The sequence below is a fragment of the Lactuca sativa genome, chromosome 8 (assembly GCF_002870075.4).
Source record: "Lactuca sativa cultivar Salinas chromosome 8, Lsat_Salinas_v11, whole genome shotgun sequence".
Lineage (NCBI taxonomy): Eukaryota > Viridiplantae > Streptophyta > Magnoliopsida > Asterales > Asteraceae > Lactuca > Lactuca sativa.
In genome coordinates, this window is record NC_056630.2 from 288,615,400 (window position 1) to 288,687,488 (window position 72,089).

Below are 72,089 nucleotides of genomic sequence, written 5' to 3' on the forward strand. Positions count from 1 at the left end.
CCTTGCTTCAAACCACTTGCTTCCCAAGCTCTTTTCACCAAAATCCCCTTCCAAGGCTTCAAACACCCAATGCACACACACACGTATTAGGGTTGATAAGAGACTGCAAAGTGGCTGAAAGATGTTTGTGTTCTTTTAAATAGGGTGCACAACCCCGGGATTTAGGGTTTTAGCTGCCAGCTCCTACTCGTCGAGTCCCAATATGCACTCGTCGAGTAGGTCACTTAACCCTTGATCCTTCCCACTGCTACTCGACGAGTAGATCAACTGACTCGTCGAGTAGGGCTTAGCCCTAAAACTCGAATTTAGACAATACCTGAGAATTGGGGCATTACATATTGGTGGATGTAGGTGATTGAGTTTGGAGCTGTATTTGGGGGGTTTGACATTATCATCCCGAGCTACTTGTGAGGTGAGTTGTCCACACTATACTAACAGGGTCGAAGGCACCAATGTCGTCCCTTCATTTGGATTGTTATCCTGGTTATTGCATGATGATATGCTTAGTGACTTGTTAGTTCGGTATCTTGGTATATAGGATGATGCTATCTTAGTGACTAGTTAGGTCGGTATCCTGGTATATAGGATGATGCTATGTTAGTAATTTGTTAAATCTATTTGACTATATATACATGCTAGATAGCGTATGATATTTATGTGCACATGATTGCTTGATTGGGGGTTGGGTTGAGGCGGTCATGCTTTGTGCTTGCACCAACATACCTAGGGCGGACCGGATAGACTACAGACCTGGTTGAGGAGGTCCAGACGTGCTGATGGCTCGGAGAGCGGTCTAGATAGACTGATGGCCCTGCGAGTCGGTCCGGTCAGGTTGATGGCTTATTATGCATGTTGTTTGTTATGATATAGTTATATTTGTATGGTGTTGTTATTTTGGGGGAACTCACTAAGCTTCGGGCTTACAGTTGTTGATTATGTTTCAGGTACTTCTGATGATCTTGGGAAGGCGAAGGCGTGATCGTGCACCTCCTTATATTTTTATGACTTGATTCTGGGATGCTCTAACATGAAACCATTTTGGAAACAAATTTGTAATAATTATTGGTTTTTGAATGATTTAAATTTTTTTAAATTGGCATGATTTTTATGGGTGTTACAAGTTGGTATCAGATCCTTGGTTTGAGTGAATTGGAAGAAACACTCGTGTGTATCCAGTCTCAAACTAAGGACAAGATTTTACAATGATTTTTCAAATGCTTTTCAAAATAATAAAGGAGGATGAAAGTGTATGATCATCCGGAGCCAGTAAGTAGACCTCAAAATACCTTACGGATTATTTGATTTTTTGATATGTTAGAACAACATGCTAGTACTAGGCTAGGGATATTCAGGAATTGCATGATAGAATTGTCTGATTATATGATGCCTGATAGCCTAGGGTTTTTCCTTATATGAAATTGGCATCATTATTGCAGTTGCTTAGTGTATGCATCATGGTCGTACGTAATTAAGATCTTATAGCCTGAGAGTGTTTGGTTTGGCCTTATTTCCTGTTCTTGTTGTATGAAGGGCTTAGGGTAGGATCATATATTCGAAAGTCTATAGGGTCCAACGTTATGTATGGCTAGCATATACAAGTGTTGCAGGGTTAGTGGAAGCTCCATGGGTGGGTTGTGAGAGGTCGAGAGGACAGTTATGAGATATTTAGCACTCCTCTAGGAGTGAGGATTGAACGCTCGCTATATTTATGTATATTGTTAGGGTGTTGTGGTGATACTTGAGACAAATACGGGTAGGGGTGGAAGGTAGTATGGGCCATACTACTAAAAGCATAGGACCCATATGCGTAGCAAGGAAGTCACAACCCTAGGGCTTTGTTGGGAGTTGGTTCCCAGATTATTATATGGAATATCTGATATCTTCCTGGTATATTTTCAGCATGGTGGTTACTAGACAATTTGTGACTGGATCCAGATCAGGATCAGGAGATGGCGGTCAGGAGGGACCAGTAGTGTCTGAGGTCATTGGTCAGATGAGGTCGGATGCGTTGGATTCCAGAATTCGAGAGATCATGCATGATGAGGTTGCTACTCTGCTCTGGGCATAGTTGCCAGAGATGTTTGGGTCTCTCAAGACCGCCATGGTGGAGTACTTTGACGAGCATTATGCAACTTTTGCTGAGACGGATGTCTCTGCAGCCTCCGCAGCCCTAACAGCTGGTGGTGGTGGGACCAATCGGGCTTTTTAGTACCAGGACTTCGATAACACGAAGCCCCTGACTTTTGATGGGATTCAAGACTCGATTTTAGCCATGAGGTAGTTGTCTGACGTGGAGGGATGTTTCTTCATGTACTCATGTCCTGCTGACCAGAAGGTCAGATGTGTCCTGAACTTGCTGAGGTCCGGGGCAAAGGACTAGTGGAGGTTGATCACAAGGTCGTACACTGATGATCAGAGATCTGCGGTTACTTGGGAGCAGTTCAAGGATAAGTTTCGCGCTCGCTACATTCCGTGGGTCGAGTGGGATCAGTTTGCTCAGGAGTTCTTGGAGTTAAGACAGGATGTTGAGACGGTGACGAAGATCACCCGTATGTTCACTGAGAGGGTGCTATTCTGCCCGTAGTTTACTTCCGAGCCGGCTCAGATGACACGTTATCTGAGCATGCTCAAGAATGACATCCGTCAGTTTGTTCCCACCCAACTTTGCGATACACTGGTGGAGTTACAGGAGGCCGTTAGGCAGCGAGAGTTTGAGATCGAGTTACAGTTATGGGAGCAAAGGCAGGCCCCGGTGCAGTAACAGCCAACACCAAAGTGGTCTAAGACCACTGATTCTAGGTCAGGAGGACAGCATGGTTGCACTTGTGGCAAGTGCAGGAATGGTCACTCGGGGATTTGTAGATCTGGTAGTGTGTGTCGTAAATGCGGAAAGGAGGGGCACTTTGCGAGGGATTGCCGCCAGCCAGCCCCAATTTAGGATATGAGGATCTGCTACCACTGCCATCAGGTTGGTCACGTGAAGACCAACCGTCCACAGCTCGGTGCCAGGCCGGTGTAGGCTCCAGCATCGGCTACACTGAGGATTACTGACGGGAGTTAAGGTAGAGCATGGCCCCCGAGGGCTCAAGGACGTGACTTCCAGCTTACAGCCGAGGAGGCCAGGGTAGCAACAGATGTGGTTGCTGGTATGTTTCTATGATTTATCTTATTGATTATATTTGTTTTAAGCTTATATGTATTGTACCATGTTAGGTACATTCTTAGTGAACTGCTTACCTGCTTTGGTATTATTTGACTCAGGGGCGAGTCGGTTATTTGTCTCTCAGTCATTCAGTAGGGAGTTCGGTTTGCCAGTAGGTGAGCTAGAGTGTCTGTTGCGAGTCACTATCTCCAACGAACATGGGATTTCCGCTTCTTCAGTCTATCGAGGTTGCGTGTTGGATATCTTTGGGGTATCTTTCCCGATAGACTTGATTCCGATTCCCATGGGGGGGGTGTGTTATTGTGGGTATGGACAGGATTAGTCACTTGGGTGTCATGATCCACTGCGAGGGTCAGTGGGTGGTAGTTCCAACCCCAAGTGGGGGAGAACTTGTTATCTTCAGCGAGGGCACCAGGTTGGGTTCAGGGTTATGCTCAGCCGCCAGGGCTCGACAATATATTCAGCACGGGTGTGTAGGTTATCTAGCGTATGTGGTGGATATGCGAGTCAGGGATCAGACCTTGGTTTCAGAGGTTCCAGTAGTCAGGGAGTTTGCTGATGTGTTCCTGCAAGAGTTGAACAGAGTGCCTCCGGAGAGGCAGGTCGAGTTTAGGACCGACCTAGTGCCAGGTGTGGCCCCTATCGCCAAGGCGCCGTACCGATTGTCATCTACAGAGATGCAGGAATTTCCATAATATCTCCAGAAACTATTGGGCAAGCAGTTCATTCATCCAAGCAGTTCTCCATGGGGAGCGTTGATTCTCTTCGTCAGGAAGAAGTATGGTTCACACCAAATGTGCATCGACTACCGGGAGTTAAACAAGTTGATAGTGAAGAACCGTTATCCACTCTCAAGGATATATGATATTTTCGATCAGTTGCAGGGAGCATCTTGGTTCTCCAAGATAGACCTGAGGTCCGGGTACCATCAGTTCAGGGTTAGGGAGGAGGACATGGAGAAGACCGCGTTCCGGACTCGTTACGGACATTACAAGTTCGTGGTGATGCCTTTTGGGCTCACCAACGTGCCGGCAGTGTTTATGGACCTGATAGATTGGTTCTGTAGACCGATGCTTGATCTCTCGGTCATCGTGTTCATAGATGGTATATTGGTGTACTCCAAGACCAGGGAGCAGCACGAGGAGCATCTTCGGGAGCTATTGGGAGTCTTGAGGTTAGAACAACTTTATGCCAAGTTCTCGAAGTGCGAGTTTTGGTTACGAGAGGTTCAATTCCTTGGACATCTCGTTAACCAGGAGGGGATTTTGGTCGATCCGGCCAAGATCGAGGCGGTTATGTAGTGGGAGGTTCTGAAATCTCCCTAAAATATCAAGAGCTTCTTGGGATTGGCTGGTTACTATTGGAGATTCATACATGATTTCTCCAAGATTGCAGTACCCCTTGGTCATCTGACGAGGAAAGGGGTGGATTTCTGGTGGGGCCCCGAGCAGCAGAGGGCATTTGAGACCCTTAGACAGCGACTTTGCGAGGCTCCAGTCTTGACTCTCCTAGAGGGAGTTGAAGATTTTGTAGTGTTCTGTGATACATCCATCACGGGACTAGGAGCGGTCCTCATGCAGAGAGGACGGGTGATAGCCTAGGCGTCGCGGCAGTTGAAGTTGCATGAGACGAGATACCCCACGCACAATTTGGAGTTAGGAGCGGTAGTATTCGCTCTCAATATTTAGAGACATTATCTCTACGAGGTCCATTGTACCATTTACACGGACCACAAGAGTCTGAGACACATCATGGATCAGCCGAACCTAAACATGAGAAGACGTAGGTGGCTTGACGTAGTCAAGGATTATGACAATGAGATCCTTTACCATACTGGTAAAGCAAATGTGGTTACGGACGCCCAGAGCTGCAAGTCAGCTGGACCTTCTGCTCCAACTGCATGTATGAGGATATCTATGGATTCTCCACTCGTGAGCTTGATTAGGGAAGCTCAGGCTGAGGATATGCAACCGGAGAACTAGAAGCTTGAGAGGAATAGAGGTGAGAACACCCGTTGCAGTCGGGTCTGGGTTTCGATGTATGGTGGGTTCAGACAGATTGTTATGGAGGAGGCTTATAAGTATCGTTTCTCTATTCACCCGGGGGCCACCAAGATGTACCGAGATCTACGACTGAGTTACTGGTGGCCATGCATGAAGAAGGAGATTTCATGGTACGTTGAGAGGTTCTTGACTTGCCGGATAGTCAAGGCTGATCAGTAGAGGTCGCATGGTCAACTGGAGCCTCTAAAGATTCCCATGTGGAAATGGGAGCAAATCATGATGGATTTAATTACCAAGCCACCGGGAACGACTAGGGGCTTCGATGCTATTTGGGTCATCGTGGATCGATTGACCAAGAGTACCCACTTTTTAGCGAGATGGGAGAGTCCATCGACCGAGAAGTTTGCCGATTTGTATATCTGCGAGATCATTGCTCGCCATGGGGTACCGGTCTCTATTGTCTCAGACCGTAATGTTCGGTTCACCTCTCGTTTCTAGCAGAAGTTTCACAAGGAATTGGGCACGTGGATACAGTTCAGTACAACTTATCATCCGCAGACAAAAGGCCAGAGTGAGCAGACCATACAGACTCTCAAGTATATGCTGAGAGCCTACGTTATTGACTTCGTTGGGAGTTGGGAGTCCTACCTACCCCTTGCAGAGTTCTCCTACAACAACAACTTTCATTCCAATACTGGTGTTCCACCATATGAGCTGTTGTATGAACGGAGATGTCGCACCCCAGTCTGTTGGGGTGAGATCAGTCACAGGGTGATGGGACGGATAGAGGTAGTTCAGCAGACTACTGTGAGGATTCAACAGATCAAACAGTGGTTGCAGACCGCGCAGATTCGGTTGAAGTGTTACGCTGACAGACACCCATTTGAGCTGGAGTTCCTGGTCGGTGACATGGTATTACTGAAGGTCTCACCCTGGAATGGTGTGATTCTCTTCAAGAAGAGGGGGAAGTTGGGTCCCAAATACATTGGGTCATTCAGGATTATCGCTAGGGTTGGCAAGGTGGCGTATAGACTAGATCTCCTGGAGGAGCTTAGTCGGATCCATAACACTTTCCATGTTTCACAATTGTGGAGGTGCATATTAGATGAGGTGGCAGTGGTGTCATTGGATCATATACAAGTCGACGAGTGCCTGAATTACATGGAAAGTTCAGTGCCCGATCTGGAGAGGAAAGTGAAGGTTCTACGGAACAAGGAAGTACCTTTGGTAAAGATACAATGGGAGCATCGGGGGGGGATCCGAATGGACTTGGGAGTCAGAGGCAGAGATGCGGGAGCATTATCCGGAGTTGTTCACCGCAGCCGACTTTGAGGACGAAGTCTAGTTCAAGTAGGGGAGAACAGTAACATCCCAAATCCCATGTATAAAATTTAAAAGCTCTGTATTCATTTTATTGAGGGAACTCAATGAGTTGGAGGCCCAAACTCGTCATGTCGAACCTACTCAGGCTGCGTGGTTTATGGCTCCTACTCAACAAGCTGGAGGACCCCAACTCGACGAGTAGAGTTTGTGCATGAAAACCCTAATTTTTAAGGTTTGCACCCTACTTAAAGGACCTTAAGTCCTTTCCTCCAGCCTCCTTACAACCTTTGACGACCAGAAGCAACCCTAATTGATCTAAACCCTATTCTTGAGTGTGTGAGCGGCTAAAAGTGTGTTTTTGGTGCATTTGCTGAAGAAGCTTGAATGTTAAGAAGCTTGGAACGAGAAGAAGCTTGTAGATCCAGTATCTACTTCGTATTGACTTTCATTTGAAGGTAAAACGTGTTTACCTTGGATTTCCATTTCTTAGATCTCTCTTATGTTGAAATATGGGCATTTTGTGCAAAATGGAGTCACATTCAGATTTGAGCTTATCACAAGGGCATGGTTTCAGATCTTGATTCCTCTAGGACCTTATGGACATAAAGCCTCAAGCTTTATGAAGCTTTGGCCCTCCTTCGTGTCCAAAACCTTCTTCTAAGGCTATTTATGAGTGTTTTAGCTTCATGGAGCCTCGTATGCACGTAAAGTTAGCAACTTTACGTGATAACAACATCCTAGGAACCAAGACCTATAGTTTGGAGCTTTGGTTTCACTTAAAAGCATCTGAATGAGAAATGGACAGAAGGAACTCGGCAAGTTGCATAGTCAACTCGACGAGTTGAATGAAGGTTTCCCACCTTCTGGATTCTGCATGAACTCGAAGAGTTGGAGGGGCAACTCGACGAGTTGGTTAGGGTTTTCCCGACATTTTTGGACATTGCATGGACTCGACGAGTTGTCCGGAAACTCGGCGAGTCGACTAGGGTTTTCATGATTTCTTGAGTTCTGAAGGAACTCGACGAGTCAATGAGCTACACACGAACGACAATTTGGGTCAACATGGACTATTGACCTTGACCGTTGAATTTGACTTTGACAAAGGGTTGACCAGTTTGACTTCTTGGGGTGTTTTAGTAATTTGGAAATTTATGGAAGTGGATCATTGGTGGATGTAGGTGATTGAGTTTGGAGTTGTACTTGGGGAGTTTGACATTATCATCCCGAGCTACTTGTGAGGTGAGTTGTCCTCACTATACTACCAGGGTCAAAGGCACCAATGTCGTCCCTTCATTTGGTTTGTTATCCTGGTTATTGCTTGATGATATGCTTAGTGACCTGTTAGGTCAGTATCCTGGTATATAGGATGATGCTATCTTAGGGACTAGTTAGGTCGGTATCTTGGTATATAGGATGATGCTATGTTAGTAATCTGTTAAATCTATATGACTATCTATACATGCTAGATAGTGTATGATATTTATGTGCACATAATTGTTTGATTAGGGGTTGGGTTGAGGCGGTCATGCTTTGTGCTTGCACCAACATACCTAGGGCGGACCGGATAGACTGCAGACCCGGTTGAGGCGGTCCAGACGTGTTGATGGCTCAGAGAGCGGTCCAGATAGACTGATGGCCCTGCGAGTCGGTCCAGTCAGGCTGATGGCTCATTATGCATGTTGTTTGTTATGATATGGTTATATTTGTATGGCGTTGGTATTTTGGGGGAAACTCACTAAGATTTGGGCTTACAGTTGTTGATTATGTTTCAGGTACTTCTGATGATCGCGGAGAGGCGAAGACGTGATCGTGCACCTCCTTATATTTTTATTATTTGATTATGGGATACTTTGACATGAAACCATTTTGAAAACAAATTTAACTTATGTTGCTATTGTGGATTCGGGAACATCCTTGCTTACTGGTCTAACTGTATGTATCTCACGTGATGCTTCTGTTAGAACTATTAATCTTAGGGATTTCAAGTTTTTCATATTTCTTGTATCTAATTAGTTTGTAAATTTCCGTTACAACTTTTATTGATTTGTTTTATCTTTCCATGGAACGGTTATTTGTCTGACATTAAATTTTATGCAATGGATTGTATTTTGTATATGATATTTTATTTATTATGAGACATTAAATGCAAATTTAATTCGAAAATTAGTAAATCTATAAATAATATTTTTTTAAACATATAAAATTACGATACACAAAAATGTGTGTCATCTTCATTTTTGACATGGCCTTTCTTGACGGGAGCTATAATGATACGCAATACGAGTCGTAAATGCACGTCGTAAGGTTACGACACGCAAATGCGTGTCGTCTTCCTTTACGACAGGGCCTTCCTTGATACGCATTGCGTGTTGTAAATGTGTGTTGTAAATCGCGTGTCGTAATTGCGCGTCATAAATGCGTGTCGTCTCTCGTTATGACAGGGCCTTTCTTGACACGCATTTGCGTGTCGTCTGAGCGTTTTATGACACGCATTGTGTGTTGTAAAAGGCTGTTTTTCTAGTAGTGTTTGTAATAACTTTTGGTTTTTGAATGATTAAATTTTTTTTAAATTGGCATGATTTTTATGGGTGTTACAATAAAGTTGGCACCTTTATGCCATGAAGTCCCCTCAATACCCTTGATCTGAAGGGTTTGCCCACATGGGACGTCCAAATCCCAAAAACTAACATACTTGGACCATAACATGAAAAAAGCATCCTAAAACAAGATCTAAGCATGCTATAGACAAGGTAGGAGCTTTATACCTCAGATGAACCAGAAATGAAGCCCAACTTCTAGATCTACTCTACTCCTACACGTCCTTGGTCCTTCTTCAAGTACCTTCTTCTTCAAAATCACAAAGAATCCACAAAAGTTGGCTTAAAACTCTCAAAAATGAATTAGGGTTTCGAGGCTAGAGTTTGGGATAATGGAGGCTGGAAATGAGGCCATCTTATGGGGGTTAAGGTGTTTTGATAGGGTGAAAAACCCTGAAAATTAGGGTTTCATTCGTCGAGTTGAGGCTTCTCAACTCGTCGAGTAGACTTCTTAACCCGCGTCCCAATCCATCTCTACTCGATGAGTTTGGAGCCTCTAACTCATCGAGTTTCTATACAAAAATAAATAATTATGAATTATATACATATCAGGAACTGGGCGTTACAGTACTTCTGGTAGGATTCCATTAGTACACCTAGCGTGCACCCTTTTGTACGCCCAGCGTACTCAGCTTGCCCCAAAACCACCCAAACGTCAAATGGTCATAACTTCTTCGTTCTAACTTCGTTTTCGATGTTCTTTATATCCACGGAAAAGTATTGAGGATCTCTACAACCCTATCTAATTACTTTAGACTTAAAACACATCGAACTAAAATCTATAATTCATAAAAGAAGTCTGAACCACTACATTTCCATTTTACCCTTTGACTCCAAAGTGCAAACCGAACTATTTGGTCACATATCTACATTACCCACATCCAAATGGTTTCAAAGGCCCTAATCCTTATTATGACCGCTCTTCGGGCCATAACCTCGAATTAGGAATTGATTCGGAACAGGGCATTACAACTCTCCACCACTTGAATTAGATTTCGTCCTCAAAATCCGTCCTTACCTTCCCCAACACATTCAACAATCTGCTAAATACCTGCACAACACGGGAATAATTACAGCCTTCCCAAGGCAACCAAAACCAACCAAACCAGACTCTCTCTAATCCTGGTGAAGGATAAATCCTTCATCTCATGCAGGAAACTACTCCTGCCTCCTCATATCCTGAGACCTCAAATTGGTCTAACTCCTCGACAGACCTCCCACACTGGAATCATACAGTACAATTTTCCTTCATGGATAACTGATCGAACAACCACTTCCGGTCCTGATTATCTCGGTGTTACCAATCGAATGAATTCACTTACCATGTCCAGATGTCGAACACCCATCTTAATAGATAGTCCAAATAATCCTTCGAGTAGAGGAACCATCTCTGTAATGGTTAGACTCAGACGAGAGCTGCATAGTAGGGTCCAATCAACCACTTCGAGATTAGTCAACCCAACCGCAATCACTCAACATTTCCCCTAAATACAAGCGACTTCATACATGAATCCCAGTCATGGAACCCACTCTGGTTTATCTTGCTGCAACTTAGCTGTTTCCCAAAAACAACTAAGACCTCCCTGGTCCTAATTCGTCTGCCCATTATCCAAAATACCGGATACCTAACCGATTGCGGAGCCAAAAGACATGCATGCACAGCAGCCCCACTCGTCTCCCGTAAAGAAAACCAACTGGAAGGGCTTGCATAACACACCTTGCTATCAAAACTTCTTCTAACAAAATGAACGCTATAAGGCCCACTACAGTCTCATCTCCTACCCGATCTCCAACAACCTATCTTTTCCACACCTCAAACACGCTATGTGTAATGCCTCGATTTTCAGATATTGAGTTATGTTAAATCCTTTTTGGTATTTGGGTCTACTCGAAGAGTCGGTTGCCCTACTCGTCGAGTAGCAGCGGGTTGGTCCATGTGTTTTAGTGACCTACTCGCCGAGTCCAAGAAGAGACTCGACGAGTAGGAGCTGGCAGATGAAACCCTAAATCTCGGGGTTTTGCACCCTATTTAAAGAAGCACAAGCCTCCTTTGGCATCCTTACAGTCCATTGAGAGTCTAGAAAGGCCCTAACTCGAGTGTGTGTGTATTCTTTAGAGGTTTAAGCTTGAAGGGAAGTTTTGGTGGAGGAATCACTTGGGGGAAACAAGCTAGTTGAAGCAAGAGTTTGAGGGCTTCAAGTTCTACATCAGAAAGGGCTCTCTTGAAGGTATTAGATCGTTTTCCCTTGGCTCATTTTCTCCTAAACCCTTTTGTGTTTTAGTGACCTAAAACACAAAGCTTTTTGGCGACCTACTCGCCTAGTCCAAGAAGGGACTCGATGAGTAGGAGCTGGCAGATGAAACCCTAAATCCAAGGGTTTTGCACCCTATTTAAAGAAGCACAAGCCTCCTTTGTCCTCCTTATAGTCCATTGAGAGTCTAGAAAGGCCCTAACTCGAGTGTATGTATATTCTTTAGAGGTATAAGCTTGAAGGGAAGTTTTGGTGGAGGAATCACCTGGGGGAAACAAGCTAGTTGAAGCAAGAGTTTGAGGGCTTCAAGTTCTACATCAGAAAGGGCTCTCTTGAAGGTATTAGATCGTTTTCCCTTGTCTCATTTTCTCCTAAACCCTTTTGTGCATGAGTTTAGGAAAGGGTTCTTGTGTTTAATCCAAGATCTGAAATTGTAACTTCAGATCTGGACTCCCCTTGGCTTCTAGATTCATAAAGCCATCAGCCTTGTCTAGTATGAGCCTTCCCCCAAGAATGTGACTTCATTTCAAGCTTAGTTGTGCCATTTTAGGGTCTTCAAGCCTTGCATGCACGTAAAGTTTGTAACTTTATGTGATAAGCATGCCTAAGGAAGTTGGATCTGCAATTTGGGGCCTTGGCATGGCTTGAAAAGTGTCTGCACGGTTAAAGGGTTGGAGGGACTCGGCGAGTCGCATAGTCGACTCGGCGAGTCATATGAAGATAGGCATTAAACTCGACGAGTTGGATGACAACTCGGCGAGTCCGATGAAGATTGTTGTAGACCCGACGAGTTGGATGAACAACTCGGCGAGTCGGTTAATGTTTCCCCAAATTGAAGAATGCGTGTGAACCTGTCGAGTTGCAAGAAGGAAACTCGATGAGTGGCCTTAGGGTTCGATCGCAAACCTTTGGAACTCGACGAGTCACTCCGGAGACTCGGCGAGTGAACGAGTATCTCGAGGAACTCGACGAGTAGCCGAGGGTACTCGACGAGTAAGGGTCAAAATGGACTATTGGCCTTGACTGTTGACTTTGACTTAGACCAGGGGTTGACTAGTTGACTTATGGGGTACCTTGAAGAGTTGGGAACTTACGAATATGGTTATACTATGATAATAGGTGGTGGAGTTTGCGGCAGTGATCCGAGAGTAGGAGTTTATTTACCGAGTCGGAATTTTCGAGGTGAGTTATCCTCACTATACTAAGGGGTCTAAGCCACCAAGGCCGGCCCATTGAATATGTTATCCTAGCATCGTTAGTATGTTGAGTATGAAGCTAATGTTGCGTGCTCAGTGGTTATGCCAGTTAGGTGGACTTGTAGGACTACCTGTGTTGTTATATCATTATCTACATGATCAGTGATTATGCCAGTTAGGTAGATCTGTAGGACTACCTGTGTTGTTATATGATTATCTACATGCTCAGTGGTTGTGCTATATGTTGATATGTTATGTGGGATGGGTTGAGGTGGGACTGCTTCGTGCGGTAACCAACAGACCCGGGAGCATTCCAGTTACGGGACAAGGGAGACTCGGACTGTGGGCTCGATGGCAAGCCAAATGCGAGCTGTGGGCCACCAAGGCAATCCAGACTCACAATGTGGTCGCAGGGGTAATCCAGTCTGTAAAGTTGTGGACCCGTTGCATTCTGTTTGATTGTGTTATGATGTTGCTGACATGGTTATGTGGACTGTATGTGTATCGGTATTTTGGGGGAACTCACTAAGATTTCGGGCTTACAGTTTTAGTTTATTGTTTCAGGTACTTCAGGGGATCAGGGCAAGGCCAAGGCCAAGGCATGATCGTATAGCTAATCACTTTTTATAAATTTGTTTCTGGGATACTCTAATGTGATACATTTTGAAAACAAGTTGTAATGTTTAATGGATTTGAAATGTTTTAAAGTTTAAATTGGCTTGAATTTTTATGGGTGTTACAAGTTGGTATCAGAGTCTTGGTTTGAGTGAATTGGAGGAACATTCGTGGGAATCTAGTCTCAAATCAAGGAAAGATTTTCAAAATGGTTTTAAATGGTTTTCAAAATAAGTAAAGGAGGATGCAAGTTGTACGATCAGTCGGAGCCAGTAAGTAGATCCCTAAAATACCATACATCTATTTGATTATGTGATATGTTAGAACAACATGCTAGTACTAGGCTAGGGATCTTTAGGAGTTGCATGATGGAATTGCCTGATTACATGATGCCTGCTAGCCTAGGGTTTTCCTTATATGAGATTGACATCATTACTGTAGTTACTTGTGTATGCATCACGACTGTATATAATCAAGATCTTATAGTCTGAGAATGTTTAATTCGACCTTTAAGGTAGGATCGGATATTTGAAGGTCTATAAGGCCCAGCGTTATGTATGGCTAGCATACATTAGCGCTGCAGGGTTGATGGAAGTTTCATGGGTGGATGGGTAGTGAGAGGCCGTGAGGCCAGTCATGCGATAGTTTAGCATTGCTTTAGGAATGAGGGTTGGGCACTAGCTATGATATGTATGTTGTTAGTGTATTGTGGTGATACTTAAGACAAATATGGGTAGGTGTGGAAGGTAGTATGGGCCTGTACTACTGAAAGCATAGGACCCATACGTGTAACCAGGAAGTCACAACCTCTAGGGTTTAGTCGGGAGTTGGTCCCCTATTGTTAGGCGACCCTCTGATATCTGTTGGTGTGTTTTCAGCATGGTGATGACGAGACGTTTTGTGACTGCATCCGGGTCGGGATCAGGATCAGGGGACGGAGGCCAGGAGGTGTCGCTAACACCTGAGCCAGTGGTACAGATGGGACAGATGAGCTAGACGTCGATCCGAGTTAGAGTTTTAGGTAGATGATATGGTGCTCCTGAAGGTATCGCCCTGGAAGGATGTGATTCGCTTCAGAAGCAGGGGAAATTGGGTCCCCTATACATTGGGCCGCTCAGGGTCATTGTCAGGGTTAACAAGGTGGCATACAGGTTAGAGCTTCCGGAGGAGCTTAGTCAGATCCACAACACTTTCCATGTTTAGCAGTTGCGTAAGTGCATTGTAGATCAGGAGGCAGTGGTGCCATTGGATGATATTCAGGTAGATAAGCGCCTGAATTATGTGGAGAGGCATGTGGCCATACTTGAGAGGAAGATGAAAGTTTTGCGGAATAAGGAGATACCTTTGGTGAAGGTACAATGGGAGCATCGGAAGCGATCTGAGTGGAAGTGGGAGCCGGAGGCAGAAATGCGGGAGCATTACCCGACATTGTTCATCGCATCGAACTATGAGGGCGAAGTCTAATTCAAGTGGGGGAGAGTTGTAACGCCTCGATTTTCAGATATTGAGTTATGTTGAATCCTTTTTGGTCTTTGGGTCTACTCAACGAGTTGGTTTCCCTACTCGTCGAATAGCAACGGGTTGGTCCATGTGTTTTAGTGACCTATTCGCCGAGTCCAAGAAAGGACTCGACGAGTAGGAGCTGGCAGATGAAACCCTAAATCTCGGGGTTTTGCACCCTATTTAAAGAAGCACAAGCCTACTTTGGCCTCCTTACAGTCCATTGAGAGTCTTGAAAGGCCCTAACTCGAGTGTATGTATATTATTTCGAGGCATAAGCTTGAAGGGAAGTTTTGGTGGAGGAATCACCTGGGGGAAACAAGCTAGTTGAAGCAAGAGTTTGAGGGCTTCAAGTTCTACATCAGAAAGGGCTCTCTTGAAGGTATTAGATCGTTTTCCCTTGTCTCATTTTCTCCTAAACCCTTTTGTGCATGAGTTTAGGAAAGGGTTCCCAAGATCTGAAGTTGTAACTTCAGATTTGGACTCCCCTTGGCTTCTAGATTCATAAAGCCATCAGCCTTGTCTAGTATGAGCCTTCCCCCAAGGATGTGACTTCATTGCAAGCTCAGTTGTGCCATTTTAAGTTCTTAAAGCCTTGCATGCATGTAAAATTTGTAACTTTACGTGATAAGCATGCCTAAGGAAGTTGGATCTGCAATTTGGGGCCTTGGCATGGCTTGAAAAGTGTCTGCATGGTTAAAGGGTTGAAGGGACTCGGTGAGTCATATGAAGATAGGCATTGAACTCGACGAGTTGGATGAACAACTCGGCGAGTCCGATGAAGATTGTCGTAGACCCGACGAGTTAGATGAACAACTCGGCCAGTCGGTTAATGTTTCCTCATATTTAAGAATGTGTGTGAACCTGTTGAGTTGCAAGAAGGAAACTCGATGAGTGGCCTTAGGGTTCGACCGCGAACCTTAGGAACACGATGAGTCACTCCGGAGACTCAGCGTGTGAACTAGTATCTCGAGGAACTCGGCGAGTAGCCGAGGGTACTTGACGAGTAAGGGTCAACATGGACTGTTGACCTTGATTGTTGACTTTGACTTAGACCAGGGGTTGCCTAGTTGACTTATGGGGTACCTTGAAGAGTTGGGAACTTATGAATATGGTTATACTATGATAATAGGTGGTGGAGTTTGCGGCAGTGATCCGAGAGTTGGAGTTTATTTACCGAGTCCGCATTTGCGAGGTGAGTTATCCTCACTATACTAAGGGGTCTAAGGCACCAAGGTTGGCCCATTGAATATGTTATCCTTGCAACGTTAGTATGTTGAGTATGAAGTTAATGTTGCATGCTCAGTGGTTATGCCAGTTAGGTAGACCTGTAGGACTACCTGTGTTGTTATATGATTATCTGCATGCTTAGTGATTATGCCAGTTAGGTAGATCTGTAGGACTACCTGTGTTGTTATACGATTATCTGCATGCTCAGTGGTTATTCTATATGTTGATATGTTATGTGGGATGGGTTGAGGTGGGACTGCTTCGTGCGGTAACCAACAGACCCGGGAGCATTCCAGTTACGGGCTAAGGGAGACTCGTATTGTGGGCTCGATGGCAAGCCAGATGCGAGCTGTGGGCCCGCAAGGCAATCCAGACTCACACTGTGGTCCTAGGGGGTAATCCATTCTGTAACGCTGTGGACCCGTTGCATTCTGTTTGATTGTGTTATGATGTTGCTGACATGGTTATGTGGACTGTATGTGTATCGGTATTTTGGGGGAACTCACTAAGCTTTCGGGCTTACAGTTTCAGTTTATTGTTTCAGGTACTTCAGGGGATCGGGGCAAGGCCAAGGCGTGATCGTACAGCTCCTCACTTTTTATAAATTTGTTTCTAGGATACTCTGACGTGATACATTTTGAAAACAAGTTGTAATGTTTAATGGATTTGAAATGTTTTAAAGTTTAAATTGGCTTGAATTTTTATGTGTGTTACACTATGGCTCTTTCACGGATAAAACCAACCCAAGAAACTATTGGAATAGTGTCTAAGGCTGCAACTATATTAGGCAAGTATTTGACCCGGTTGTGCATGGTCCTTTTGGGTTGCCTTCACCATAGCAACTTGACAGGATGATTTATAATGAGAGAAGGAATATTATTAATATATTATAAGAATAATATAAGGAATAATAATATTATTATTTGGTTAATATAAGTCATAAATTAATTAGGAATTAATTTGGTGACTTAAAAAGATTAATTAAATAATGGGGTATAAACTGTCAATTGTTTGATAGTTACACTTTGGGCTATAAATCCTTTAAGGATAAGAGGTGGACGATTTCTAGGGCTAAGGATAGCCATAAAATCGTCCAAGGCTTATCATGGAAAGGATTTGGATTGCTTAGGGCTTAAGTTATCCAATTAGGGTTTAAGGGTGAAACCCTAGGAGCCTTACAAGTATAAATAGATCCCTAAGGCTGAGGGAATTCGGCACTTGTGCTTAGAGAAGAAACCCTGGCCAAATTTCTCTTCCCTCCTCTCTCTCAAATCATCCTCCTTGCTAGTTGGTGTTTGTAAGCCATTAGAGGAGTGACAATTGTGACTCTAAATCCTCAAGGACAACAAGATCAAGCAAGTGATTCAAGGTAAGCTTCTAATCTCTGATTTCATATTATTGCTATTGTATATTAGCCATTAGAAGTCTTGGATTCAATGTATGTTCAATTAGAGAAACCTAGATCCAAGCATTAGGGTTGCATGTGCACATAGGAATGTTCATATGGCAAAAAACCCATCAGTGGTATCAGAGCCTAGATTGGTTTCTATTGAATTCATACTTTGATTGCTTGTTTGTTGCTGAAAAAATCGTTTTTTTGTTCTTTGGCTGATGAACTCGGCGAGTAGGCTCAACTCGGCGAGTCCATCTGGGTACTCGGCGAGTTCGAACGTCAGAAAAAGGAAACTTCGGGATTTCTTGTTGTTTATCTTTGAGATACTTGTCTTAATCATATTAGATCAATATAAATCCGATTTTATGATATATATATATATATATATATATATATATATATATATATATATATATATATATGAGTATATTCTTGACCTAATTGAAGATATTTATCAATTAATAAAATATTTTTTTCCTTATGTGATAATTGATTAATTATTTTATTAAATTGGTAAATTGTTTTGCAAGAAATCATTAAATAAATCAAATATGGATAATTATGGAATTAATTGTTAATTAAGATTATTTATTATTTGATCCTCTATGTTTTTAAAAGTTTAAAACATGCCCTCAAGTTTTGAAATTTATGTGTTGTGATTAAAAGTTTAATTTAGACAATTTAAATTTCAAACCCTAGAATTTTACAAGTTTAAAATCCAACCCTATACTAATATAATATTACAAGATTAATATATATATATATATATATATATATATATATATATATATATATATATATATATATATATGTATGTATGTATATATGTAAAATTAAAATGCTAGTCTTACCGTTAGTAGGCCTCATTCACGAAACCGGTCTATAAGGTGGGTATAAGGTTGCTGCCTATAAAATGGCGCTTAATGGGTGTACACTCACACCCTCCGCTTGCTTGATCGGTGGAGGGTCGTTAGCCGAACGGGTAGGATAGGGCAACCTCATCTCTACATTAAAAGTATAATATAAAATAAAAAGTAACTACATGTTTTTCAAAAATTTCCCAATCTTAGTTACTTTAGGAAAAGTGAATTGATGCAATCCCATGAAACTACACTTTGCACCCTTGCTAAGAAGTTAGTGGAGCGTGTGTGGTTTACCAGCACACTAATTGGTTCTAAGAAAAGGTGGAAAAGGGTGATTCATTATTTATCATAGTTCGTTGGAGCGTGTGTGGTTTACCGGCACATCGAATAGGTGATCGTTACAATGAAGACACCATGTAAATTTGCATGGTAATTCACACCCACTTTGTGATCCTCGGTATCCCAGTCACAAACGAGAGGGGCATATCGAGATTTAAACATGCCATTGAAAAGTTTTCAATGAATCTCCTCCAAACCTAGTAATTCTCAATACATTTAGAACTTAAAGTTATGTGGTGGAGAATTAGTGAATCGTCATTCACTTACCTTCAAATTGTTTGCATGTTAGATTACGACATCCCTTTTCTAATATGTAAATATTGTTGTTGGATCCTAGCCCTAATTTTTCTTATTGGGTGATAATTAGGGATTCATATTCTAATCTATCTTTGTCCTTTCTATTTGTAGATGTCGAACGCAAACAACGCTGCTGCTAGTTCATTCACATTGATGAGCCTTTGTCAAAAGGTTACTTTCGATGGGACGAACTTTAGCGAATGGATAAGATACATTCGCACAATTTCTCGCTATAAGGACAAGGAGTATGTCCTAGATGAGAAGCTCGAGAAAATCAACCCAAAAATCGCTACTCCGGCTGAAATGACCGCTTTTGAAACTCACGAGCGTGATGCAACGAAGGTACATTGCATCATGATAGCCACCATGAATGCCGAATTCCAAAAGTCCTATGAGGACATGTATCCGTATGAAATGCACCAAGACTTGTTGGAGAGATACCACCAGAACGCGAGGCAAGAGTGTTACGAGATTTTCACTAACATGATTTCTGCTAAAATGGGTCATGGAGAATCTCTTACCGTGCACCTGCAAAAGATGCAAAGGTATGTCGATCGTCTTCGCAAGTTGAATGTTGACTTTAGGTATGACTTGGCGATCGACATGGTTCTTCACTCTTTGCCTCCATGTTACAATCAATTTAGGATGATCTACCACATGAACAAGGAAGAGGTCACCCTAAGCAAGCTCCAAGGTCTCCTTAGGGTTGTTGAAAGCAACCTAAAGGACAAGTTTGTTGCACCCACTCCCAATCCACCCGCTGCTCCTGTTTTGGCCATTGGGCAAGGAAGAGGCAAGAAGAGGAAGGCTCCATCTAAGAGCCACCGCAAGGGAAAGTCCCGAGATGATTCCTCTTCTAGTGGGACCAAAGTTGATCCTGCTAAACCCTGTCCTAACCCTAAGGAGGCAGAGTGCCATCATTGCCATAAAATAGGGCATTAGAAGAGAAGCTGCCCAGACTACCTGCAAGCCATAAGGGAAGGAAAGATCAAGCCATCTTTCGCAGGTATTTATACAATTAAATCTAATGATTCATCTCATGCTAATTCTTGGGTCCTTGATACCGGTTGTGGTTACCATATTTGTTCCGATTTGCAGGGACTAAGAAGAAATAGGGATGTGGAGCATGGAAGAATAAATCTAATCATGGGGAACAGAAGATCATCGCATGTGACCAAGATTGGAGTGTATTCTTTAGTGCTTAGGAATGGTTTATCTTTAGATTTGAACAATTGTTGCTATTCGCCAGAAATGGCTAGGAACATCATTTTATTTCATGGTTTGTTTAGACAAGGTTTTAGATTTTCTTTTAATAATGAGAATGGTTCTATTCTTGCTTATCTAAATGGTGTCTTGTATTTTGAAGCTATACCATGTAATGGAATTTATGAAACTGTTATGATTGTAGATAACTTAGGAAATGATGTTTTATGCATGGATTCTTCCAATGGTGTGGATAGAGCATCCTTGTGGCATTGTCGTCTTGGACATGTCAAAAAGAAGCGCATAGCCCAACTCCAAAAGGATGGAGTGTTGGAGTCATTCGACCTTAGGGAAGATGACACATGCGAGTGTTGTTTACTTGGAAAGATGACAACGTCACCCTTCACAAGTACATGTGAAAGGGGTGAGGGTCTATTGGACCTAATACATATCGATGTATGTGGACCGTTTAGATCAACCACGAAGGATGGAAACCGCTTCTATGTGACTTTTACCGATGACTATAGTAGATATGGGTATATTTACTTAATCAAGAAAAAGTCGGAAACTTTTGAAAAGTTCAAAGAGTTCAAAAATGAAGTGGAGAATCAATTGGGCAGGAAAATCAAGATGCTTCGATCCGATTGAGGAGGAGAGTACCTAAGTCTTGAATTCCACGATTATCTCAAGGAGTGTGGAATAGTTTCACAATTGACGCCACCTAGGACACCGCAGTTGAATGGTGTGGCAGAAAGGTGTAATCGAACCTTGTTAGACATGGTTCGCTCTATGATAAGTCGTGCTTCACTGCCTATCTCTTTTGGGGGTATGCCTTAGAGACTGCCGCCCATATCCTTAACTGAGTCCCTACTAAGAAGGTTGCCAAAACACCTCGCGAGATGTGGAAAGGAAAAGCTCCCTCGTTGGCACATATCAAGGTTTGGGGTTGCGAGGCTTTCGTAAGACGAGATACTCACGACAAGCTCAAACCTTGTAGTGAGCGATGTATTTTCATTGGCTACCCGCAGAAATCCTTTGGGTATCTCTTCTATAGACCGAAGGACAATGTTGTCTTTGTTGCGAGGAGAGGAGTTTTCCAAGAGCGAGAACTCATAAGCCAAGGAGACAGTGGGAGGCAAATCGAGCTTGAAGAGATTCAAGAATCGATAGATGAAGGAACCTCTACCGCTGGCACTCAACCCGAGGAGGAAACTCCGGTTGAACCGATTGACGAGTCATTACCTCTTAGACATTCCGAAAGAGTTAGATTTCAACCCCAGTTTTATGGTTTTCATATTACCACCGAAGGGGAAACGTATATTAGTGATGTTACACTAATAAATCTTGATGAACCTAATAGCTATAAGGAAGCCATGGCAGGCCCGGAGTCTGGACAGCGAGATTCAGTCCATGTATGACAACCAAGTTTGGAATCCGGTTGATAATGTGCCCAGACGTAAGACCGTTGGGTGAAAATGGATCTTCAAGAAGAAGACCGACGTAGATGGAAATGTACACACCTATAAGGCGCGATTGGTTGTGAAGGGCTTTACTCAAACTCCCGGAGTTGACTATGATGAGACCTTCTCACCAGTTGTGAAGATAAAGTCTATTAGAGTGATGCTAGCTATTGCTGCATTTCATGATTATGAGATTTGGCAAATGGATGTCAAAACCGCTTTCCTTAATGGGAAGTTGGCTGAGGATGTTTACATGGCTCAGCCAGAAGGTTTTGTCGATCCGAAGCATCCGAATAGAGTGTGTAAGCTTGAGAAGTCCATTTATGGACTTAAGCAAGCGTCTCGCAGATGGAATCTTTGCTTCGATGAGAAAGTCAAAGAGTTTGGATTTGTACGAAGCGAAGATGAATCATGTGTATACGTCAAAGCCAGTGGGAGTATAGTAAGATTCCTCGTTCTGTATATCGACGACATACTACTCATAGGAAACGACGTCCCAACTCTGCAGGAGGTTAAGTCCTGGCTCGAGAAGTGCTTCGCTATGAAGGACCTCGGAGAGGCTTCCTATATTTTGGGAATAAGGATAGTGAGAGAAAGAAGTAAGAGACTAATAGGACTTAGTCAGAACACTTACTTAGATAAGGTACTAAAACGTTTTAGTATGGAAAACTCGAAGAAGGGATAATTACTGATACAAAGTAATGCGAAGTTGAGTAAGACTCAAAGTCCGAGTACCGAAGCTGAAATAGCATAAATGAGCCGAGTACCATACGCTTCCGCAGTTGGCTCAATCATGTATGCTATGACTTGTACTCGCCCTGATGTAGCCTTTGCTTTGAGCATGGTTAGCAGATATCAAGAGAACCCTGGCAGAGCCCATTGGATTGCGGTTAAGAATATCCTTAAGTACCTTCGTAGGACGAAGGAATGGTTCTTAGTCCTCGGAGGGAGTGATGACTTGAAGGTGCGAGGGTATAGTGACGCCGGCTTTTAGACCGACAGGGACAACTACCGTTCGCAGTCGGGCTGGGTCTTTACCCTAAATGGAAGAGCAGTAACTTGGAAAAGTTCCAAGCAGGAAACCGTAGCTGATTCACCGTGCGAATCAGAGTACATTGCAGCGAGCGAAGCGTCGAAGGAGGCAATATGGTTAAAGAACTTCATCGATGATCTTGGAGTTGTACCCGCCATAAAGGAGCCCATGGAGATTTTATGTGATAATGAAGGAGCGGTCGCCTTGACCAAGGAACCGAGGGATCATGGTAGATCTAGACATATCGACAGAAAATATCACTTTATTAGACATCGTGTAGAAGAAGGACAACTCGTAGTGAAGGGGATATCATCAGAAGATAACCCAGTAGATCCGCTTACGAAGGGACTGAGTAGGGTTAAGCACTTGCAGCATGCTAGGAGTATTGGGTTGAAGGATGATATTAGTATAGATTAGATAGTAGTAGAAACGTGTAATAGATAAATGTAATTAACATTTGATGATTAAATAAAAGAGTATTATTTATGAGTAATGTTATTGTCTTATGTTAATTGTTTAACTATTGTTTCATTTTGCATGTTTTGACTTCCAGAATAATTGAGATTATTAAGAATAATCGAATTATTCAAATTTTCCACAATCGTTCATATGTTGGAAATAGGTATGAATGAAGATTGTCATGGATTGGTGTGTAAACTGTCTAAATGGTATTAGACATAGCAAAAGTTTGTTGCAACGTTCATGAGTGCTTATGAACTAGTTTTGAGCATTGGAACAAACCCGCACTTGCTGGAATCACCTTATGGAATGTGATAAAAGGGGTGATCGCAAGACGATAATATCATATAGTCTTAAAACCAAGATATATGGTTTGTTATTTGTTAATTGGTTGTACATTGATAATGCGAAACCGCATCAGTAACTTGATGTTATAAAACGCATTGTTGTGTATAGTTGATTAATGAATAAGTAAATGCATATAAGTCGAAGTTTATCTGTTACTTTTATCCCAAGAGGGTAAAAGCGATATCTCGGCCGCTCGATGATTTGATTTGACTTATGTGCCGGGCCCGGTCAGAACTGAATTGATGTGTTCGATTAAGTTCTATGTCAAATAAATCGGAGATCGAGAAAACCAAATGCTAGACAAATTGTTCCATAGAATTGTCAGCATGATGTCTAAACAGAGGACTGTACGATCCCTTATCTGAAGGACAGGATTGATTAGATCAGAGTTTGACAGCGTCTTTGAGAGCTACGATTGCAAATCGGATTGTACTTGAGCATATAGTTACTAGACTTATCCAAGTGGGAGACTGTTGGAATAGTGTCTAAGGCTGCAACTATATTAGGCAAGTGTTTGACCCGGTTGTGCATGGTCCTTTTGGGTTGCCTTCACCATAGCAACTTGACAGGATGATTTATAATGAGAGAAGGAATATTATTAATATATTATAAGAATGATATAAGGAATAATAATATTATTATTTGATTAATATAAGTCATAAATTAGTTAGGAATTAATTTGGTGACTTAAAGAGATTAATTAAATAAAGGGGTATAAACTGTTAATTGTTTGATAGTTACACTTTGGGCTATAAATCCTTTAAGGATAAGAGGTGGACGATTTCTAGGGCTAAGGATAGCCATAAAATCGTCCAAGGCTTATCATGGAAAGGATTTGGATTGCTTAGGGATTAAGTTATCCAATTAGGGTTTAAGGGTGAAACCCTAGGAGCCTTACAAGTATAAATAGATCCCTAAGGCTGAGGGAATTCGGCACTTGTGCTTAGAGAAGAAACCCTGGATGAATTTCTCTTCCCTCCTCTCTCTCAAATCATCCTCCTTGCTAGTTGGTGTCTGTAAGCCACTAGATGAGTGACAATTGTGACTCTAAATCCTCAAGGACAACAAGATCAAGCAAGTGATTCAAGGTAAGCTTCTAATCTCTGATTTCATATTATTGCTATTGTATATTAGCCATTAGAAGTCTTGGATTCAATGTATGTTCAATTAGAGAAACCTAGATCCAAGCATTAGGGTTGCATGTGCACATAGGAATGTTCATATGGCTAAAACCCATCTGAAACATCATAGTAACTCGAACTACCATCAACTAGACCCATCCATTACCCTTGAACCCTGCGATTGATGCCCTCAGCGTATAAATATCTCCATCCTTATCCCGATGGAACGAAAAAAAATCATGTGCAATACCCGACTTGAGATCTTACCCAAAACTGATTCGATACACACTCATAACCCAACATCTACGAATATGCACCTGCATCTAACACCACATCCTCCTGATTTCCAACCCCTTTACCTAACCAATGGATTGGTATACCCAAACTCTCTTCGAGACTTCCAATCTCGCACCTGGTCCAACCACCATGTTCCCAAGAGTCAACAACCAAGCTACCCAGCCCGAACCCATCTGCGTCACACACTAGTTGCCCGCATGTCCTGCAACTCAAGATTCAACCCTTGACTCAACAGTCTCTACTAGTTCCAACCTGAATTTCCATAATCGCCCAAGCTTGCCCGTGGATCCCAAGACCCTCATCCTAGAACAGAGAATAATTCCCTGACAACCTTGGTCGACATGCCCCAAAGCACGAGCTGATCCCCCTTCCATGCTTGTGACGTACTCACAAACTTGCGAACTGGTCCACCCTGGCCTAAGTCATCTGAAGGAATCTTTGATTGCCACGGCTACCCTGCAGTCTTTCTACACTTTCCACACTATCCGGACGCTTGTGAATGCTACGGCTCCCCCGCAGTCTTACACACCTTCCATACTATCTGACCACTTGTGAATGCTACAGCTACCCCCACAGTCCTACATCACTTTCCATACTATCTGACCGCTTATGAATGCTACGGCCACCCCGCAGTCTTGCAACATTTCCCACACTATCTGACTACTATTGAATGTTACGGCTCCTCCGTAGTCTTACAACACTTTCACCTCAACTGACCATTAGTGAATGTTACGGCTCCCCCGCAGTCTTTCAATACTTTCGCCCTAACACAATCGCAACCCAATGCCTTACCCCTAATCTATCAATTCGAATCGCACACAGAGTCGAGCATGCACTCGATCGAACACTCAACTAAACTCATTTCATGACCAGAACCCCAACCTGATTCCCCAAATTCAGCTATCAAGCACCAAGAAGATGTGATTCACATGTTGTGGAATTTTTACCGAACTGCCAACTCACACAACCCTCAAACCAAACAGCCACTTGGGCTGCCTTCCTCCCCGACGGGGATGTGAAACTCATCCTAGTTTCATAATCGCTCCAACTCCTAAATACCTTAATGATTCTCCCCTACTTCGATTCGAAAAGTACTCACGGCACATGAGAATTGAAGGATTTTCCCCAATCCTTCTTACCCTAAACGGTCTGCTGACAACCCGTGCTTACCAATGCTATTGTTCCATCACTAACCATCCCAAAAGACTATACAATCCCCAAAGATCTGTAACAGCCCGGATTCCCCAGGTATTATTCATTCTTATATTTTTGGTGATTTGTGAGGAGACTCGGCAAGTTGGAGCCCAAACTCGCCGAGTACGATCGCGGCTATGGGCACGGGTTCGCGTCTGGACTCGCCGAGTCCAAAAGTGGACTTGGCGAGTCCACGTTGTTTAATGAAACCTTAATTCCCCGGGTTTGGAGCCTATTTAAGGGCACTTATAGCCTCCCATTGCGGCTACCAGTCCCTTGAGAGAACCCTAAGAGAGCTAAAATCGTTTTGGGAGAGAGGAAGTCACTTTTGGGCCTTTGTATTCCTTGTTTAGCAAGAAGAAGGTGGCAAGAGCAAGGAGGAGGTGAGATTCCAACAGATCTAGAGTCCAGAGGCTTCATTTTGAGGTAATAGTTCGAACCTCCTTCAGTTTTAGGGTTGATCTTTAGAGTTAGGGTTTTCTAACCCCCTTTGGAGAGTGATTATGTGAAGCAAATGGTCCCTCTTCGAGTTTGTGCCTTGGATCTGGACTCAAAGAGGTCCAGAGACCCTAACCCTTGGAGCTTTTGGGTTATTATGGAGTTATTGGACCTAGGTTGTCATTTTTGGGACCAAATCTCCTTTTGATGCCTTGTGGGGGTTATACAAGCATCAAGTTCCGAACTTTACGTGACATTCATGCTTGGGAAGGCCAGATCTATGGGTTGGGGAAGCAGATCTGACCTCAGAAGGTCAATAGAGTTTGTGCATGGCATGAACTCGCCGAGTTATTCTTGAGACTCGGCGAGTAGGGTTGGGGTTTCACGTAAATTGTTCAGCGAGTAGACTCGCCGGGTTGGGGGATGACCCAGTGAGTCAGGGAGAGTCAATAGGGGGCTGAGTCAAGCCGGAACTCGCCGAGTTGTTCTTGAGACTCGGCGAGTTGAGTCGTGGTGGCCCCGCGATCCATGCCAGGTGGAACTCGTCGAGTTAGGGAAGTACTCGACGTGTCAATAGAGGATCTGAGGGAGTCAGTGAACACGTATAGACTCGTCGAGTCGCTCTAGTGCACTCGCCGAGTCCGGTCAAAGTTGACCGTTGACCATTGACCAGAGTTGACCAATGTTGACTTGATAGGGTTAGTCAACCTTAGTTGTGAAAGTGTTAATTAGAGATATATTGTGTTATAGGAGGATTATAGCTCGGGGGATCGAGCGCGAGTGATTTCTGGGATTTGCGAGTTATCGAGATACGCGAGGTGAGTCTTCTCACTATACTTTACCTTGAGTAGGTAATCGGAGTTATGTGACAGAGTATTTGTATGCTATATGTATATTATATGTTGTACTGCATTATTTCTATGTGATTTATGTTGTGCATGTTTATAGAGTTGGAACCGGAAGGTTCACAGAGATAGAACCAGAGGGTTCACAGAGTAGGGTCCACGGACCCACAGAGTTATAGCCTCGAGTGGCTAATATGTGTTATGTGTGGTATTTTGGGGAACTCACTAAGCTTTGTGTTTACAGTGTTTGGTGTTCTTTGTTTCAGGTACTAGTGATGACCGTGGGAAGGCGTCGGCTTGATCAGTACACACACACACGAGATATTTATGTTATGAGATCTTGGGATTTTTATAGGACATGGATTGAGTTTCAAACATTGATGTTTTTATGAATATTAAATGAATTATGTTTTTATAAAATGCGAAAAATTGTTTTGAAATTTACGGTGTTACAAGTTGGTATCAGAGCCTTGGTTTGAGGGATTCGAGTACACCTTCGGGCGTATTTGAACTCAAACTAAGGATTTGAGAAGTATTTTCAAAAAGAGTAAAAGATTTTTGGAAAAACGCAGAGCAGAGTTCTGTGTACGATCAGTCCGCGCCCGAACGGTGATTTCCCAAAATACCCTCATGTTATGTGATATTGATATTGATATGATGTATTCTCATGCTAGAGTAGGCTAGGTACTCCTATTAGGACTAGAGTGGCCTGATTTGTGATACCTTAGCCTAGGGAGAGGTGAGCTGCTATGAGATGCTTGAGAGTGAGTAGGTAGCAGCGAGGGGCTTATGAGAGATCTGTTAGAGAGTGGATTATGCATAATAGAGTACTTGGAACTTGGGATCCGAAGAGGAGGACTTGGGGTGTATTCTGATACGGTGCGGACAGTAGTATTGGGCCCGTACTACTGAAAGCATCGGGGCGGTGTACAGCCCAAGTAAGAATCTTTGGAATGCCAAGGATCAAGGAGGAATGAGTTGTCGAGTGTGAGTATGCTCGAATGGATTCTAATTTATCGTATGTTGTATTTCAGAGGTAGATCATGGTGAGGACACGTCTTATGCCTGAGAGCAGTGGGGCCAGTGATGAGGAGATCCGTCGGATCATCCATGAGGAGGTGGCTGTGGCCATCAGGGCAGAGATACCAGAGATGTTCGGGTCTATTAAGACCACGTTGATTGAGACTTTTGATGAGCGTTATGCTGCTCTTTCTGAGGCTGCTGTTGCAGCAGCCACTGTAGCTATTGCTGCCGCGAGGCCGTAGGGTGGTGATGCGTTGCAGTTCCGAGAGTTCAGCAACACAAAACCGTCGGAGTTTGATGGGACCCAGGACCCGATGGCGGCTATGAGAAGGATTTATGACATAGAGGGGTGTTTCTTCACTTGCTCATCTCCTGAGCATTTGAGAGTTCGGTTTGCGCTGAACCAGCTTCGCTTGGGAGCAAAGGACTGGTGGAAGTTTGTGATGACGCACTTTACGCCTGCTGAGCTTGCGGCAGTGACCTGGGAGAGGTTCACTGCCATGTTCCGAGATGAGTACGTTCCCCAGGTGGAGAGGGTGCGTTTGGCCCATGAGTTTCTGACCCTCAAGCAGGGTACTGAGTCTGTTACGGTGATTACCAGGATGTTCCACGAGAGGGCGATGTTCTGCCCTGAGCACGTGTCCACTGAGCAGGCACGTATGAGCCGATATTTGAGTATTTTGAGGCGAGACATTCGGGAGTTCGTGGCGAACTCCTCGTAACGAACATTTGCCGAGCTTCAGGAAAATGCCCGGAAGAGGGAGATTGAGCTAGAGACTCAGGTGGAGAGGGTGCGTTCAATCTCCCTCTTCCGGGTATTTTCCTGAAGCTCGGCAAATGTTCGGTACGAGGAGTTCACCACGAACTCCCGAATGTCTTGCCTCAAAATACTCAAATATCGGCTCATACGTGCATGCTCGGTGGACACGTGCTCAGGGCAAAACATCGCCCTCTCGTGGAACATCCTGGTAATCACCGTAACAGACTCAGTACCCTGCTTGAGGGTCAGAAACTCTTGGGCCAAATGCACCCTCTCCACCTGGGGAACTTACTCATCTCGGAACATGGCAGTGAACCTCTCCCAGTATTTTGAGGCGAGACATTCGGGAGTTCGTGGCGAAATCCTTGTACCGAACATTTGCCGAGCTTCAGGCAAATGCCCGGAAAAGGGAGATTGAGCTAGAGTCGTCAGAAGAGTTATGCGGACAGACGCCGGTCCGAGCTTGAGTTTCAGGTCGGCGACTTTGTGCTCCTGAAGGTCTCTCCTTGGAAAGGAGTGATTCAATTCAGGAAGAGGGGCAAGTTGGGGCCCCGATATATTGGTCCATTCCGGGTGTTCGCGAGGGTAGGCAGGGTGGCTTATCGTTTGGAATTGCCAGCAAAGTTGGGACAGATTCACGACACTTTCCAAGTGTCGCGATTGCGGAAGTGTATAGACGATGAGTCGGCAGTGGTTCCATTAGAGGATATTCAGGTGGATGCGAGCCTGAATTATGCTGAGGATATTCGAGGGCGAAGTCTAGTTCTAGTGGGGGAGAATTGTAACAGCCCAGATTCCCCAGGTATTATTCATTCTTATATTTTTGGTGATTTGTGAGGAGACTCGGCGAGTTGGAGCCCAAACTCGCCGAGTATGATCGCGGTTATGGGCACGGGTTCGCGTCTGGACTCGGCGAGTCCACGCTGTTTAATGAAACCCTAATTCCCCGGGTTTGGAGCCTATTTAAGGGCACTTATAGCCTCCCATTGCGGCTACCAGTCCCTTGAGAGAACCCTCAGAGAGCTAAAATCGTTTTGGGAGAGAGGAAGTCACTTTTGGGCCTTTGTATTCCTTGTTTAGCAAGAAGAAGGTGGCAAGAGCAAGGAGGAGGTGAGATTCCAACAGATCCAGAGTCCAGAGGCTTCATTTTGAGGTAATAGTTCGAACCTCCTTCAGTTTTAAGGTTGATCTTTAGAATTAGGGTTTTCTAACCCCCTTTGGAGAGTGATTATGTGACGCAAATGGTCCCTCTTCGAGTTTGTGCCTTGGATCTGGACTCAAAGAGGTCCAGAGACCCTAACCCTTGGAGCTTTTTGGGTTATTATGGAGTTATTGGACCTAGGTTGTCATTTTTGGGACCAAATCTCCTTTTGATGCCTTGTGGGGGTTATACAAGCATCAAGTTCCGAACTTTACGTGACATTCATGCTTGGGAAGGCCAGATCTATGGGTTGGGGAAGCAGATCTGACCTCAGAAGGTCAATAGAGTTTGTGCATGGCATGAACTCGCCGAGTTGTTCTTGAGACTCGGCGAGTAGGGTTGGGGTTTCACGTAAATTGTTCAGCGAGTAGACTCGCCGGGTTGGGGGATGACCCAGTGAGTCAGGGAGAGTCAATAGGGGGCTGAGTCAAGCCGGAACTCGCCGAGTTGTTCTTGAGACTCGGCGAGTTGAGTCGTGGTGGCCCCGCGATCCATGCCAGGTGGAACTCGTCGAGTTAGGGAAGTACTCGACGTGTCAATAGAGGATCCGAGGGAGTCAGTGAACACGTATAGACTCGTCGAGTCGCTCTAGTGCACTCGCCGAGTCCGGTCAAAGTTGACCGTTGACCATTGACCAAAGTTGACCAATGTTGACTTGATAGGGTTAGTCAACCTTAGTTGTGAAAGTGTTAATTAGAGATATATTGTGTTATAGGAGGATTATAGCTCGGGGGATCGAGCGCGAGTGATTTCCGGGATTTGCGAGTTATCGAGATACGCGAGGTGAGTCTTCTCACTATACTTTACCTTGAGTAGGTAATCGGAGTTATGTGACAGAGTATTTGTATGCTATATGTATATTATGTGTTGTACTGCATTATTTCTATGTGATTTATGTTGTGCATGTTTATAGAGTTGGAACCGGAAGGTTCACAGAGATAGAACCAGAGGGTTCACAGAGTAGGGTCCACGGACCCACAGAGTTATAGCCTCGAGTGGCTAATATGTGTTATGTGTGGTATTTTGGGGAACTCACTAAGCTTTGTGTTTACAGTGTTTGGTGTTATTTGTTTCAGGTACTAGTGACGACCGTGGAAAGGCGCCGGCTTGATCAGTATACACACACGAGATTTTTATGTTATGAGATCTTGGGATTTTTATAGGACATGGATTGAGTTTCAAACATTGATGTTTTTATGAATATCAAATGAATTATGTTTTTATAAAATGCGAAAAATTGTTTTGAAATTTACGGTGTTACAAGATCTGTTGAACACTTTCTGAAGCCCAACAACATGATTGATCCCAAATACTTTAGATGATACTATACCCTACAATTGCAACCCTCAGAGTTGATGCCCAAACTAAAACCTCTACAATGGACCACATCCCTAGTCGCCCCTAAACTCCAAAGACATGCCTGAAAAAGCTACTGAATCCTAACAATACGGGAGAGTTAACCCGTTGAATCCTGACCATAAACCATCCACATAACGCCCCTTAACCGATCTTGAGTAACACCCAACATGCAACCGAACACTTGGAGCTTGCTATAAGAAAAGTGACCCTTCAATAAGCCACTAATGATTCACGGCATGAAAAGACGTAAGATACTCCCCGAGATATACAGCCTGACGATGACATAATCACAACCCAAAGATAACGTGAACCCAACGTACTATAAGATTCCAAGCAACAAGAAACTGATAGCAACCAAAAGAATCGTAAATGATAACACACCCACCGAACTACCTGCTGGAGCACTGGCTTCCCTTGCCTCCCCTAGAGAACAATCTCTACTGACATGATCAACCTGATATGCTCATAGCAACCCATACATCTAGATTAGCTAGCTCCATTATGCATTTCTCGCACGCGCTACACTGACCCCGGCCCTGTTGGCCTTTCCAACCCTGTTCAAAAGTCTTGGGTCTCTTCCCGAGACCCTCCACTAAATGCACCTGACCTGATACTCTCTCCCCGAGGTACCCCAAATGGATCTCCCGCCCTTGGACTCTTGGATTCATATCATTCAGGGTCTGGCACCCTGACACACTCACCAGCTCAATCGTCAACGGCTGAACTGCAATAGTTGGAGCAAACTCTGCCCTAACCCGAGCTACAAACTACTCCTAAGACATAATCTCCAATCCTGAAAGCGCAATAGATCGCACAATCAATCCCCAACAACTCCTTGTCGCCTGATACAAGAGATCCAAGTCGAACCGAACCTTAGCTCCTATGGGGTAAGGACTAGTGGCGGAAACCCATTTTCTTCTCCTTAATCCAATGCGAACTTAAAACCCTGGCATTCCTTCCACTAACTGGCTCACCACTGGAGTCGGTACCAAACCCTGGTCCTTCCCTATGCGTGCTCATCCTCATCCTGCAAAGCAGCTATTCCCACGGTCCAAGCATAACCAAGAATTCTCCTTCCCATAAGCTTCTTAGACTTTCTAAGACTCTCAACGTTTCAAGTATGGATCTTGTTCTTTCAATAGTACGGGCCCAATACTACCTTCCACACCTATCCATACTTTCCTCAGCAATCCTCCTGAATCCTCTAAGTCACCTACTTTACCGATACACCAAATATCCGCCAAACAGCAGCACAATACCCACCGAAGCAACCCCTAGGCTCCCAACCTCACTGAACCGCCCCACTAACTCACTGGAGCATATCCTAGGCTTTCCTAGGTTCCCAACCTCACCCTGCCATCAGCTGCTGAAGAACTCCCCATGATGCCAGCCATCCACCTCCTGAATATCGTCATATTCACTTAGTAGCTGAATCCCATCATTCAAGAGTTCCACAAAGCACAAAGCAAGTAGCATTCGTGCAGTAACTCTCCAACCCATGAAACTATCATAGAACATTCAACCCACATACCACAACTCATGCTATCCAAATCCACCCTCATTGTTGATTGCCTTATCATGCAAATTATACATAGTACAGGATCTAATAGACTGTCGAATAATAGACTCTACTCTAGGACCACAACCAGACAAGGAACAGGAAATAAGGCCGAATCAATTATTCTAAGGCTATAAGATCCTAACCATATACAATTTTTAAAGCATACACTTAGCAGTTACTAATACCAATAGTCATTCCCATTCCAACATAGCATCTAATATCCCCAAGGCTACAAGCATCACATATCAGGCCAATCTATCGCTGACTACTCAGCACTAGCATGTAAGTCCACCAGCTCATACATGTAAAGGCATCTCTCCTAGCGCTAACTAGCATGCGATTCTCAGATTCATAAATAATGTCATAACAGATAACATATATGGGTATGCTGGTAAAACTTACTTGAGCTCAGTTGATTGCATGCACCACACCCTTTTCTTATCTTAGAAAGTTTCTTTTCTCAAAATATTTTTTCTCTTTTGAAAACTTTAGCAAATCCTCATTTTTATTTCAAACACACTCAAGAGTATGTTTGAATCCCTCAAACCAAGGCTCTGATAAACTTGTCACGACCCAAAAATCAAGGGTAAAAATTTCATTTTTATTATAGTCAAAACACAGATATTGTTTAATTCAACATTCCAAATCATTGCTAATTAAAAAAATTTATCAGAGTTCATCCCAAAATCACATATTACGGAAAACACGAGTGAGTGCGGTGCGATCAAGTCGGGCCCTTCCTTTCGAAACCGATGATACCTGAAACCATAAATAAAACTGTAAGCACAAATCGTAGTGAGTTTCCCCAAAGCATACCCCATATAATCCACATAATCACATAAACCATATCAATCACAAAATCCATGCATATAAACTTATAGGGGTGTTGCGGGCTCCCCCCAGGGTCTTACACCTATGTGTTATGGGCACCCCCATGGTCTTACTTGGAATGTCATGGGCACCCCCACATGGTCGTATAACCAAGTGACATGCGCACCCCCATGGTCTTTACCTGGAATGCCATAGGCACCCCCACATGTTCTTATAACCAAGTGTCATGGGCATCCCCCCCCCCATGGTCTCTACTTGGAATGTCATGGGCACCCCCACATAGTCTGACATCCAAGTGCCACGGGCTCCCCCCGGGGTCTTCCATGCAAGTATCAAAAATACAATTAGCATATCACGTACCATATAATCAACTAGCATACCACATAACATGTAATAGGTCAGCCTTGGTGCCTTCGACCCATTGGTATGGTGAGGAGACTCACCTCGAATGCAAAAGCTCCCCGGAAGAAATCCTTAGTTGCTGCCTCGCCGGCTTCCCGAGCTATCAATACCAGAACCAGATAAATCTTATTTAATAGGCCAAAACCCTCAAGTTTGGCCCAAGGTAAAACTTGGTCAAAAGTCAACGGCCAACGGAAGTCAAATTCAACAAGTCAAACTTCAGGCTGAGTACGCCCAACGTACTCAGCTCGTACGCACGGCGTACTTACCAACCAGAATTGGGCCCCCATACGAGTGCTTAATCTCTTAAGTCCTTTCATCCAACACTCAAATCTAGTCCCACAACATCATTCTAAGTCATAAAGTTTCCACCTTTATGACTTTCCATGTCTAGAAAATGTCCAAAAGCTAAAACCTTAACTTATCAATCCATTAAGACATCATGACACTCTCATGGAAGGTATAGAAGGATCAAGGTTACATTTTTATGGATCCTAAAAGCTCCATAATGGATAAAGTTTCCCACTTTATCCATTAGAATGGTCCAAACCACCAAGATCTAGCCTTTAAGCATCAAATGGGACCAAAAATGCATCTTTTTCAACTTAATCCATTAAGTCCAAGTCTCCAAGCTTCATATCTGAATCACAATGATGTTTAGATTGATAAAGTTTCCAACTTTATCTTAACAAGGTCACTAACTTTCAAGATCTAAACTTTATGCACTAAAATGACCAAAAGCTCATAACATCCAAAACTAGCTAGATCTAACAAATGCATCATCAAGATTCAAACTTTATACCTCTAGAAGCTCCAATGCGCACCATGCATACTCCAAAGCACTCAAAATCACCTTCTTTTAGCTCAAAAGGCTCATCTACGGTCAAGGTTTCATGAAAGGGGTGTTGGAGGGGTGGAGGCTGAGAATGGAGTGGGTGTGGGGGAGTTAAGGAGATTAAATAGGGATTAAACCATGAAAATAAGGTTTAGGCACTGATTGCGTACGCACAGTGTACACCTTTTTGTACGCCAAATGTACTCAGCTTGGCCCAAAACCACCCAAACTTCAAACAGTCATAACTTCATCGTTCTAACTCTGTTTTCGACATTCTTTATATCCATGGAAAGGTATTGAGAAGCTCTAAAACTCTATCTAATTACTTTTAACTTAAAACACATCGAACTAAAATCCATACTTCATAAAAGAAGTCTAAACCACTACATTCCCATTTTACCCTTTGACTCCAAAGTGCAAACCGAACTATTAGGTCACATATATACATTACCCACATCCATATGGGCCTAAATCTTACCTTTTCAAAGGCCCTAATACTTATGATGACCGCTCTTCGGGCCACAACCTCGAATTAGGAATTGATTCGGAACAGGGCGTTACAGATTCCTTCAGTTGCAAAGCTTTAAAGATCAATCTTGCAAGAAGACATCACTCCAAAACACACCAAAATATATGAGAGGAAAGAGGTTAAGCTTAAAACCTTCAAAGGAAGGCTAGGGTTTCTCAAGGATTGATCAAGGGTTGATGGAGGCTAAGAAATGACAAACCCTAGGGGTTAATGGCCTTTAAATACCCCAAAACCCTAAAAACACGGTCAGTCCATAGGCCGAAGGCGCGCCATGTCTTTTAAAGGGCGCCCCGCGTCTCATGCAATAAGTTCTAGGTTAATAGATTTTTAGTAAGTGCGATTAATGGATTCCTGCTTCGTCTCATCCTTCTACTTTCCTTTGGAGTATAAAACCCCCAATTAAAGAATGGAAAAACACCAACGGAAATGGGGTGTTACACTCAAGTATGGATGACGAAACAAGTGTTGAATTATGATAATCTTTCAAACAAATTACAATGGAAGCAAAATAATAATAATAATAATAATAATAATAATAATTATTATTATTATTATTATTATTATTATTATTATTATTATTATTATTATTATTATTATAAAATAAATAATAAAAAAAGAACTTTGATTATCACAACAAATCAAGGATCTTGTTCTAGTGACCTTTTTAGCAACATAAATAAACTAAGAAGAGATATATTGAATCATACCTTCTTTGATGAACTAGTAGAGTCCAATACCTTCCTATTATAGGACCCCCGACCCTATCATGATTCACATTCAAATATTTGAGATGGAGAGGAAATTTAATGTTCTATGAAAGATCGGATGGGATGAAATGCATGTGACTACTTGTCATGGGTAACCAAAGAATATGTAAAGATGTAAATCAAAAAAGAGGTAAAGATGATAAGATAATGACATCTATTCTTGGTGATAGCTCATCTTAACTAGTTGTAACACCTTTACTTTACTTCTCAAGTTGTTTATACACTTAGTAGTCATTGAATGATACACATGCTTCGGGTAATTATTAACTAATTACACTCTAATCATTCTAATTATTGTTATAAATCTCAAACTTCTCATTTTAATCATTACATATCTTCATATGATCATAGAAAGGCATTGGAAGAAAACGTAATTGATTTGGATCTTGTATGCAAAAGTTATGAGGGATACATTAAATATGTCCACAATATTACCTAGTTAAGTGGAGCTATAGGCCGCACCATTTCATAGTTTTTGCATAATTAAATCACCATTTAATATCCGAACCAACCCTAACATATTCCATTCGCCTACTAATTATCATATCGGCTATTTAATATTCCTTAATATTTAATTAGCATCTCATATAAACCTAATGATTTACAATCATAATATGATGATCTAATGATTTATAACTTCAAATCTTGATTAGATCCAATAGAAGCCACATAACCTCTAAATAAGACAATCTTTATGTGACACATGATTCACGTTGATCATCTTAACTAGATTTATGACATAACTTAGAGTTCCAATGGATCTAGAACCAAATCAACTTAGGACTCAATTGAGTCTGCATTGATAACTTGAAATCTTCATTTTGTTCAGTGGAAGTCAATAATTATATATTTTGGATTCATTAGCTAAATATGAGTTTAGGAAACTCAAATCCAAGCTAAATCAACCATTAAATTCATTTAATAAATCTCAAATTTGAATTCCTCTATTTTTAGGGTTTTGAGACTCCCAAAACATGATTTGATTGAAACTAGAACTGTATCCTTAGACTGAAATCATTATCTAAACTCTTCTTATTAACACATATATATCTCATATTCGAATTATGAAGCTTCGTAGAATTAGGAATAAGATTTTGAGAAAATGAGGAATTGGTTACCTTCTTCCAACAAGGTGTGGATTCAAGCTTCCAAACTTCCAATTGAAAATTAATATATCTCAAATATCCTTACTTGATTCAAAATTTCCTCTAAGCCCCCTCAAAACGATACGATAGTCCTAGTCAAAATATTTCTTGTGGATCTTCTCATTCATTGCTTGAAGCACACCCAAATCTCGGGGCGTCAAATCTTCCTCGCTAGTGTTGAGTGTCAAATCCTTCGTTATTTGATCTTTCTCTGCTTGACTACGAAAGAATTCCAAGTGTCGACTCGACGTTGTACTTCAACTCTTTATTTTGCTATTAAGTTGTGGGTGTCGAACTTTTCTTTCATTTTCACCAACTTGTGTGCCCTTCTTTCAGTTTCATATTTATGTCGTTGAGCTTGCTTCGCTTTGTCGCGCCCCACTGATCATCGTGTATGTGTGTGTGTGGGGGGGGGGGGGGGGAGAGAAAGAGAGAGAGAGAGAGAGAGAGAGAGAGAGAGAGAGAGAGAGAGAGAGATCTTTTTAATGTTGTTCGGGATCTCATCGGTGTCGATGTTGAGGTCAATGTTAGTCCGTGTGTTTGAAATGTCAAACGAGCTCGAATTTCGAGACCTCTTCGATTGTACATTCGATGATGTTGGAGTTTTATCCATTTTGGATCTTTTCACACAATCTCACATGTTTTTTCATACTCAAAAGCATGACATACTTTGATGCGATATTGATCTCTCGCGACTTTAAACAAATCGAAGTCGTTGGCACCACTTTGCTTTTGAGAAACAAGCTTGTTGTAGATCCCATTAAAGTTGGTGTACCTACGACTGATTGGATTTCACTTGCTACTAAGCATATCGGTATTATGATATGCAAGTTTCTTCATAAGTGTGAAATATGTGTTCACTTTTTGAAGTATAGCATCATGCCACTGCCAAAGCGTACGCCTCATCCAGTGTCCGCCATAGTGGAGGTTCTTCACTTTCCGTGATCACTTTCCTTCTCCTTTTCCCTTTCCTTCTTCCTCTCCGACTACCTCCCGGTTACATTTCGACGATTGTATTTTGCATTGGTTGTGTGGGTGGTGGTTGTGTGGTTGTTTGTGGCATGGAAGAAAAAGTATTGAAAATGTTTTGTTGTAGGTTTGGGTTTTGTTGCATGTAGGACGATGTACGAAATCACATTGGAGGTGTGGTGGGATTAAAATAGTTTTCATGAAATGGTATTTGTGGTGAGTTTTGATTGTTGAGGAGGTTCATATAGTTTTCATACTGCACAAACCCCATCAAAACGATTGTGTTTGTTTGTGTGTGTGTGTGTGGGGGGGGGGGGGGGGGGGGGTGGGAATTGACGCAAGCAATGACATATAAAGTCATTATTATTGAAGACACTTGTCCTTTCGTTGTGAAAGAAATTATTATTTGTTATTTGTCGTTGTATAATTATTGTTTGTATTTGTCGGTAGAATATGACATAAAGTAGTGTCGGTAGGATGTAACATAAAGTGTAAGACCCTCCATAGTCTAGGGGTCTAAAATGTAAATATATGTTTGTCGTTTGCAATCATACGATTGCAACAATAATTGTAACCGGCTCTTTCGAGCCTATAAATAGGGCCTTTCCCCATAAGAAATAAACAAGAGATATTTTAGTGTTTAAGACTTGAGTTGAATCTCAAAGTTCTTCCTCTGTTGAAATAGATTATCTATTTCTGAATAGCAGAGCCTTATCCAAACCTATCCATATAAACATCCATATAATTCAAGCAATCCATCCCGACGCATCATTCATGTATAATCTTATCATAACTTTCTATTAATTATGTCATGTCTTTAATTTTGGTATCAGAGCTAAGTAACGTTCTTATTATTATTTTGCATATTTAATCTTTTGTTCATAAGAATATATGCATATGCAGCATCATAAACATGATAATGAATATTCATCCTTTTACATATCTGTTCATAAATACTCATATTCAAAAGTCATCGTTATTAAAAATCAATTCACCAACAATTGAAACAATTGTCGTAAGAAGGTTTTAATATCATTATGAATATATACCAAAAAGTTAAATTTACAATTCATCTTTCACAATAGTTTTCAACTCTCCGTATTACAAATTTAATATCATCACCCCAATATATTAAATTCTAAAAACTTTATATGTAACTTTGAAGAACATTATCATTTTGTTTAATCATGAGTTTTGTAAGTTTAAATATTAATAAACAAGAACTAAATTTTTTTCGTAAAACATTAAAACAATCTAAAAAATTTCTATTAAACTTAAAGTTAGATTCTAATATATCGATAATCAATTGTATATCTAACATTGAAGCAATACATATAATAAATAATTGATTATCGATATATCAGAATCCAAAATTAAAGGCTTGACCACATCGTCCCTAAACCCTCAACAGACTCATACCGAGTAGGCTTTCATGTCCATTTAACCAAGCAGAAATCCCATCGTTTTTGGAAAATAAGTGTTTACTCCTTGGTTTCTTGCTAGTCACAGTCTTTATTCCTTATATATATTTTCGCATTCCCAAAAAAAATAAAACAATGAAGTAGCTCCAGAGTAAGTTATGCTGTTCCAACGCAAAAATATCATCGATCAGCAACAAACCACACACTTACTTAACCCAAATTAATAATAATATTCGTTGTTTCCGGAAAAAAAAATAATAATAACTTAACCCAAATTAAGTAACTTATTCAGATTTACATCTGTTTCGTTGTTGTGATTTGTCAAAACACTTGGAACCATTTTCATTTTTCAGACAAATGAGTGACAAAGTATTTAATTTATGCAGCTACTTGTATTCTTCCCAGTTTGTAATAAAGCTTCTCACAAAATCACAATTCAACTCAACTAGAGGTGCTCAAATTTTGGGTCAGAGAGAGAAATGAACAAAAGTTAGTTTTAGTTTTAGATGAAGAAACAAAGAAAGAGTTATAATAAATTCATTCCAGATGTACAATCAAAATAATAATAAGTAACACAAGACCACAGCTAAGTCCTCCTTAGTCCTTCCTTCCCTTCCTTTTTTCACCAAATCAATCATCATTCATAGAAAGAAGCTTTGTTGACACTTACTTATAACAACACACTTCTTCTTTAAAGTTAGAACCCTCATTCTCTTTCCTTGAACGCCAAAATTTTATATTTTTTTTTATTCCTCCCTTACTTTTCAACTACTTGTCACCATCTCTCCCTTGAGCTAGACCTACAACAAAATTTTACATGCACATATATTAGACCAACATAATTACATATTGCTATTATTATATGTAAAGCAAAATGCAATAACAATGTTGCCATTAATATTATTATTATTATTAAAGAATTTTCAGATGCAAAAAAAATATATATATATTTACCTGGAAAGATCAGTGTTACCCAAAAAACCTCTATCTTTTCCATTTCCACCACCAAAACCTCCTCTTCTGTCATCACGGGATTTAGGCCTGTCTGAGAAGTCAACACTTCTGGAGTCATCAAAGGAACCAGATTGAGAAGGCGGTCTTCCTGCTCCAGAACCTGGTCTTTCAAATGTTTTTTGACTGAACCGAAGTTTATCATCCAGATCATGGCTTAATTGTTCCAGCTCCCTTTCTTTCTCAACTATCATTTCATGTAACTCTGTCTCTTTCTCTTTCTCAAACTCCCTTCTCAAATTATCTATTTCTTCCTTTAAGTTCTTCTCTGCCTCTGTCTCCAACCTGAAAATTTATAATTCATTGCCTTCTCACTTTAAGTTCTTGAATATTTGATGTAAAAGATGTATTGAAGTATTGATATCATATTATATGAATAATGTTTTGCTAAGTTTTAGAAACTATTGAGGTGAAATTATTACTACATTTAAGACAAGTAACATAATAGGAATCACTGAATATGAAAGATTATTATGACAATTTAGCAAATTCTAAATCAAAAAGATGTACAGATGTATTTGTTATGTGATAACTAATGGAAATATCTTAGAATGTAGTATAAGATGATATAGTTATGAAATATGTTGATTTAAATATGTATATACCAATATACTAAGTGATTATAAACATATAAATAATAAGATGAATACAAGATATTCAAGCAATGGATGACATGTTTGGGGAAACGAAAGAGAAATAAGAGAAGACAAACTTGTAAAAAGTTGGGAGTAAGAGAAGAAAAAAGATATGTGAATAGAAAACCAAGAATCAAGAATTTAGAATCTACTTAAAGCAATTTGACAATGAATGCCATATAAATGCACAAGCATCACCTATGCAAGTAAATCCACCTAAAATAAAAATCATTTTGTTGAACCAAAGAGTTTTTTTAGGGTAAAGCTATGTGGGGCCTCCACATAAATAAAGCTCAGGCTGAGAGTAATGTGTGGTCACGTACACATGAAGCATTAAGTTATTATGCCCAAAAGAAGCAAAAAAAAACATAAAGGAGTTCTTGAGCATTTCTATAGCAAAACGTGTTATACATTAAAATTTGAAAAGCATTCGTAATTTTTTATATATTATGAAGCATTGAAGCTCCCAGTTTAAGTTCAAATTTATGTTTCTTGCTAGTGCACTAAAAACATAGAAACTGTTAATGTATAACATGTTTTGCAATAGAAATGCTCAAAAACTCCTTTAAGTTTTTCATGTTTTCTTGCCTTCCAAATGCTTAAAAGATGTATTTAATCAAAAACCTTTGCAGATACATTGTAACCCAGGAACTTATGAACCTGACAGTAGCAATAAATCAACTATTTTTCATGAGACCATATTCTCAATGTTCTCAATAATGCATCACAAGAACTGCACTTGACCATCTTAGACATAAAGAACAAACAAAGCATAGAACTCATATCAACAATCAAATACGTTGAGATGATAGAAGATGGTTTAATGTTAGACTCAAACTATACAGGTCAAATTCATAAAATTTCCATGCACTCAAAGCCATAAACTAAGTTCCCAAATAACATATAGGTGAGTGTTTGGCAAAATGGAATCAAGTAGTCCTATGATTTTGTGTTACAAGTATTTGTTAAGACAATAACTTGCTTGATAATGATATTCTTCACAGCTTTAATAACTGTATAACCTTTAAATCCCCACTTAAGGTCTCACCTCAGACACAAAAATGGCTTTTACAAAGACAGAAATTCAAGATATATTTTGGTATAGTTTCTTAATGACCCATTGGACACCAAGTTCACAGTGTCAATAGCGTTTAGTAGAAGTGACAGTAAAAGATAAGATTATAAGATATAGAATTAGAACCTGCCAAGGCGCCGCCGCTCCAACTCTGAATCAATCTTCCGATAATCAACACCTTTCTCCTGAAGCAAGACTTCCCGAGGCTTAGCATCACCGAAAGGATTCACCTTAGGCCTAGGCTTCTCTAATCCCTGCAATGAAACCGAACCCTCTGCCGACCTCCCAGAATGTGCACTCCCAGGCCTGCTGTTAGAATGAGAGCTTGTGGGTCGACTGTTGATTTTCTTAGCTTCAAGTTCTAAATCCGCTTTCTTCCAATCCAAACCTTTCTCGGCTAATATCTCTTCTCTCGGCCTTGCATTCCCAAAAGGATTTGGTTTATTTGTCTTGACGATGGGCTGAGTCAGAGAACTTTCACCCTTAGGTGGATCGAGTACCAAACGCCGGCGCTCTGGTAGCCGTTCCTGGTTACCATCGCGAGGCACAACTCCCCTACTCCAACGGTCAGGTTCAGGTCCTCCAGAATCACGAAAACCAGAACCGAAGTTAGAAGATCTAGCAGGTGGTACAGGCTTCTTATTCATTGCCCAATTGTCAATCTCATCAGCCCTAGAAAATCCCCCTCCTCCTCCTCCTCCTGCGCTAAGGCCGCCGCCTCCACCAAGAGAACTGTAGCGGTTAGGTCTACTACCAGCATCAAATGAAGGAGTCATAGGTTTCTTCGCCATTGCCCAATTATCAACCTCATCAGCCCTAGATGTTTGTTCGTATTCCGGGCCCCGAGAAGGCGGACCTCTACGATCATCATCAAATCCACCGTAAGATCTCCGATTATTCCCCCATGAACCGTCACCATCGGCTTCTCTATCTCTCATCCTAGGACCTCCGCCAGACCGACCGCCTCCGTACGACGAGAAACCACCGCCTATCCTCCCGTATTGCATTTCTTCTGCAGACCGCTCTTTCGGCCCGGTCGGAAGCCGCATCATCTCTTCAGGAGTCAATCCTTTCTGCTCGAAAGCCAAGTCTCGACGCGAACCTCCACCGCCGATACCTCCAGCTCCGCCCATCGTGAACTCCTGCAAGGTCATCTTCGTCTTTTTCTTCCCTTTGTTAGTGTTCACCGCCTCTTTCAAGCTCGGATAACTCTGTGGTGGAGCAGCCGCGGCTGCCGCCGCTGCTGCGGCCTCTTGTTCTTTCTCTTCGGCCTCTGCACGCTCCGCTTCCGCCGCCCAGGCGCCGATATTCCCCCATATTTTCGACATTCTAGATCTTCCAGATCTCAAATCAAACAAACTCGTAGAACCAGATTCACGAGTATCAGCTACTTGATGTGTATTGTAAAAACAGCGATAACTCCGACGAACGGTGGAGACGTGTGGTGGTTGGTGGTGATGGCAAGGGTGAAAGGGAATAATCTGCAACAGCTATGTTGCTAAAATGCGGTTTTCGGAGTTTTTAGAAAGAGAAAGTAAGAGAAGAGAGAGAAAGAAGGAGTGAAGTAGCGACGCGCGTTAAGAGAGAGTGTAAACACGTACTTACGGATGAAGCTTAAGGGACAATACTAGCCGCAGGATTGCCCGTGAATGTTCGTGCGAGAGTGAGCGCGTGAAGTAGGTGATTTGACTGACGTGGCAATTTTTTATTTGTCAGACGTGGGTACAGAGATTAGTGTGTGAAAAGTAGTAAAGCATCAAGGCTAAGCAACAGTCGCTGTTTTTGGATGAATTGCCTTTTTAATCCTTATATTCTAACCCTTATTTGAATCCTTAGAAAATATACATATTTTAAAATTTTGAACTTTTTTTTTATATGTTAATAATTTTTAGATAAAATTGTAAAAATATTCTTTATGGTTAGTTAAAAAATTGCATTTCTGGTTAAAACAAGTTTGGGCTAACATGAGAACTCTAAAAGTTTCGTTTTGTTCCAAATTTTGTAAAATTTTATTTGAACTTTTATATAAAAGCATTTTTGTCTTTTTATTATTTACTTTTTCATTTTTCTTTTATTATAGCAATTAAAAAATAATTAAAAATAAAATACCCTCTTTCTTTCTTATTAAAAAACACTTACAAATTTGTATTTTTCTCTCCACTTGCCTCGCAGCAAACCTTGGAGATTACAACCTACATGTAGATGCTTTGAAGATGGAGTTTTATGTGTAAATGTTGGATTGAGTGTCTAAGTCAATAACTGAATTAGTATAATCTTGAATTATTAGCAAACTCTTTTTAGGTTGCACTCAAACCTAGTAATTGAATAAGATGATTTTTAGAGAGAGAGAGACTGATTTATTAATTTATTATGTCATTAATAAATTAATTTGAAACCAATATGGATTTGTTAACATGTTGTAGCACCTGGTTCCTGGTACGTATTCTTTGTATCTAATATTTCTTAAATAATACATTTTGCCTTGGACTCGGCGAGTTGAAGGACCAACTCGCCGAGTAGAAGCGGGATGAGACACGGGGTCTAAGCTTTGGACTCGGCGAGTAGGCCCTGTTTGGGCAAAAACCCTAACCCGGGTGTTTACATCCTATTTAAACACTCTAAGTCGGCCTCCCTTGTCCCTAACACTTCCAGAAGAGCTGTAGAGCAAAACCCTAGCCCCCTTTTGTCCTTGTGAGTGATTTTGGCCTTGTGAAGGAAGTTTGAAGCTTAAGAGAAGAAGAAGGAGGTGGAAGAGTGCAAGGAGGAGAAGTAGATCCGACATCTACCCTGCAAGAGGCTTCCATTCAGGTAGAAAAGTCCCTACCTTGATCACTAGTTCATTAGATCCCCCTTGTGTCCCTAATTGGTGGTTTTCAAGCCCTAAAACACCAAACTCCATGTGTTTGTGCTCTATGATCTGAAAGGACTTCAGATCTAGACCTTATGGACGCGTTAGAAGTATAAAGTCTATGTTGGGCTGGAGACAGTTTTTGATGTTGCGTCTTTTGGGCTCGTTAGATTAGCCTTGTATTCTCCAGTTTGGGCCTGTCCAACCGAGAGCCTTTTATGTATAGTATTTAAGTTAATGCTTGCATGCATATTAGGTTAAGATTCAAGATTTCAGATTTAGCATTCCAGAGTTTTACGATATTGCTTTCTTGTAATCTTCCAATCCTTTACAGTTGATGTTCTTAATCGAGCTCTTCTAAGGATTTTTATTTAATCATTCGACACCATTGATTCAAGCTGTTTTGTTCTTAATATTGTTTTCTGCTTTGTTATTAATATTGCGTTCTTACTGTTTCATATTCATGTACTTGTTCAAGATCTAATCGATCTTCTTAGATTAAAGGTTGTTTAATCCCATCAATTGGTATCAGAGCAGGAGGCTGTGTAATCGATACACATCTTTTATGTGAAAAAAAGATTTCCATTAGGGTTTTTCCGCAATCATCGATATTTATTGAGCCGTCATCTTAATTGACGTATCTTAGTATTTATTGTTTTGCCCTAATCTGCTTTATTACAAGTCTGATCTTTGAACAGGTTATTACGATCATAATGGACGCGACGCAATCAAACCCTATTAATATTTCAAACAGCATCGGTTCGACGACAAAGATTCCAATCTTATACACCCATGACTATGAAGTATGGGCACATCATTTCGAAGATTACGTGATTGGATCGGAGGACAATGGTTTTCTCATATGGGAAGCCATCATTAATGGGCCGTTTTCTCATTCTGCTACATCTAGAATAATCAAGACGCAAAAAGAGTACAACGATTTGCTCAAGGACGTGACGAATATTGCGCAAGATGAGAAAGATAAATTCCAGTGCAATATCAAGGCACTAAGGTTGATCATATTCGCCCTACAGTCCGACACATTCAGACTGGTCAGCTCATGCACTACGGCGAAGGAAGTGTGGGATAGACTTCGCGAACTGTATTCAACAGACGAAGATCTTGAACACTCCATCCAAACCTTGCTTCTATCTGAGTTTGGAGAATTCAGGCAAGGGGCCGAAGAAACGGTGACCCAAACGTTTGATCGCTTCAATCATCTTCTCAGCAAGATGATCAAACACGACATTGAAAGGAAGCTCATCGAACAAAAGGTTACTTTCTTGAACGGACTGAGATCTGAATGGAGAGCAGTAGTTTCCACAGTCAAAGCCCATGAACAGTTTAAATCATATTCTTTGGCGAAACTGGTGGGCATTCTAAAGTCCCAAGAGAAGATTGTGGTTCAAGAAAAGACCGTCGTTTCTAGTCTTGGTTCGTTGGCCCTCCTATCTAAAAGTAAAGCAGTGATGGAGGATGAAGAGCTCAACTTGGAAGAATATGACCTCACAATTGAGGATTATGCTATGATGGTATCCAATCCTAAGAGGTTCATAAAGAAGAGATTCCCCAGCAACAAAAACCGAAACTGGCAGGGGAGTTACAGCTCTGAAAAAGCGAACAATGAACCGAAGGCTGAGGAGCTCAAGAAGGAACCAAAGGCAGATGGAGATTCCGGAGTAAGCTGCTTTTACTGTGGTGGCAAGAACCACTATGCTAAGGATTGTGTTCTTAAAAAGATGGCTGAAAAGGACGACGGAAAGGATGAGGAAGCCGTGCTGCAGAAGAGATTGGATGAATTGAGAAAGAAGAAGTCTACCGCTAACCCTTCTATTAATGCTCTTATTGTGCAGGGTTCGGTTAATGACGATGAGTTCGGTAGCACCGAAGCTTGGTCTACTGACTCAGAAGACGAAGAAGTGAGGAAGCCTACTCATGGAAAGGCTTACATGGCTAAGGAGGAAAGCAGTGGTGGAAAATGCTTCATGGTGTCTGGCGCTTCTCAAATGAGGGGATACAATACCGATGGAGGAAGCAATGGACCGAAGGTACAGGAGGATATGTGCTTTACGGCCAAACCACTCAGCCAACAGTTCAATGAGCTCGATGAACTGATAAAGAAGGTACAATCTGTTTTTATTTCATCTAAAGTACCGTCATCCTCATATGAGAAAGAACTAAAAAACGTTAATACAAGAATTTCTCATTTAGATAGTAGCTTAACTCAAACTCGAGTCACCAATTCTAACCTGACTGATCAATTAAGCAGGGTGGCATCGAAGAGTGAGGAGCGGCGTATGTGGATTGAGTTAAAAGAGTCGGAATTAATTAAAGTCAAAGACGAAAACATTTATTTGCAGAGAGACAATTTGAAATTGTTAAAACAACGAAATGTTTTTTGTTTAATAGCTAAGCGTTTATATTCCAATATTACTCAGCTTCACTTGGACTGTGAGATAGGCAAAAAGATCCATCGTATGATTTTGCCTTTCCTAGAATTTAAGGAGGATGAAATCGATGCCGAAGCTTACAATTGTGAAAGTGTGATATCGTCTGATGATGTCAACCCAACTTATCAAATTGGACTGGACAAAATTGAGTCCTTCATTAAATCCAAAGACCATAAGGACATGCTCAAAAATCTTTTGGACGAAAATGACAGACTTAAACTGAGAACCGAAACCATACAAAAGTTTGACTCTCTAAATGCCAACGTAAGCTCAGATAATAAAATCGATGTTGAAAATGCATCTGAGCTTAACGAGGACGAAAACATGAGTGAAATTTCTGTAGAGGATACGGTTGACTGCTCAGAATTTGTTAAAAGCGAAACTGAAAACCACAAAAATCTTATTTCTGAAAATTCTGTGGAATTCGCTAGATTGTCCCAACAAAAGTCCCCGAAATTGGTAGAAAAAGCTGTTGTGTATCAAAAGGTCAGGACCACTCCGAATCAGGTATACAAGGTGACTGGAGTAACCGAACATCAAACAGCTGAACTCACGGCTATTGTTAACGAAGACAATGATGATGGCTGTGATGAGTTCTTCTGGGAAGCTCCTATTGATAATGGAAACGAAACCGTTGGCCTATCTGAAAGAACCTCCTGGATGAAGAAAGGGAGATACATACCTGAACCCTTGAACAAGCCTGATAATTTCAGTAAACCAAGTACAAGTGGTACAAAAGACACTCCTCAAGAGGTTGATTGTTCAGCAAAAGAAGACATTCCTTCAACGCCAACAGCTCGAAGTGAAACTTCATCAGATACGCCTTCCACTTCCTCAGGGCAAACTGAATCTTCTTCAGATATTCCCTCTGTTCCCTCGGTTCGAAGAAAAACTCCTGAAGTTCAAAAGGAACCAGCCAAGGTAACATCAAAAGCGAAAGCGAACGTTCATCATCAACCTAAGCAGATGAGAGACAAAAAGATTGAAAGGAACCTAAGATACAGGAAAAACCTTTCGGAAAGGAAACAATTCTGGCACTCCCAGAATGCATACTATTCTCACAAAGACAAGAATTTGAAGTATGAGAACAATCCCGTACGAAAGGCTGAATGTTCCAACAACCGAAAGCCAAGGTTCGGTTCGCAAGAAAATATCAACCGAAAGCCAAGGTTCGGTTCGCAAGAAGATACCAACCGAAAGTCAAGGTTCGATTCACAAGAGAATTTCAACCGAAACCAAAGGTTCGGTTCCAAGAACAACTCCAACCGAACGCAGAGGTTCGGCTCTGAAGTCAAAAGAGAACAAGACTCGAAGGTCTGCCCCTCCAATGATCAAAAACAAAAGGGTCACCTAGAGTCATCAGCCAGGAAATCCTCCCCATCCAAATTCTCTCGTTCTAATTCTTCTCGTTCTTCTACTTCTACTTATTCATCTCCTTCTAGTTCCAAAACTAATCCCGCTTGCCCTCAAAAACCTCATTCTTCAGCTGAACAGAAAGCAAAGCAAAAGGTCGATGAATCCAAACCTGAGTCCAAAGCAAACAAACCCAATCCTAACAAAATAAAAGTCTTCACCATTAAAAAGAAAGATGAAACAACACTAATTAAAAGAACATATCTAGTTGACATCTCTCTTACTATTCCTGTTCCCATGAAAACCTCACATGGACCCAAGAAACTTTGGGTTCCTAAATCTGCTTAATTTTTGCAGGTTATTAGTGACGAGCAGTTTGACGAAGAATGGTACATCGACAGTGGCTGCTTGCGTCACATGACAGGAAGGCTGAGGAGCTCAGGGAATACAGATCTCTTGCAAATGGTGGCAATGTTAAGTTTGGAAATAACTCTTTCGGCACCATAAAGGGATATGGGATGATAACAAATGGTGATTTTACCATAAGGAAGGTGGCCTATGTGGAAGGACTTCAACACAACCTCATTAGTGTATCTCAGCTTGTTGGAGGTACAGGTCTCAAAGTTTCATTCGATGATGAAGGTTCTGAAATCATAGAGAAAAAGACAAAGAAAGTGATTCTGAAGTCAGAGCGAAAGGGTGAAATGTTTCCCCTGAACATGAAACCCATCAAAGGAAACCCAGCAATATGTCTGCTATCAAAAGCTCAATCCGACGAAAGCTGGTTGTGGCACAGAAGACTCTCACATCTCAATTTCAAAGATATCAACCGACTTGTCACTGGAGGTCATGTTAGGGGTCTTCCATTTCTCAAGTTTGACAGAGAGCATTTATGTGCTGCATGCGAAATGGGAAAGCAGAGTCGTCAAAGTCATCCATCCGTAATTAACACAAAAGTTGTTGAACCACTTGAATTGCTTCATATCGATTTGTGTGGTCCTTCATCTATTGAAAGCATCGGTGGTAGCAAGTACATTCTTGTTATCGTTGATGACTTCTCAAGATTTACATGGGTGTTCTTTCTAAAGCTCAAATCTGAAGCGACTCAAAAGCTGAAAGTGTTTATCAAGCAAATTGAAGTTCAGCTCAAGAAGGTCGTTCGAAACATCAGGAGCGACAATGGTCTCGAATTCAAGAACAGAGAGTTTGAAGAGTTTCTTGCAGAAAAGGGAATTAGTCATAATTTCTCAGCTCCCTACACACCACAGCAGAACGGAATAGTCGAAAGACGAAACCGATCTCTGTGTGAAGTTGCCCGAACTATGTTAAGTTTCGCTTCTTTACCTCTTTATTTTTGGGCTGATGCTATTTCTGCTGCTTGTTATACACAAAACAGGTCCTATCTCAACAAGCGATTCACGCTCACACCTTATGAGATATTAAATAACAGGAAGCCCAATGTGAAATTTTTCCACGTTTTTGGCTCAAGGTGTTTCATCTTTAATTCTAAAGAACACTGCAACAAGTTTGATGTCAAAGCCGACGAGGGAATCTTTCTGGGTTACTCGCTCACATCCAAGGCGTACAGGGTCCTAAACAAACGTTCAAGAAGGATTGAAGAGACATACTATGTGACCTTCGATGATAACTATGCCAAGAAGCTACAGGCCATAGATGACACTGCCAGGGAAATCTTTCCTCAAACTGGCCAAGTCACAGTCTCAATCGCCAATTTGTACGACAATTTTCTGGAACTCTTTGATGAACCGGAAAAAGCTTCTCTCTCAGAAGCAAGTGCAGCTGACAACAAAATAGATCATATGAAGCAGATTGTCGAAGATGCTGCAAGAAGAATGCATGAAGAAGAATCGCCCCCTGCTGATTCTCCAACCAACAATGCTTCAGTCGAGGGGGAGCCAAGTTCTCTTGTCGAGGGGGAGCCTAGCTCACAAGTCCAGGGGGAGCCAAGCTCTACTACTTCAACCGAAGGTCCTTCATCAACCTAAGGTAACTCTCCAACCGAAGATGCCCCTCCAAACGAAGGTGCTTCAGTACCTGAAAGTCCAGCACCGCAAGAACCCCTTAAACCTCATGTTTCTCAAGACTCATCAATTGAGGGGAAGCATGATGATATGACACTTGATTTCGATAGCCAATCTGAGCCTGAAGAGATGATCAACGCTGAACTAGATCCAACCTTCGATCCGAATTACCCTCCTCTTACCAAATGGACCAGAGATCATCCCATCTCTCAAGTAGTTGGTGATGTATCTGAAAAGGTTCTGACCCGATCTCAACTGAAGGCAAAACAGACATCCTTATTTTCAAAGGTTGAGTTTTGTATGTTTAACTCATTCGTATCCACAGTTGAACCGAAGACAGTGAACACTGCCCTCGATCACTCTGATTGGGTTCAAGCAATGCAAGACGAACTGAACGAATTTGAAAGGAACAAAGTCTGGCGCCTCATTCCAACTCCTTCGGATGCTTCAGTTGTTGGTCTTAAATGGGTTTTTCGAAACAAAATGGACAAGGAAGGTAATGTCATAAGGAACAAGGCTCGTCTGGTTGTATTTCCATAAGAGATTTGAAACGATTTTTCTCTCTCCTATCACCTACTATAAAAACCCATCAACACCACCTTTTACCTCTTTACTGCCCCCATAATTTCCAAAGCAAAAATACTTCCAAACTCTCTCCCGGTTATCTTCTTCTCCCAACCTGCAACAATGGCTGACTCCTCTTCCGTCCATGCTACCTCTCAGATTCTTCCAATCCGTCCTCAGCAATGCCTCGTGATTGATCTCAACCCACTGGCGTATGATTCTTATATGTCGCCGGTCATCGAGTGTCTCAAATACTCCCAGCTTGCTCCTGCACTGTCACGGATTGAAACGGTGCCAATGGTGGCCTTATCTCAGGTCTACGCGACGGCTTACTACGACAAGGCCGTCGACAGGGTATTTTTCGAAGTGGCGGAACACAAGACGTCGATTTCTCGTCCCCGCTTCTGCACCATGCTTGGGTTTGCTGCTGACCCATCACGCGTTCAACCGGAGACGATTCCGGTTGGTATGCTCTACAACATGTTCTATAACATGGGCTACACGGAAGTTCTCACCTCCGTCGCCAGGTTCAAGAAGTCCTGCCTACCGCCCCAGTGGAATGGGTTATTTACAGTTCTCTTCAAGGGACTGTCAGAAAGGAGCTCAGGATCGGACGGGGCCAGTCGTCTTTTCCTGTCAATCATGTATGGGGTGTACAACGGGATCAATCTGGACTATGGGTTCGTCCTTTGGCAACAACTGATTCAGAGCCTCTCTTCCTCTTCCCGACACTCCGAGGTGTCGCTGGCCCGGTTCTGGATTCTGATCACAAGATGGGCCATGGACAAGTTTAATGTTCCCACAGCCGACGGGGCACCGATGTCTTCTATTGGTACGTTTCATACCAAGAAGATCATCGTATCCGATGCTTCCAAATTTTCCTTCATTGGCTCTATCCCAGAGTCGATGTATGCAGATGTACCCGCTGATAGCAGACTGATCAGAACGATCAAGGAGTTTCACCAATCTGGTCCGAGGGAACTGACACCGGACATGCTGCGATCGATTCATGATGCCGACAAACCGGTGGCCAGGGGTAAAAAGGGTGAGAAAGGGAAGCAAGTGTCCAAAGCTCCAAAGGGACCTTCTCCAAAGAAGCGTAAACAACAGAAACCTGCTTCACCCCCACAACCGAAAAGGAGGAAACCCCAACCGAAGCGAAAGCTCCTTATTCCCTCCTCCTCAAGCGAATCCGAAGGTGGGAGTTCGGACTCTGAGGGCTCACAAGGAGACGAATCTCCACAACGAGGCAACACACCCCCTCGGTCCCCAACCCCGGAGATGGAACTTCACCAATCACCAGTTCCTTCCCCTCCACCCACAATACCTATTTCCATTCCCACCATAAACCCCACTATACCCCCAACCTCATTCCCTATACCCCCACCCATATTCACCACATCAACCGAAACACCACCTGTAACCGAAACCCCTCCTGTAACCGAACCTCCACAAACCGAAACCCATACATCACCACCACCCGAAACTAATCCCCCACCCACTCAACCTGAACCGACCAAACCCATAACACCCCCATCTTCACCACCACCTCAATCCCCAGAAGACGTCTCCGATGGCGATGATCAATACCTTGGTGGTGATCACATGAACTTTGACTCGGTCTATTATAGTCCGTTTCAAGTTCAAAGTGATGAGGAGGATGATGCTCCAGTGACAAAGAAGCATCTTCGCGAGCTTAACGAGAAGGTTGATCAACTTCTCGCCTCCTCTTCCAACCAGCAGTCCTCTTTATCTGAAGCTGCCCTTCAGAAGATAGTTGATGCCTTCTCCAGGGCTCAACATAATTCAATGGCCTCAGTCACTGCTGCGATAGACGCCTCCACCCGAGCCTGTGGGGCTGCGACCGAAAAAGTCGATAAACTATTCTCCGACACTTCTACCCTGCTGAAGTCCCTGCAGGAAAGCGCCGATGCCACAAAAACAACTCTGGAACCAGTTGTTCATCAATTGGCCCAGTTTGTAAAGACGGAGTTATCGTCGTTCTCTACCCTCAGACAAACTCTTAGCGACGACAACTCGGCACTCCGTGCCTCCATCGATGCCCGCTTGGCAAAGCTACAAGAAGATCTTGCGGCAGAAAACTCACTGATGGACGTCTTGGAGAGTAAGACTACTGCCCTAAAGGTCAAGAGCACACAGCTTTCCAACTCTCAAGAACAATTGGAAGCTCTTCGATCCGAGAGGGAAGTCATAAAGACGTGTGTTTCGGATGTCCACGCCGCTCTATCCAACATCCTGGAAGCACACGATCCCATCCTTAATCATTCGGTGAGGCGCACCCTCGCTGAAAAGCTCTCCCCGGCCATGGACCTCTTAAGCAAGATAGAAGGCCTGCCGAGTTTCGTGTCCATTCCGAAACAAGGGGGAGATGAGAAGAAAGGATCGAAACCACCTCCTTCCTCCAAAGCTACTCACACCACCGAACCAACCCTAACTGGTCATGCCTCAGGTTCGGGTGTGAAGAACAAGGGTAAAAACATAGCAGAGGGAGGAGATGATGATGAAGATGAAGATGAAGACAAGGAGACCATTGCCGACATGTTGAAACGGAAAAACAGTCGCAATGCTGAAGATGATGTCAGTCGTGTGGCACGTGAGGCTGAAGAAGCCGAACGGAAGCAAAAAGAAGCCCACGATCTCCTTGAGAGCCGAAAGCTGCTCTTCCCTGCCTGGACCAGGGATCGTTTGATAAAAGAGGCCATAGAGACTCCAAGCATACTATGGCTCGAGCCGGTGATATCGTTCGACTGCAACAACACCATCGATTCGCAGTTCGATATGCCACTAACTCGAAAGGCGTTCGTCTTCCACGCCTTCTCCAACATTTTCGAAGTCCCGCATCCGAACGATGAGCTTGACAGGGAGCTCATTGACTTCTACCTGGAGGCTGCTCAACCTCAATACCTTACATGGAGCGCCCAGAAGATTGTCAATGTTCGGGTGATGAAGCCTTTTGCCGTGGGGAAATTCACGAATGTTAAGTTCAAACTTATTCGTGGATCTGCAAGAACTGCTCACATCATCACCCTGGCGGATCTGCCGAATCTGAATCCTCATGACTGGATAGTCTTGTACAATATCCTGCTGACAAACGAAGCCGAATATGGTCCCATCTTAGACCATGTCAAAAGGATGTTGGCTTGCTACATCATGGAGGTTGCCCAAATGGATCAGGAGGTCGCCACTGTTTTCAAGAAGAAACTGAAAGTAGCACCAGTGGGATCGGCCAGTGATCTAAACACAATGAAAATGGGCAAGATAGATCCAAGGCGAAATTCAGTGATGTTCACCAGAGCCGAAGGACAGAAATATCTATTCGCTTTAGCTGACAAGCACCTTTACACCACTACCTGCTTGGAACACGTCTTATCAATCATCAAGCGGTGTAAAGACAATTCGGCTGATGACATCAAGTACTTCAATGATATGATCAATTGGTACATCCGGTTTAGACAGACCATCCTTTCAATAACCAAGTGTCTGTTTAGCACCGTGAAGAAGAAGGTACCAGCTTCAGCTGCCGGCCCAAGTAAGAAGTGAAGGTCTCGCTCCAAATTGACGCAAAGGGGGAGATTGTTGGGCTGGAGACAGTTTTTGATGTTGCGTCTTTTGGGCTCGTTAGATTAGCCTTGTATTCTCCAGTTTGGGCCTGTCCAACCGAGAGCCTTTTATGTATAGTATTTAAGTTAATGCTTGCATGCATATTAGGTTAAGATTCAAGATTTCAGATTTAGCATTCCAGAGTTTTACGATATTGCTTTCTTGTAATCTTCCAATCCTTTACAGTTGATGTTCTTAATCGAGCTCTTCTAAGGATTTTTATTTAATCATTCGACACCATTGATTCAAGCTGTTTTGTTCTTAATATTGTTTTCTGCTTTGTTATTAATATTGCGTTCTTACTGTTTCATATTCATGTACTTGTTCAAGATCTAATCGATCTTCTTAGATTAAAGGTTGTTTAATCCCATCAGTCTATGTGGTTGAAGTGATTGAGGTCCCTATTGAGTGTATGACCTCATAAAGAGCTTGGATTTGCCTTTTGGAGCTTATAGGGCCATGCATGCACGTAAAGTTTGCAACTTTACGTGATAAGCATGCCCTAGGAACATAGATCTATGGTTTGGAAGCGTTGCATGTCTCAGATTTGGTCTGTATGGGAAGTGGGTTGAAGGGACTCGGCGAGTCCCAAAGTGGAACTCAGCGAGTTCTATGAAGATGGTCTTAGACTCGGCGAGTTGGATGAACAACTCGGCGAGTCCTATGAAGATTGCCTGGAACTCGACGAGGTGTTCTTCAAACTCAACGAGTCATATGAACTGTTACTGAGTAAGAGGGGTTTAGGTGTTGAAGGTCCAACCCTTCGTATCTGCATGCGAAATTAGCAATTTAACGTGTAGCAATAATCCCAGAAACCTAAATCCTCAAAAAGGATGCTCCGGTGAGGATTTGGAAGCGAGTAGGAGATCTGCTCATGGGGACTCGGCGAGTTGTTCTTGGACTCGGTGAGTCGGATCGCGAGTCGGTTCTTTCGTCCCAAGTAGTGAGTTAAGGGTGACTCAGTGAGTGAGAAGAGGGACTTGTCGAGTAGGACCGGGGTAGTAGGAGAAGGACTCGGCGAGTCTGTGCCATGACTCGGCGAGTCCAGTGAACTGGAAGTTTGACTTTGACCAATGAGTTGATCTTGGACTAGGGGTGGGTCAGTCATCTGACCTAAGGGTGTTTATGAGTGGCTAATCTATGTTTATGATTTATAGCCGGAGGATTACCGGTTCAGCAGTCAGGCGCTTAGCAAGCAGACTTTCAGCAGCTACTTTTTGAGGTGAGTTACCTTCCGGTAACAGTGTGTCTACGGCCACAATGTCGGCCCACTAGTAGGAGTTGTATGATTAGATGATTGTCTCTGTGATATTCATCTAGGGTTGCTACTACCTGTGATATGTTTATGTGCTAGTGTGATATGATGCTATGTGCTAGTGACAGTATGGGAGATAGTCTCAGATTACCGGTCGATAGGGCCGAAGGGGCAGTCATGCCCAGCCATGCTAGATAGATTATGTGATACGTGTTATGTGGTAGTAATAGGGGGTGAAATAGTCCCCAACATCCGATCGAGAGGACCGAAGGTGAGACCAACATCTTATTATGCTAGTCAGCATCCGGTCGAGAGGACCGAAGGGGAGACCAGCACCCAGATATGTTAGTCAGCATCCGGTCGAGAGGACCGGAGGGGTAGATCGAGATATGCTTGACAGTATATGTATGTTATGTGGTTATATGGTATGTGGTACGGTGGGGGAACTCACTAAGCTTCGTGCTTACGGTTTTCAGTTGTTGTTTCAGGTGCCTCTTCAGCGAAGGGGAAGGAGCTGGCGCGGTAGCGGCATATCACACACACGCTTTTGTTTTCCGCACTACGAGATATTCTGGGATTTGTACTATGACAATATTATGTTTTACGTTTTGGTTTACAGTTACGAGACATGTTTTATTAAATGATATGATCGTATGGTATTTTGTTACAAACGTTTTGCAAATCACTTAAATAAAAAAATGAAATTTTGGCCCGTATTTTGGGATGTTACATATGTTATGAGAATAATATATTAATTAGAAATTATGTTATTTAATTAATAATTAATCAGAAATCAATTAGATTAATTTTGGAATTAATTGGATTAATTAAAAGTGTATGGACTATTTGGTTATTTATTGAAAGATGAAGCAGAAATGCTCTATAACCCCATGGGATGGGATGGACGAAAATTGGTTGGAGATCATCTAGAATTTTCGTCCAAGGGTGATTAGATAAGGAGATAAGACAGTTTGATTATTATACTAATAAATCTAAGCTTTATCCCCAAGAACCTTTGCTTTTACCCTAATATTCCTTCAACTATATAAACATCCCCTAGCCTTCAATTTTTGGCTACCACATCATTGTTGAGAGCCAAGGCCAAAAATTACATATCTCCTCTCCTCTCCTCTTTCTTCAAGTATCCTAGCTAATAGGGTTAGGTGTGAACCATCAGAGGCACGACACTTATGGTGCTTTCTTCCAAAAGCCTTGAAGAAAGGAATCTTGAGTGTTTACTACAACAGTTAACAAGGTATGTAATCTTCCTCTTGAATTCAGATTTCATTAGGAAATTTTGTAGTTTGATAGTTAATAGTATGTTGTCTTTATGTGAAAGACATAGATCCTCCTTAAGTTGCATGTGCTCTAATCATTTAGTTGTTAAATGTTTTGCCGCTTAGAGCATTGTTTTGTAATTGTAACACCCTGATCTTGGTATGTTTCACTTTTTCCATTCATTAATGCATAAGTTTCATTTTAGCCCTTGGAGTAGTATGCGGGGCGTACCACTTGGTACGCTTAGCGTACTAGCTTGAGAAGGATCGGGACACCGAGTGCGTATGTTGGGCGTATGCTTATGTACGTTGGACGTAAGTGTGACTTCTAGAAACCCTAACATGGGGTGTTGCACCCTATATATTCATCCTTAACCTTTAGGGTTGGCCTCATTGCTTGTCCCTAAACCTCCAGAAAACCCTAAACGTCCCCTTAGCCTCCATTTTTGCATCTTTGATCTCTTGAAGAGAAATTTGTGTTGATTTGATCAATCCTTGAAGAACCTTGAAGATAGTGAAGTTCATAGCTTGTTGGCAGACTTGAGATCCAGAACCCTTCATCACATTACAAGCTTCCTAAGGTATCAATTTCAAATCTTAACTTGTCAATTTCTAGTTTTCTTTATGGGCTGATTTGGCACACTTTTGGTCTCTTTTATATTGATTGATGGTTTGGGACTATTTGAAGGGGTCATTTCATCAAATCTGGACTTGTTAAAGGCTTCCTAGGCATAAAGGTGCCAACTTTATGGGGTATTCGTCATCATGCATGCATTAAGCCACTTATTAAGTCATTTCTAAGCTTAAGAGCCTCATTTAGCCATGCATAAACGTAAAGTTAGCAACTTTATGTGCTATTCCAGCTCAAGGAAGTCAGATCTGTGTTTTGGAACTTTATATTGTGGTATTAAGAGCTTAATGGGAAGGTAACTTAATAGGGGGAGTACGTCGGACGTACAAGCCAGTACGCGCAACGTACATGCCTCAATGCGAGTACGCTTAGCGTACAACTAGGTATGCCCCGTGTACTCAGTCAATGGACTTTGCGATTTTCGGGCTTCATGTTGGGCTACCTTTTTTGGGCTTAGATCATGGGTCCTTACCGGACCATCTGAGTGTTGATGTTTTGGGCCAGGTGAAGGATTGGATCTTAGGGTAAGGCCGAAGTAGAAGTTGGTCCTAATTTGGAAAATTGGGCCAATTATGGGCCTTGGGTGGTTATTTAGTGATTGGTCCTTTTGGATTAAGATTTTGGGTCTTAGCCCAACTACGGAAAGGGTAAAGTAACCATTTACCCTAATAATGAACCATTAGCTTAGATTGTAATCCAAGTACTAATTGGATGATTATTCTGTTGTGATAGTACGGGGATTTAAGTAAGCCAACAGTCAGAGACTTTCAATGTGATTTAGCAGATAGAGGTGAGTTTTCCTCACTATACTTTTAGGTCGAAGGCACCAAGGTTGGCCATTTGTATTGTTATCCTGGTTTATAGGATGATGCTATGATTAGTGATCTGTGTAAATCTGTAAACTATCTGTACATGCTAGCTAGTGTCTGATATGATATATGTTGATATGTAATGGCGTGTGGGTTGAGGTGGTCTTGCTTTGTGTTGAAGGCCAACAAACCTAGGGCGTCCAGGATAGACTGAAGGCCAATGGGGCGTACCAGTTAGGCCGAAGGCCTGGAGAACGTTCCAGATAGGGTGAAGGCCCGATGTGTCGTACCAGCCATACTGAAAGTTCTGTGAGTGTACCAGATAGACTGCACACTGGTGGGGGGTTCCAGTCAGCTTTAAGGCTCTTTATGCATGTTGTTTATGATTATTATTATGGTTTTATATTGGGTTGGTATTTTGGGTGTCACACCCCCGAACCAGACGACGGAAACGTCCGAGGGCTCTTGTGACTTAAATTGAATACCATCACAATGAATATACATGAATCATAACATAATTCATCACCATGCATTGAAAAATTACAACTGATATTATTTACATCCAGTACATTGTTTTAGACATTACAATTTCATAACATAAACTGTTTGATAGATCGTCTAAGCAAAACACCATGACATTACTTGGTACTTATTCTTCGATTTACCTATTACCTGAGAATACAAGTTATTTTGAAAAACGTCAACATATGAAATGTTGGTGAGTTCATAAGTAATGTTGTGGTAAAATGATTTGATGTAGTTTGTAAAACCCAGAAAATCCAATATTTTCTGAAAAGATCATTGTTTATAAAAAGTGTGAAGATCCGTGAATATGTGCTTGTTGATTTTCAAAACATGTATAATTGTCGAACCTTTGTATAAATCACGCAAGTGAAAAAGTTGAACTTCCCAGGAAAACCCGATGTTTTCCCAATACATAAAATACAATGACTTGTCTATTGTTATACCGATACGTCGAATGATTTTGATTACCCGGGTGACGTTGGATTAATTAGGGTTTGTGAGTTGTTATAATCACGCATTAAAGAAAATGACTAGTTTATAACTACAGATTACGAACGATCCTTAAAGGCGTCGGCCGTTACTACTCACTTATCCACCCACCGTGATTACTCTTGTTTATCGTCCTGAATCTGTTTACTTTGATTTCTCATAAGCCCAACAACCAAGGAGATAGGAGAGTACGAAGTCCCTTTGTTTCCATGAGTTATTCAAGGCTATCGGGAATACGAAAGACACTTGGCCCAACTCGCATTTGACTTCTCGACCTCACTAGCAGTACTAATGGGCCACTAGGGCCCAATAGCACATTAGAGCCATTGAAAGTCCTTATACATGGAATTAGGTCATAGGAGGCCCAATAACACGTAAGCATATTCCCTTTGGGCCCAAAGATCATGTTAATGGGCTAGCAAGGCCCAAAAAGCATGATTTGAAACTTCCAAGCCCAAAGTTTGTAAGTTAGCTCATCATAGTTATCGTGTGTTTCTTGAAATGCTTTGGTTTAATGATTCTGTTTTGTTATTGATTCGAGACCGAATCAACTCGTTTTGTAACGATATTTGTTGTTGAGAGTGTATTTGTTTTCCGTTTCGTCGGTAGTCGTGGATCTTGTATTTTGTATTAATGAATTAATTTGTTTGAAAGTGGAATTTGACCCTTTTCACTACCCTTCTTTTATAAAAATAACACTTTTGGTCCTTTTTATATAAAAGAATTTCATTTTTAGTCCTTAAAACCCTTTTCTTGACGCCTTGGTATTATTTATTTGATGAAAACACGATTTTAACCCAAAATTTACTTTGTTGACAGCTTCAGCCCCTCAAAAATAGTGATTCTCGGTTAGGAACTGTGACAACCCGAAATTTCCATTCTGAACAAACCATTCCAAGCCAATAGAAGTAGAGCAGTTACAGTGAAAACTCAGATTTCGAGTATAAGTTTGGCAGTTTTCAGGATTTTACACCTAAGGAAATATTAGGAGAGTGGATGCACTAGGGTTTTGTGCAACACTGTAATTCCAATACTCTAGGACATTAGAGTTCATTCCGAGAATAGAAATATTTTCTGCCAAAAATCTCAGGACTATAAATAGAATTCTGAACCAAATTGGTTCATTAGTTGAATTCCAATTAGAGAAAAGCCAAATTCTCTCTCACGGATCTTCGGGTTTTTATCCCAAATTGTGAGTAACTCTTTCTAGTAGTATTAGAAAGCTTTAAATGTGTTCATAACATAGATTACATAGCTAAATCATCCGATTTAGGAGTTTACTCCCTAAGGTGTTCTTGGGCGGTAAACTCTCGAAACCAAGCCAAGATTGTCCCCCGTGATTAGTAACTACCTTGGACTTGTATAGTAGTGTGTTAGGGACAAGAAATCAACCAAGAACCACCTAAGTTAGGAGTTCATGGCCCAAGAATAGCTTAGGCCGTAAACTCCCTTGTAACTTGCTCAAATGGTGCTTTTAAGGCACCTAAGGCTTAGACTTTATTATAGACATGTACCCTAAAGTGTTTAGAACCTAGAAAACATAAGGAAGCACAAGTGTTGAGGAGTTTACGGCCAAGAGTAGTTCTTGGGCCGTAAACACCTATAAAGGGGTCAAAGGACACCCTAACTCCTTCCTTAAGCCAAGAGACCAATTTGGGCATGTACCTAAATGAGTTATGGACTAGTTAAAACACTTAGAACACCAAGAGTGAGGGAGTTTACGGCCCAAAAGGTTCTAGGGACGTAAACTCCATAAAATGGTGCCAAATGGTGCCATAAACTCTTCTAAAGCCAAGTACAAAAGCCTAGTTTAGTTCCTAATTAATTTAGAGACTTGAAAACACCATAAAAACCCTCCCAAGGGAGTTTACGGCTGTAAACTCCAAGGGAATATGGTCTCTGGGCCGTAAACTCCCCAAAGGAGTTAAAATGGTACCCAAACACTTGTTATAGCTTTGAAACAATTCACCACTAGAGTTGTAATAATTCTAAGCATCATTTAGAGCCTTGGTTGAGAGTTTACGGCCAGGAGTTTACTCCCCTGGGCCGTAAACTCCAATGAATATGGTCATTAGACCTTAAACTCCCATTAGGGGCTTTGCACTGTTTTGTTGCAACCCATTAGCCTCCTAGCACTTGACCAAAAGTGTTTTCCTCGAGCTTAAATGTTTATACTTGTATAATTAGTGTTTTTATCACTAATTACTTATATACATATGCATTAGGATCATTGTGTGTGTCTAAGTCTTCACTTGACACCAAGCACTTGCCCGATCCTTCCTTACGATAACAGCCCGTTCAATTCCAGTCACTTACTGCAGGTGAGTTCATACCCCTTAAATAATGTTTTAAACTATTTTTAAATGTTTTATGGGGGGGGATACAAGTAGAATTATGCTAGTTATTATATCAATCACATGCGATTAATAAGTAGAATTACGCTAGTTATTATATCAATCACATGTGATTAATATACAACATTCAAAGGATTTGGCTACTCATTAGCCGTTTTACCAAACGGTTTCCTTCAAATGATTTTAATAAACATTTTATATGTTTTAAACTCCTTATTACACTGTATATTTTACTCTGTATATCACATTCCAAACTTATTTACAATTGTGTTTCAAACAAATGTTTCTTTATACTAAACTGTTTTATCAACACCCATGCCTTCAAATTGTTTTATAGGTTGACATCAAGTCGATCTTTTCTTAAAATAATAATTATGTTTCAAATGTTTTACAAAACTTATTTATGCTTTTATATTATAAATTGCATGCCTCTATATGTATAGTTATATAAGAAATGTTTAAAAGACTTAGGAAGGCTATCCACCCTATTTCCTTTTCGCGCTTGAGATGTGGTCTGGTGGGATACCGGGTACTTGTCCGAAGTTCGTTTAAATATTAGTTATATATCATGTGTACATATATAGTCATAAAAGGTCCTTCCAGTTCATCCCATGCCCTTGGGTAGCAAGGGTATACATCCATGACCATACATACCAGATAGATTACTAGTAAACTACTATATGGGTAGTTTAGGAAGATACTAGAACAATTACTAGAACGCGATATCATACAATGAGTCAGTTCATTCATGAGTCAATACTTTCTAGAACAGTACAGTACATTACATATACAACTATACTAGGAAGAGAACATATACAACTATACAAGAATGATTACATTACTATACTTGCTAGGTAGAGAGCACGTACATTACAGCTAGAACAGTTCATTACATTACATATACAAGAATACGTCGGTAAAAGCGTTTGTGTATTCATCAACTGACATGCTGCCTTTCGTCAATGCCAAAAACTTATTCTCCAACTCCAACAAATTTTGAGCCGAGCAAAATGTGCGCTTGAACTGCACCAAGAACTCTGCCCATGTCAATTGCAGTGGCTCATTAGGGCTTAAAGTCTTCCCTAGAGTGTTCCACCAACGAACGGCTCCACCTCGGAACTTACGCACTGCATAGATAGTTTGCAACTTGCCTCTGCAGCCACAAGTCATGAAGGTTAACTCCATTTCGGAGATCCAATCCATAACTCTAATCGGATCCTCCTTTCAATTGAAGGTCGATGGTTTGCAAGTTAGAAAGTCCTTGTACTTGCATCCCATTCCATCATTCCTTCCATCATGGTTGTTTTGCCTCACTATCGGTGGGTTGGCTTGACCAACAGACCCACTGAAGTTTCCACCTTCCGAGTGCCCTTCATTTAATTCAGGCTCTTCCACACGAATTGACAGTTCTTCACGATTCTGTTGAAGCAACCGCCTAGTTTCATCCATCTGACGATCCAACATTGTTTGAATCATCATTTGCACACCAGCCATGGTTATTGGCTCAGGTGCTGCTGCTACGACAGGTATTTGCTCAATCACTGGTGGTTGATTCCTATTTTCATCAGCATTTCCAACTCCACTTCTTGTTCTCACCATTTTTGATCTATACACCGAATAAGGTGAAATTAGATCCTCAATCACGATAGATATTTAAATCATCCTTATCACTCCGAAACGTTTACATGCTAGTTCTAATATCGTAGACGTACGCTTAGAATCCTACACACATAAGGTTTCTAGATCCGGTCGGCAACAGACCATAGATCCGAACAAATAATATCATATATGGCAACATATAACATTTAGCACATAAAGCATTTTAGACAACTTTCCTAAAATAAACTAGTGCTCGTGTCTAAAATATCACAGACACACATCTCCAAATTTCACTTAGCATTCTAAGTTTAAGTCTAGAAATCCTACAAATTCCTAGTTCGCTTAAACTAATGCTCTGATACCAACTGTGACATCCCCAAAATCTCGGCCAGAAAAGACCGGTTTCATTTATGTTTTTTAAACATTTTCAGAGTAAACCCTTTTGATTTTAAAAGAGATGCGGAATTTGTTCCCAAAAACAAAGTATGATAAAATAATATTTACCAAAGCATTTCATAAAGAAATGTATTTTCATTATATAACCAAAACTCGGGATGTCATGTTCCGATACAGACCATAAAGCATAAACGATAAACATTACAAGTCATTCAACAAATATATACATATACAGACTTGTAAACAAAACAACTTGATGATTATCCATATCATGCCCTTGCGCCACTTCCTGTAATACAAAGAAACTGAGTGGGTCAGGCTTGGGAGCCTGGTGAGCATATAGGGTTTTCAACCCACAATAAATAATTAAATTAATTTTTCATCTGATGGGTTTTAGGCATAAGAACAATCCTATGTGCTCATACAAACCCTAATGCTTGGATCTAGGTTTCTCTATTGTACATGCTTTGAATCCAAGACTAATAAACTTAGATCTAACATATTATAAACTGAATTAGGGTTTAGAGAATTACCTTTGATTGTTATATAGCAATAACAATCAATTCCTTGCTTGGATTGGTTTCAAAAGCTTAGTGCCTCAAATGCTGCACCTCTAATGGAGTCACAAACACCACTAAGCAACTTGGATGAAGAGGAAAGAGAGGAGAGACACCAAAAACGGCTGGAAACCCTAATGGAAGTGTTGTCCACGTTTTTGGGGCATAGGGGCCCTTTATATACATGTAGGCTATTAGGGTTTACAACTAGGAAACCCTAATTTGACTGCTTAGGCCCTAAGCAGCCCATGGACTCCTTAAACATATCCCTTGGACGATTTCTAATGGGCTTCCCATAGAATTCGTCTAACCTATATATTATTAGGTGATCCGTAGCCCAATTATAATTATCTTATAATTACAACTTCAGTCCTCTAAGTTTAATTAATCTCTTTTAGCCACAAAATTAATTAACAATTAATTCTTGACTAATATTAATTAAATAATATGATTTCTCCTTTAATATATTATTCTCATAATATATTAATAAATCATATTTAAACCTTTCTCTCTTTAAATCATCCTACATATTGCTATGGTGAAGGCAACCCAAAAGGACCATGCTCATAATCGGGTCAAGTACATACCAAAATAGTTATGGACTTAGACACTAATCCAACAGTCTCCCACTTGGATAAGTCTAATAACTATTTTCCATATGACTTCAGAACCTGATCAGCAATCGTAGCTTTCAAAAGCCGCTGTCGACTCTGATCTTATCAGATAGCGTCTCCTCTAGATAAGGGATTATATATTCCTCCATTCTCAAGATATTGTATAGACAAAAGACATGAATTTCAATCATTCTCTCTATACTGTTTCCCGACTTCCGATTTATGACGACTGATAACGGACTACAATTGAACACATCAACTTAGTCCCGGCTTGGCCAAGCGCTTAGGTGTCATCACTAAATCATCGAGAGGCCCATATATATCGCTTTTATCCTACTTTGGGTAAAAGGAATGGATAAACTTTGACTCAAATGCTCGCTTGCATTTACTAATCGAATCACACACAACAATAAGTTTTATAACACCAAGTTACTGGTGCGTTTACTTATTATCAATGTGTAACCGACCAACAAATAACAACTCACACGTCTCGGTTTCAAGAATATACAATATTATCGTCTCACTAATCACTCGTGATAAAATCATGAAGTGATCCAAGTGAGCGTGGGTTTAATCCAATACTCTAATCTTATCAAAGCACTCATGAACTCTGCAGCAAACTTGTGCCATGTCTAAACACTTCAGACAATCTACAGACAGATTCATGACAGTCTTCCTTCATACTTACTTCCAACGTATGACCGACTGTGGATGTTTGAATAACCTAGTTATTATGGAAGTCAAAACATGCAAACTGAAACATGACAATAATACTTAATCCTATATGGCCCCAAACTTGTGAGAGTAAATAAAACACTTCTATTTATCCACCATATTGATCACTCATTATTTATCATTTAATGTTTCGGATAATCAACTCATTACTTGAATTACAACAACAATTGTCCCATGCACTAAGCATGCACACTTTGTTTCCTATGGTCCATGCTTTGTGAAGTAGAACAATTGAAAACTTTTCCAATGATTCTCATTTCACAATTCCTCAATCCCCATTATTAGTGTAAGAACACAAGGTTCTTGGCACTACTAGAATATGCTGGATTCTAACATTTTACGCAACGATCCTTTCGTAAAGTCATAGCACAAAAGTCACCAACACTTGGCTAATGAAATTACAAAGTGCTTTCTTAGAAATTGTTACATGACAATTCCATAGACGTGAAGTCTCACATTCAAAGTACATTCCTTTGAACATCCTTCTTGCATAAAAGTTTCTAATCCAACTCCCAATATGGAAACATTTCCATATTTGCCATATGACAACTCATTCTTAATAGAATCTTATCTATTCAAAATAATGTCGATATGGTCCATCCAATACCATACTTCCAACTACTCATAAGCGACCAATCCTCAGCGAACTTTGGATCGTCCTTTGATAGTTGTTTAATAATTTTAGTCAAAATCCATTCTAGTCCTTTTTCCCTCTTAATGTGCTAGACATTTGAAAAATTTTAGAATGGTAAAATATTATAACATTTGCAATTGATCCTATATCCGAAGCGTATGGGACACGATGCATAATGTCTTACATAAAGATGTGATACTTTACCAATCTTTTGCCATAATATTTTATGTGTCATGTTCTCACAATTCGAACTATGAAGAGGGATGCCGTAATCATAATCGAATTTTAAGAACACACAATGTATCCTTTGGCTAAAAATGTTAAAATTTCTCAATCTAAGCTTTAGATTTTGAAATGAAGTATAATATTCTCTCCCTTAATTATAGCAAACCAACTCTTCAACCTATGCAACTTTGCAAATTGAATCTTTGTTTTTCTATAATTAATATTGCTAACTTGCAATACTTTCCATAATAATCATACAAGCATAACACTTATGCTCCCACTATCATGATGATTATTATTATATAAGCATAACACTTATGCTCCCACTAGCTTTGACATGTATTCAAAAAACAAATGAACTTCCAGAAAACAATGCCTATTGAATTTCTGAAATTCATATTTCTAATACCAGATACTTCGATAAGCCTTTATCTAGGCTTCTTAACCTTATACACCTTTGTCTTAGATAGCTCATATGTGTGTTTAAACAATTCAGAACTTATGTTACTAAGTTCCAAATGTTGAAACTAATTGCCAAATCTCATAATTCGAACTATGAAAAGGGATGCCGTAACCATAATCGAATTTTGAGAATACAATTTTCACAATCGCTATCTTCTTAAAATCTCTTTTAGTGAAAGCATTTCCTCACAGTCATTTTCATGAAGGAGGGAATCTTATGACACTTAGATTTTATGGTGTATGATTTCCTATCCATGTGAATTTGCCAAAACCAAGGTTTGCGACAAATCCAAACTCATATGGACTGAACTTTCTTAATCTTGATTTCTTGCCTTATGGTAACACGAGTGCCCACCATGTCTTCCAAGTAGTTTAGTAACTTGTCCTTACATATCAATGTACTTTCCATCGACTAAGGATCTAGTATGCATTCAAATGAGAACTCATAGAACTCACATACGCAATTAACTCAATTGGAATGACACAAAAACAAAATAATGTCAGCACGATAGGTTGTAAACCTCAAGTCGTGTGCTAGTGATGATCAATAAGGTTTATTCTTGATTTGTTCTTGAAACCTTTCAAGACCATTAAGACTCCCACTAACTCCTTGACATATAAGATTCTCTTGTCAAGAAACATTTCTTGACAAAGCAAATATTCAAGAGTTAGTGTAGTTCTTATCAAGACAAAACACTTCACAAATTGGTCCTAGTTGGTCTTTGTCTTATCCAAGACATCACAACTTACCAATTTCTAATGTGCAAGAATAAGAAAACTTTTCCAAATTCCACATTTGATGACTGTTATAAACCTACTTAAGACTTGTCACTCAATGTCACAATCTTGGAGTATGACTCTAAGACTTGATATTGGAACGAAGTATGATTGACTCTTTGATTTAACCATTTCTACAATTCTCGATTCCTCTTCTTAGACATGAAATTGCACTAAGACTCACTTAGAGGATCAATTGAGACATGGTTCTTAATCATAAAGACTTATCATAAAACACAATAAAAGGTACTCTCCCTTCTTCTTAGAATAGAGAAACTTTTATCTTTCTGCCTACTTGATTCTTCTTTATTCGTTCTACTATTCATTGAAACTCTTTCAATCAACTTAGAATTATACTTAATCTTATAAGTATAACCATATTTACTAAACTTTAGTAAATCATTACGAATATCTTTGTCACTCTTGTGGTAGACTTGATCAACGTACGACCTAGTGTACTCGATCTCCTAGTCCTTCAATTGACACTTTGCCAAAGAATTAGTCTAAGTTTCCCAAATGTGAAAGTTTTTCATTCATCATACAATGCACATTGCATGATTCCAAGTTTCTGTCCAATTGAAACTTGGGTGATGAGAAACTCTCCCTATTTGGTAAAATTTTGACATTTCCACAAATAACACAATTAAGAATCAAATCCAATATTGCTAATAATAGAAACATTCAAACATTAATTCTTTCATACAAGCCATTGCAAGGATAAATAAATAAGATAAAGTCAAAATTCATTTTATTGCGGAAAAATTTTGTCCTTACAATTCAAATCAATTGAAAAACTACGTTATTACATATTTCTTAACAATCTATTCTAACTCCAAGTAGTAGCTCAAGAATCCAATCTTCAAGTAATGCGATCGAAATCCATTTCTTCACGATCAGATTCAGCTCACTTCTTCCCTTAAGCTTCCTCTCTTTTCTTCGATTCTACAAAACATCAAAATGCAATCTTATCACATCATGTATTAAGAATCTAGAATAAGAACTTAAAAGAGTTAGATAATGGATTTTACCTGAAGTGGAGCCAAACGACTTGACTCTCCCATCTCTTAGATCTCTCAGGTAATTTGGGCAGCTTCGTCTCCAATGTCCCTTCTCTTGGCAATAAAAGCAAATGGACTCCTTTGGCACAGCACATCGGACAATCACAGACTTAGTTCTTTCTGGACTTCCAATGTTGCCAGTGTCCATTGAAGTTTGGGAGTTTGATTCACTAGACAAATTTGCTTGACCAGCACGCCAAATCATTGCTGATTCAGCAACTATAAGCAAATAGGTGAGATCAATTAGGGTCACGTCGTGGTCCATCATATAGTACTCTCTAACAAACTCACTATATGATTCAGAAAGTGACTGAAGAACCCAGTCAACAGCCAACTCACTTGAAATCTCGACACCCAACATGCTTAACCTATCAATGTGTGACTTCATCTCTAAGACGTGTGCACAAACAGGTTTCCCATCTTCGTGTTTACTCGCCAAAAGGGCTTGAGTGAGCTTGAACTTTTCAAGCCTTTGAACTTGTGGGTCAGGGAGAACAATTGGAGGAGGTGGAGGAAGTGAAGCATGACTCTCATTTCCTTGATCATATCTCGGAACGTCATCTTCATTTGGAAAACTTGTTCCATAGGATTTGGGAAGACCATTGTAAGATTCAGACATCTACAAAACGGTAGAAAATTCAAGTTATGTTGATTAGAATTCTTGATGTAACACCCATATGAAACATCAAGCTAGGATCCAACACAATACTCTACAACCTAGAAGAGGGATGCCGTAATCTAGTTGCAGAATATTTGAAGGTAGGTAAAAGACGATTTACCAATTTCCACCATGAAAAACGAAAAGGAAGATTAAGTTTTAAATGAATTGAAACTCCTAGATCTTTTGAGATTCATTGAACTTTTCAATGGCATGTTTAATCTCGATTATGCCCTACTATTTGTGACTGGGATGCCGAGGATCACAAACAAGGTGTGAATAACCATACGAATCACGTGGTGCACCCAATGCTACTATCACCTAATCAATGTGCCGGTTAGCCACACACGCTCCATTGATCTATGACAAACATCGAGTCACCCTTCGCTACCAATGTCATCCCCAAATTAGTGTGCCGGTTAACCACACACGCTCCACTAACGTTTGACAGGGGTACGAAGTGTAATTCTATGGATTAGCATACAATTTCACATTTTTCCTAAAGTAACTATGATTTGGGAATTTGAAAAAGCATTTAGTTACTTTGTACTTCATTATACTTATAATGGAAGGTTTCTGTCCTATCCTACCCGTTCGGCTAACGACCCTCCACTAGTCAAGAGTGCGGTGGGTAAGAGTGGATACCCATTCAATCGCCATTTTATAGGCAATTTCCTTAAACACCCCTTATAGACCAGCTTCGTGAATGAGGCCTACTAACGGCAAGACTGACTGTTTACTCATACATATATATAATATTAGACTTTTTAATGTTATATATAGTATAGGGTGTATTTTACACTTTTAAAATACTAGGTGGTTTAACTTAGTAAAAATATACTTTTAATTTAATTAAATGTGAACCAAAACTTTATGGGTTTATTAAATCACTTTTAATTATACACTTTAATTAATTAATAAAACCATAAGGGTGTGATTTGAACTTTTTCAAATTACTAGGGTTTTAGAATTTAGTATTTCAAAATTAAACTTTTAGTCAAATTTTAAATTCCAAAACTTGAGGGCAGGTTTTGAAACATTCCAAAACATAAGGGATCAAATGACAAATAATTCAAATTAAACAATTAATTTGGAGATTATCTATATTTGACTTAATCTCATTTTATTATTTTTTTTAAATGTATGGAAAGGATAATACAAGATCTTCAATTATCCAGTTTAAACAATTAAATTGATAATCACAAAGATAGCAATATCCAAATCCCTAAAATCTTGGGATCTTATCTTGGGGGGCAAGGGATTTTCGAAATCCCTAGGGTTTCCTAACCCTAATTTCAAAATTTGGAGGCTAGGCAAAAAAAAATTTAAGAACCTTATCAAAAATCGCCAACTAGGGTTTTGCAACCCTAATTTGCGAAAAACACCATGCCTTAGGGTTTACATGCCATAAACCCTAATTTGTCAAATTCATAAAACATATAAGCATCAAATACAACTGAAAC

The 72,089-nt window shown here is 41.1% G+C and overlaps 1 protein-coding gene across 1 annotated transcript; it reads right to left on the reverse strand.

Annotated features, from left to right (window-relative positions):
• Positions 1-40,452: 40,452 nt before the first annotated feature.
• Positions 40,453-44,197, reverse strand: LOC111916958 (eukaryotic translation initiation factor 4B2). The gene is made up of 3 exons (XM_023912603.3): positions 42,820-44,197; positions 40,927-41,268; positions 40,453-40,772 (listed from the first exon to the last, which is right to left on the reverse strand). Exons 1-3 carry the CDS (start codon positions 44,019-44,021, stop codon positions 40,748-40,750), a joined length of 1,569 nt encoding a protein of 522 aa, XP_023768371.1. The 5' UTR covers positions 44,022-44,197; the 3' UTR covers positions 40,453-40,747.
• Between the last annotated feature and the right edge of the window lie 27,892 nt (positions 44,198-72,089).

What these genes read in the sequence shown, in the direction of transcription:
- LOC111916958 (XM_023912603.3), bottom strand. Translation starts at nt 44,021, where the DNA reads ATGTCGAAAATATGGGGGAATATCGGCGCCTGGGCGGCGGAAGCGGAG. An exon ending in GAGCGGCGGCGCCTTGGCAG is followed by an intron (nt 41,269 to 42,819) that starts GTTCTAATTCTA and finishes ATAAATTTTCAG; the next exon opens with GTTGGAGACAGAGGCAGAGA. An exon ending in GGTAACACTGATCTTTCCAG is followed by an intron (nt 40,773 to 40,926) that starts GTAAATATATAT and finishes ATTTTGTTGTAG; the next exon opens with GTCTAGCTCAAGGGAGAGAT.